The sequence below is a fragment of the Myodes glareolus genome, chromosome 25 (genome assembly GCF_982192425.1).
Source record: "Myodes glareolus chromosome 25, mMyoGla1.1, whole genome shotgun sequence".
NCBI lineage: Eukaryota > Metazoa > Chordata > Mammalia > Rodentia > Cricetidae > Myodes > Myodes glareolus.
The window spans coordinates 3235818-3303774 of NC_142050.1; the positions used below are offsets into that span (position 1 = coordinate 3235818).

Below are 67957 nucleotides of genomic sequence, written 5' to 3' on the forward strand. Positions count from 1 at the left end.
TTATTAATGTCTGAATATTGAAAAGATATCAACCAAAGTATAATACTCACTGCAGTTTATTATGACGTGAACTTAGAAAGAATAACACAAGAAGAAAGTTCATTATTTGGTGAAGAATCATTCCCTCCTGCTTAGCACTTACTGAACACTGAAAAACTCTGTGACCACTAGTATAATCTCACAAAAAAACAAACTTTTGGATCAATAATGTTTGATCTTGATTGTCAACTTGATGGGCTTTAGAACTGCCATGGAAACAAATCTCTGGGTACTTCTCGGAGGGATTTTCTAGATTAGGTTAACTGGGAAGATAGACCCTAAATGCAGAAACAATTTTCTATCTGCTGAGGCCACAGAAAAGGAGAAGAGGGTGTGGCTGGAGAGATGGTTTAAAGGTTAAAAGCAGTTGACGCTTTGCAGAATGCCCAGGCTTAGTACCAAGCTCTGATACGGTGGCTCACAGCTGTTTGTACCTCCAGTTCCAAAGGATCCAGTGTTCTCTTCTGGCTTCCATGGGCACCATGAATACACATGGTAAATACACACCATATACATAAAAATGAATAAAATATTTGAGGAGAAAGGATGCTGAATGTCAGCACTCCTCTTCTCCTGTTCCCCATCTGCAGTTTCAATGTGCCCAGTCACCTGAAGGTCCTGCTGCCACTCTGACCCCATCACGGTAGAATATATCCTTGAACTGAAAGCAAAAAAAAAAGAAAAGAATTCTTTATTCCTTTTCATGCTTCTTTTTGCTTGCTTGCTTGCTTGCTTTGTTGTTGTTGTCGTTGTTTTTCAAGGCAGAGTTTCTCTGTGGAACAGCCCGAGCTTCTCGGGAACTAGCTCTTGTAGACCACACTGGTCTCAGATTCCTTCTTACTGCTGCAACAAGACAAATGACTAACATGGCATCTCTTTCTTCTTTTCTTTAAGCTCTAGGTTAGTATACCAGCTCTAAAGAAAGATAATATAATCTAGAACTGAAAATATAGCTCCATTGGTATAATGCCTGTGTGGCATCCAGGAGGCCTTTGTTTTATCTTCAGTGCTACAAAAGGAGTAAACAGCAGCAACAGAAAGAAAGCAGAGGCTGGCAGTGGTGGCGCTGCCTTTAATCCTATCACCTGGGAGGCACAGACAGGTGGATCTCTGGGTGTGAGAGTTGCCTGGCCTTCATGAGAGTAGTGCAGCCTGGACTCAAATGAGACCAGAGGCAAGGGGGCCTCTGTGGAAAACTCAATGAAGCTTTTAGTATGCCAAGTTGTTCTCCTTTGTAAACTGTTCCTGGCTCACCTCTGCATCTCTTCGGATGTATTGCCTGCCTTTTAACTTAAAACCCACAAACACAACACAGAGGCAGAAGTGGCCAGGACTATAGATTGGTGGTATCCATGGATCATTGGTTGGGACAAGGTTCTAAGTCAAGGGACCCCCCAAGAAAAACCCTCACATGGCTGATTCTCACAGAGAGTTGCATGGTACAACAGAATCTAAATGCATCACTGAACTAGTAGATGACACATGCCTAGCAATGTTTCCAAAGGTGTGGAAAAGAGGATCTCAGTTCTGTTTCTCCTGGTCTTGAAACTACCTCAGTGTTGGCGTCACATTTGTGTCCAGATAAGGGGATTTGCGTCCTATGTATAAAGGTTTGTAGTCATACGTTCTACACACACAGACAGGAACATGACATACCAAGAGCCAAAGACATGTGAGTCTGAACCAGCCCACCCCTGTTTAGCCCTAAGAAGAACATAGCAAGCCCTGAGAGAGCTTTCTCCATCCCTGTTTAGACCACACTGCCACCAGAAGACACGTTGGTTTCTTCCTAAATGATAAGGTTTAAAAGCAACAGCAGCAAAACCTTCACCGGGGAATGGTAACACATGACTATAGCCTTGCACTGAGGAGGCTGAAACAGGAGGATCACAAGTTCAAAGCAAGTTTAGGTCACAAAGTTCAAGGCCAGCCTGGACAACTTAGTGAGACACTTATTTAAGAAGCATCTGCACCTATGCCATGCTGAATATTGAGCTACAGGAAAGCAACCATCGCTGACGTTATCCAGAGAGAAAGACAAGAGACCTGTAATAACTACTAATTTCACTCTTTGCCTTTCCTTAAACGTAAACAAAAACATCAATGTTTTAGGCAAATATGCTAATTGAATACCTACTATTTTACAGTTTTGCTTTGGGAAGGAAAACTGTATTTTTGCTACTTAAGATTCCTTTACAAACAATGCTCTTTTCAAGGCAGTCCAATTTGAAAACTTTATGTTTTAATGACGACTTTTGACCCTTGGGAAATATAAGAACAAACATCCAGAAATCGTGACGATAGATTTTCTGTCTTTTAATCCTGATGGGAAAGCTTATTTTTGAAGAATTTCAATTCTTAATGAAGACACACGGCAGGTGACAGCCCCGCTCTCCCTGGCAATTCAATTTTGCTGCCTTATTAAAAAAAAAAAATCCAGTATTCAGGTCCACAAGGGCAGGCGAAAAAGCAAGGACAGTTTTTTGCTTCCAACCTGCAGGCTCCCAGCCCTGCTTTTTACCCACTTTAAAAAGATTGCTTGGCTTGGCTGCTTCCACTGTTTTCTCTGGAAACCTCTCCTCGTTTTCTTGGGTTGTACTCCTAAACCACTGGAAATCATCTGTCCAAGCTCCAGTTAGAGTCCAAGTACTTTTTGATGACTTTACCTGTTCTCTGTGAGCGCTCCTCCTGCACTTCTACAAACAGAAACCAAACCCGTTAACAGCTTCTTACACCCACGTCTGGATTGAGGATGGGGGTGCAGGAGGGTGGGAGTCTCACTGTTACCCACACTGTCTTTTCAAAGTGAACCTCAGAAGAATAAGCACTACTGAATCTTGTTGGTGACTCCCATGGAAAACTTTACCTCAGGAACATTTGCAATCAGTTAAGAAGTGAGTCCCAGAATGCTTAGCAAATGAAGCTGGAGACAATTTGGAAGAGAAGTGAAGTTCTGTGTGCCAAACCTTAGGGCCCAGAATTCCAGAGCTCCCCTTGAAAGGGGGGCTCTCGGCACTGTCTGTTGCCTGGTGAAGGAAGACTGCCTTGGATTTACGGAGAGTTTATCTGCTGCATTTGTGTGGGCATCTGCAGAAAACACCATCAGCCTCTTGGCAGGTCACCAAGACTTGTGCACATCTGTTTCTGTCTTCCTTTGGTCACCCCACTCCAGCTCAGGAGGAAAAGCAACTACAGGGTTGTTAGGTGCCCAGAGACCTGCGACAGGAGAAATTCTAACTGACCCGCATTTCTGCTTCATTCCACTCTTAGGCTTCATGAAATTAAAAATAATCACAACAGAGTGGTAGCTTTTGTTTACGTTCTTGAAAATGACATTTTGAAGGGGCAACTTCAAGCGGTCCGAACACTTAGCAAATTGGTTTTTGCCACAGAACTGCTGACGATTGAGGGGCAGCTCTTGACCAAAAGGCCGTGGGACTCTTGAGTTAAGTAGAGCGAATTCTCTTCTGGGCCTGCAACTGAGCTGACTAACTGGATACCCAGATTTCCTCAAATCATTTTAGCTAATAAAAGGCATCTAGTATCTTCAGGCCATAGTGGAGATGAAACACAAAGGCCTGGAAAAGGAGTGCGGTCAATGAAGGGCTCCTCTTGCTACTGCTTTGTACCATTCTGGTCAAGCTCCACAATGAAAAATTAAAAAAAAAAAAAAAACTTGCTGGTTATGATGTGTGTGAGCGGTGTTTCCAGCACACCCAATAGAATGTCTCCTACCATCATCAAGGATGCAAACCCTGCTCAGGCAGAGGTTTCATTTGCTTAGTGTGAAAGAGTGAGTTCTGAGGACAACACATTTATGTTCAGAGGAAAGTAAAACAATTTCCCATAAAAGCTACAGCACATGGAACACAGCACCGAAAATGCATTCCTGGTAAACATGGAAAATAAACCCTAGTACCAAGAATGGGGACACAGTGGCTAACGAAGGAAGACTGGATCATAGGCCCAAATAAAGTGGACATTGAGATTGACTGAAGGAAACCAGTGCTGCTCCCTCTTCAATTTTCTTGACTATAATCAGCTTTTATTCTTCATGAGACCAGGAGATGGAAGCTGCAGCTAAGCAAACCTCAGTACTGGGCTTAGTTACTCATCTGTAGTAATGAGGGGCTTCACGGAGAATGTAGTTCTGGTTTTGCCTTGCAAGTACTCCAAGCAAGCAAGAGAACACCCTAAACCTACCTGCCTCTGCTTCGCTCAGGAATGTGAAGATGCTGAGAAAGGCAGCGATGTGTTAATCCATTTGTGGAATCTAGCAAACTTGAGCGAAGCTGAGTTAAAGAACTATGTTATTTTGATGAAATTTTCTTCAACAGCCACATCAAAAGTTTGCTGCATTCACGCGGGGAGACAGCGTGTCTTTTCTCACATGATTCTTAACTCCCCTGTGCTTCCTGCCAGTTTCTCAGGACCCCAGACATTCATAGTCCTCAGTCTGTATCCTCCCACTGTGCTTTCGTCCTCCCACTCTCGGTAGAGTTGACTTTCATGAAGGAAGACAGCTTCGGACAAGCATTGGAATCTTTTCTTTAATCAGTTTTCATGTCTCCTTCTTGGTACCTCTTTCTTCCCTCTGGGTCATTTCAATGAAATTAGACCTTACCATGCCATTCTAAATGAAGGGCAGGGGGAGGGAAAGACTATGAATTAATGAAATTTGGGTAATGTAATTCTTTTAATGAAATTCAGGTTTATTGCTTTAAAGAACCAATGGTAATTAAAACTCGAGTGAGAACTGCTTCATTGAGATTCGGATTTAATAAGTAACGAGGGAAGATTTGCAATTAGAATATCATAGCTGGGCACCAGCACAGAAGCTACCAACATCTGTGAATCTTATAATTTTTATTCATCTGCTCCATTCATTCCTTCAACGTCCACTTGTTGAACAGATACGATTTACCAGGCAGTGTGCTCAATGCTCTGGGTATTATTGTTAACCAGACAGAATTACCTCTTCACCTACTTGGTTTTTGTCTACTTGGAAACACTTTTCCTCCCATTAATCTTTCCCCTTATGATCCCATTGATATTACTCGGTGTGCTCACATCATCACAAATTCACAACTAAATCTGAATTAATGAGTCTTTATTTACTTTTCTGCCCTTTTCAAGAAACTGATCAGCAACTCTTCTCTCTTTCTGCGGGTGTGCACTGAAAATAAGAAGTCTAAACTTACATCCTTTTCCCTTGACAACCTGAGTGAAATGGATGCCTTTTGACCAGGACGAACACAAAATCTCAATCTCCATTTCTGTTATGCCAGTTATTACAAGAGTATAACCAACAGGAAGTTAGAGTAATACTGTAAGGAAAACACAGCACTGCTGTAAATATGCATATATATATATATATATATATATATATATATATATATATATGAGAAAGAAACTTGAAAAGAAAGAATTTAAAATCACTAGCAATGCATAGCGACATAGTCGTCATGGGTACAAGTGACTGGCAGCTTAAGCAAGCAAAACTAAGGCTTACAGTTCTTAGAAGTATGTATGGACACTTTCCCACAATACATGAACCTTAAATGGCTCAGAATCCTAGAAGGAGAAATTAGTCTGATGGTTCCAGAAGTCAGCCTATCACATCTAAAAGATATGGCTTACTCTGGTTTGAAAGTAAAAACTCCTCAGGTTAGCTATGCTGAAGCTCATAGTATAAGTGGGCCCTTTTGCCAAAATGATGGATGACCTCAGTTAAAGGAATCTACCTTCTTTGTTTCTAGAATTACAATAAAGCCCAGAATTGAATTCCAAATAAAAGATTTTTTTAAAAAAGTGTCCCGAATGTTGCCTGTCCCACTCTTGCATACTTTTCTTTCGTGGGGTTCATCTCAGGAGAATGTGATCCCATAGTTACCCTCATCCAAAGTTTGATCTTATTTGAAGGTAGATTTACAATTTAAAATTGGATAATTTGGTTGGACTGTAAGGCAATATTAGTGTCTTTATAAAACAAGGAAGTTTGTGTACAGACTAATGTGGGCAGGGGGTATAGAAGACAGTTGCCCTGTGCCAACTTGAGAGCCTAAGAGTAGCCTCATCCCCACCCTGGCCCCTGGTAGACTGCTCAGGAAAACCACAAGTGTACCAACATCTGTGGGGTGGAGCTAGAATTTCACCCTCTACAAAGGTGAGACCACGCATTTGTCTTGTTTAAGCCTACAGATACTTGGTTAGGGCAGCCCTAGCAAACTAACATACCCCATGAGTTAGTTTCAAGAAAGATGGATTAGGTGGAGGCACTGATGAACTTATCTGTACCAAACACTAAAAAGCAGGGAGTTGAATCCTGGATTCACTGCATCTTCTAAATACAAACCCAGATGTTGTATGCTTCTCTTCCATAATTCCTTTGCTCTAGACTTCCTCTTCCCACAGCAGCATACGGCACATTTTATCTATAGGCAATTAGGACAATTTTATGGAGAAAACTTAAGTCTTCCTTGTCCACGTTTCTCTGCCACTCCTTCTTCCCCCAGTATATTCTTCTCTGTGGCCGTGCATCATAGCTGCAGCTTTTTTTAGGCAGACTAGCTATCCAGATATACAGGCTCAGTAGCTGGAGCTACTTCGGAATATTTCATTCCGAAGAAGAAATGGCGCTCCATGTAGATTGTTAGCAGCAGTGCACAACAGGATGAGGAGAAAAGATAGGACAGGCTAAGAGGAGATAATTACTGTAACAACTGAAGAAAGCAAAGTGACCAAGTAACCAGTGGGCATACCGACTCAGAGATTCATAATCATCAGTTAGAATCAGACTCCACTGGACGACGTTAAACCTCGGGTCACTGAGTCTAACTCCGAAATCTCATTTTGATATGTCTTGGGTTAGGTCCAGAATAGGTAGGATTACTACCTTGATGATAAACAACCACACAAAATTCTCTCTTTGGGGGATTTTATTAATGAGAAACTGAGGCCTCAGATTCAAACCATACATGAATCAGTGTCCTCAAATGTGGCTACCATCTTTACTTCAAAGTCTAAGAGATGCCTTTCCTGTTCTTCCAGTTGAGAAGCCCTGACTTATAATTTGCAAAGCCTTTCCACCTGGTTTTAAAAAAACAATTGATCAATTCCCAGGCAATGCTTCTGCTCGTCACTCCATGTGTGTAGGCTGATAAAACATTGCTCCTAATTCACAGATGATGCAGGCAATACTGCACAGGGATCTCACCCTTCTCTCATCTCTGTTCTTGCCAGGATTTTCGTAATTTGTCAAAAGATTAATAACCTAGCTGCAGAAGCTACCACTTAACTCACAGAATCGGAGCAATAGGACACTGATCATTACATTCCCACAACCAATTTAAAGCAAGGCGCCACACAGAGTCAGTTAAATACAGCTGATCAGAACTAACAGACTGCTCTCCATGATAAATGATGGGTTTGTTCTGAATATCTATCTGATGGGAGTGACCAAATGTGCTTCTCTTCCTGTGTTCTTAAAATTCTTCTTATACACATCAGCCTCACATGACAGGGTCAGCAAAGAGTTCCTTACAAAATGAGGGTAAAAGACTTTCTCTTTTCTGATTTTCTTCAAGTTCAGGGCAAGAAAAGTACTGAGAGCTGTAGTTTCTATTAAATTGAGAAGACATATGTGTCATAGGGAAAGAATTCTGTTCAACAATAGCAGCAATGCCACATAGCTGACCAGCTGGAACCCTGCCTGGCCATAGCTCCACAGACCTCCCTTCCAAAATGAAGCCAGCGTGGCTCAAGAGGCTCCTCCCAGAGGAAGCTGGTGCTCAGCCTCCAAACCAGGATCATTCCTTGCAGGCATCTGAAACACTCCCTCCCTTCCATTTCTAACTCCTCTTCCTGTATCTCCTCCTACCCTCTTCTCCCCAGCCTCAGAATAGCAGCAAGTTAGCTCCACCCACATTATCCTTGGAAATTAAATTATTTTATTCAATCAATGAGGATAACTTTTACACTTTTTGTGGGGGGAGAGAAAGGGAGGAGGATATAAGGAGAGCAGGAGTGGGAGTGAGAAGGGAAGATGGGGAAGGCAAGAGAGGGAGCTGGAGACAGGGAGAACAGGAGAGGGAAAAACAGGAGAGGGGAGCAGGAGAGGGAAGGCAGGAAAAGGGGAAGCAAGAGAGGGGAGCAGAAGAGGAGCAGAAAAAGGAAAAGCAGGAGAAGGGGGAGCAGGAGAGGGGGAGCAGGAGAAGGGGGAGCAGAAGAGGGGGAGCAAGAGAAGGGAGAGCAGGAGAAGGGAAGAAGGAGGGGGAGAAGGGGGAGCAGGAGAGGGGAAGAAGGAGGGTGAGAAGGAAGAACAGGAGAAGGGGAGAAGGAAGGGGAGAAGGGGGAGCAGGAGAAGGGAAGGAGGGGGAATAGGAGGAGCAGGAGAAGGGGGAGCAAGAGAAGTGGGAGCAGGAGAGAGGGAGAAGGGGGAGCAAGAGAAGTGGGAGCAGGAGAGAGGGAGAAGGGGGAGCAGGAGAGGGGAAGAAGGAGGGGGAGAAGGAGGAGCAAGAGAAGGGGGAGCAGGAGAGGGGGAGAAGGGGGAGCAGGAGAGGGGAAGAAGGAGAGGGAGAAGGAGGAGCAAGAGAAGGGGGAGCAGGAGAGGGGGAGAAGGAGGGGGAGTAGGAGGGAGAGCAGGAGAGGGGGAAAGCCTGGTTTGCTGTTCTACCCTCTCTTCCTGAGTGCTATTTAAAGCGCTGTTTCAGACCTGGGGAAAATGTAATCTATAGTCCCTCGGTGTGTTTAGTAAAGGACCTCATGAATCTTGTGGATTTCTCCACAACCTAAGTGGTTATTATGCTGACCTGAGGGTGTGCCATTTGGTGAACATTTCATCTTTGTGTCCCTGTTTATTTGTAGCAAGCAAGGTCAGTTCTGTAAGACACTGATTAGAGGGGCGATGGAAGTTGTTATCTGCTGTGAGTGCATAAGGCAAAAAGCTGCCCAATTGCTCACATAATTGAATGTGTGGACCTTCCTGGCTTACAGGTGACTTTTGATTTGGGGTCTTCAGTTCTACCTCATTTTCTTTGTAAGGCCACCACATGCACGCTTCCTTTCTGAAAACAACACACAAATGGCTCTTCTTGAAGCTCACAAAGCTTTTGTTGCCTGCTTTGCTCAACTCCATCTTGTGTTTGGCTATCCCAAAGCTGATGTCTTTGTTTACACCAGATTTGAACTTTGCAGGGAACCTTAGTAAGGGGGAAGGAGCCGTGGGGGATGGGATGGGCAAGTCACTTGGTGCACCTCGGAGCTGAGTGTGAGGCAGAAGCTGTACTTTCTCGCAGCTGTTACATATCAAGACAAGACAGGCCTGTGTAACCCTTTCTTGCCCTGCACCTTCCAGATAAACGCCAGGCACTCGCTTGGTGTTATAAAGATTTTCTTATGAAAACATACACACAGCGTAATTCTACGCAGTAATCCATATGTAGAAGCGATCAGTACAGTGTGGTACTGTCTTGGGTTATCACAACTAAGTGTGAGCACACAGAAGCGACACACTCTAGTTGGCCCTCATCATCCCTTGGAGAGAAAGCAACCATCCTCTCAAGAACTGTAAGGAAAGAAAACAAGATTCTGAAAAGCCGGAAAAGAAAATAGCCCAGGGTTGGACCTGCTTTAACTAAAGCCTAGAATCTATTTAAAAGTTCTCTGAAGGGTTAAATGTGGAGTACCTCCCAGGAAATGAAAAATGGCCCCTCAGCCAAAGTTCTGCCCACTTCCCTGCCCCCCGTTTCCAGTCCAGACAGCAAATACTTAGAAACTATTTGGTTTGAAATGATTCCTGAGATACAGACTCACAGACCACATTCTTTTTACCCTCCTCCCCCAGCCTAGCGCAGAGAGAGAAAAAGGTGGGGTGGGGCGGGGTGATGAGCCTGAAATTCTAAAGATAGATTCTCTTAAAATTGTCCACGTTGCTTGCTAGAGGGAGGTGGGTAGGGAGAGAAAAGAGGGGTGGTAAAGGAAGGGGAGAGAAAGGAAAGAAAGAGGGAGAAGAAAAATCTGTATTAAGTAATGGCTCAAAATAGCGTGTTTCAATTGGAGGGATTTGTCTCCAGTTTTTGTTTTTTTTGTTTTTAATCTTGAATCCTTGCCGTGGCTTTCATTTTATGATTTTCTACTCCAACAATTATTTTCATTTTATCCCCATGGAGTTTTGTGAAGTCTGTGGTCCTTAGGTGTCCATAACCCAGGCAGCCATTTTTATCCTGCACACTCTCTAGTCCACACTTGAAAATTCTCATTGTGGGAGCTGGAGAGATGACTCAATACTTAAGAGCACTTGTTCTTGCAGAAGACCCAGTTCCCAGAATCCACATAAGGCTACACTGACATCCAGAACTGTTTCAGGGAGTCTGACACCCTTGTTTATAGTCTCATGGACACTGTAAACACAAATGTTGTACAAATATAACTGCAGGCAAAGCACTCATACACATAAAATTTAAAAAATTAACATATTTTTAAATGCATTCTGTAACTCTACTTTGGAAGTGTGGGAAGTTAATGCAGATCAGGATTTTGCATTGTTCACACACACACACACAAAACTCCCCTTAATGACATCATCGGAGAAGAATATTTAACACTGAAAGTTCTGTGTATAGGCCTTAGGGACCTAGCTCAATGGTAGAAGACTTGCTTAGCATACAAGACTCCTTCAATTCCTTCATGCCTTCAATCTCCAGCACCATAAAATGTTAAATAAATAAATAAGCAAGTAGTTGTGATTGTAAGTCTACCATAGAGATGCTCAGCTTCACTTTATTGCTAAACTCCTGAAAAAAGTGGTCCTACTGCTCCCACTTCCTGACCTCGCAGCTAATTCACAGCGGATGCAACCTGGCTTTCTTCAAATGACTCCTCTCCCAACAGTCAGTAAGTCAATGGCATCTTAATGCTTGCAATTTCAAATTCTTTGTCAGTTCTTCTTCAGTATATAACATTTGAGGCTGTTTTCTATCTTGAAACCTCATTCCTTTCTGATTCATGGAAGCCTGTATCTCTGTACCTATTCCTCTCTCTCTTTTCTGAAAGCCCTCAACTACCTTCTGTTATAAAAATCCCTATCAAATCTATCTTTAACTGATTTTGAATTCATCTCCACGAGTTTCATTCTAGACTATTTATTCAACCTCACAGCTTCAACGAGAATTTCCCCCCAACAAACCAGCAAACTCTAGACCACTATCTCTCTCCCCTACCTTCCTCCCACATCCCATTTCTCTTCCCTTACTACTTGCAAGATTGCTGTAGGTAACTTCCCATCACACCTTCAGAGTATCATGCTCTAAGGGGACTTAGTCTTCCCTCTGAACCAAACTGCTCATCTGATGTTTCTGAATTCTATAAATGGTACAGCTATGGAGAACAAAGTGACCATGTCAACTCTTGTTCATGCTGCTGGCGTTCACTACATAAAACAGATATTGAAAGCCGTGAATTCTTCCACATGAATACTTCAACTTAGTCTTTATCTTTCTATTCCCACTACCAAACTAAAAAGATGGTACTATTTTTCAGAAACAATGGAAAAATGTTTTAAACTAGAGAATCTCAAAGACTTTAAAATATTCAATGTGAAACTTGACTAATCCTTGAGTGTTAGGATGGAGTCTGGTGGAAAAATAAAAATGACTATAGCTCCAGATGTAGGACAGGTGAGTGAGATGAAAATTCATTTCAGTACAGTCAAATGTGTTTATTAATCTTCAAAGGGCACTCCTTAATGAAGCATGCCTCCAGGTGATCTACTTTATCTCAGTCAGCATTGTGTGTGTGTCCTTATCATGGGATACAGTGGAGGTGGTGATTTCAAACTTCCAAGGCTAGGACTTAAGTCTTTCAATATTCGCTTTTCTTTCTTAAAGATTCTCTCTGGAAACCAAAGGTGGAGAACTCATTTTTGTCTCAGAGCCAGATGTAAGCATTTCAGTCAACAGTTCAGCTGAGCCTAGTCTTCTAGTTAGCCTTGTGTCAGACATGTAAAAAATCCATCTTGGATGCTTTCTACCAGACTGGCTGCCAGATGATCCCCAGTGACCACAGCAAATGCAAGGTAAAGCAGAATAACAATCCATCTAAGCCCTATTTGAGTTCCAGGGCCATAAACTAAAAGATATAATAATACTTCTTTTGTAAACCTCTTAATTTAAGCATAGTTCCTCTGCAGCAATAGATAATATTAAAGCATTTTATTTAGTAGAAAATATGTTTAGGCACATATGTTGATTCTAATTTCTACAGATACTCCCTACAATGTCAAGCAAAGAGACTCTTCTTGCTGAAGAAGGAACAATTATAACTGAAACATAGTTTGGCAGAAATGCATAAAGGGAATAGATGAATGATGAGGCCTTGGTAATTTGATTTGGAAGACATAGGGCATCAAGTTGGCTGCTTGCTGCTATTGACAAAATTGTCAAGCATATCCCAAAGGAACATTGTCATGGCTAAATGGATAATGTATAGGACATGCTTTGAAAGATCATTCTAAACACTATGTAAAGTAAACACTTGTCAAACACCAAAGCATTAATAAAAGTGGCAAGAGTAGCTTGAAAGTCGAGTGCCAGTTTTTGTGTGGTGCAATGCATTCCTGTCATGGAGTGCTGATCTGCTTCTGTTGGAGCCTCATTTTCTGCAACTTTCTATTACGCAGTTTCTACTCTAGTTATGGTAACTGTGGATGGAGGTTTCCTTTGCCACACAGGCTCTGTCCCTCTTTTCACCCCCCCTTCCTTCTCTGCCACCCCGTCCCTAGCCATCATTAGTACTTAGCTGGAGTTTTGCTTTTCTTGTAAACTTTTCCTTTACTTTCATGACTTCAGTTGGTTCATCTTTCATAGGACGGCCACTGTATATCAGTTTGTCATTTTGCTTTCTTATTTGTCATTTTGATAGTATTATACTTTGATCACTTTTAAATATTTGATACACTATAGTGCCTTAATAAAATTTTTCTTTCCTGTTTAGTAATGACAGAGGTGGAAAATAACAAGGGTGAAACAAGAATTCATAAATAGAAACAAAATTACTTAATAACTGGAACTAAGATATAGAAGAATTGGAAGTGAGGTTTCACATGAGTGCATCTAGAAAAACGCTAATGTATTAAAAGACCCAGAAAAAAGAACAAGGACTATGAGTATTATGAAAGAATTTTGGAAAGTTAAGATGTGAATATCAAGAAAGTGATACAAACACAAATAAATAATGAACAGAGATAATTATGAATATCAGGCCAGCACTGATGGCCCGCATTCTACCCGTGGGAAATTACATACAAGCATTTCTAACAAAATATTCCCCAAAGACAAGATTGTTTTTTTCAAATCCCCATATCTTCTTTTCCACCAGGATTCTTTATTTTAAAAATGTTACCACAACAAGGCAGAAACCCAGAAGTCAATTCTGATTCATTCTCTGTCCTGATTCTCACATCCTAAGGCTAGTTAATTTTCTTCATCCATTCCCACTCTGCAAGTCAGGAAGAGGTCCCTCTCTGGGGACCAAATCCACTGGCACCTTGATCTTAGTCTTCTCAGAAACAACAGCCAAGAAAAGTAAATGTTTGTTGTTTTCAGCTACCTGGTGTGTAGTATATTGCTCTCCAGGCTAGCTAACTGAGATGCCGCTGAGTTTGTCATTTCCTTATATATCTTATTTGTGTGCCGTGCCTATGTCGCGTGTCCCATACCATCATACATGCTTACTGAAAGACAGTTCATCAGCGTTTACTGCCCAGGATGCTTAATGTCTGGTTTTTTGATAGACTATGCGGTCGTAAGGACAGAAACATTCTGAATAGATTCTCAATGCTTGCCACAGTGTCTGAGATACAAAGAGCATATTTAATGAAGGAATGAGAGAATAATTTGATTGGAGCATATTATTGTGCTTTTTAATATTCTTGATTATTTCCTAGATTGCAAACCCAGCAGTTTGTGGCCTATCAGGATTTATCCTCATCCCTTGAGGAATGACCTTAATTCTCTGGCCAAGTCTTATTCTCTACCTGTTGTTTATTTGTTACACATTCACACTTAATTATGAATAACTTGAAGGCAATTCTCATCAACATATCCTCTGTTCTATCAGTGCCTATGTTTCAATACATGCTTTGCTAGAGAAGAGAGTGAATGTTTCATTCATTGAAATACTAGGCTTGTATCTATTCTTTTTTGTAAGGAGCTAACCTAACTATTCAGTGCTTCGAGGCTTTTGTTACTACAAATTAAAAGTTTATAAACATGTAAATATCAACATTTTTGTTTTTAAAAGAAGAGCGGAAAATAAATATTATTGCTCAGCGTTGGAGATTTGTCTTCAGGGGACTGTGGCACCACTCTGCCCTCCTATAATCATGCTGTCCTCTCTCCCTTTGCCCCCCCACCCACCAACTGTGAATGTTGGGGATCTGAACTCAGGTTACACTGCGCTTTACCAACTGAGCCATTTCCACAGCCTCCTCCCATTCTTTGTTAGATATTTGAGAATTCTTAATATTTTTCAAGAAAGCATCTGAAATATTAAAGGAAATTTCAGTGATATCTTAACTTTGCACTACCTATTTTTGAATATTTTTTAGAATTCTGTAATCCTACTTATTGCTGCCATCGTTTGCCCTTATTTTCTTATGGATCTTGATCTTGGGTATCAAGGCTATAAAAGGAACAGAATCAAGTTCCCAGACCTGGTGAACCTGCCTATTTAAGACTTCAGTCATTGACTAGTCACATGACATTGATGGACTCACTTATGTCTCAAGAATAACTCCATTATGTCTCACATGAAGTGTAGCAATCAGGACCATAAAAATAGAGAAAATGGTTTCTTAGCTCACTTCTCTCTCCGGTTCCTGCCAAAGGCTTTCATTGTTGCCGGAGCTTTCTTCAGATAATTTCTCAGTTTGAAGAACACTGTCTATTACCAGAGACAATTATAGATTGTCCCCACTGATTCACTACATTTTCACTTGTCTTTCTCATAAGATTGAGTGCTTCCTGTAATAATAAAAGAAGAGGTGTGTTTACCTGAAACTCCAAAATGTTTTTTGTTATGTGAATTAACGATCTTCAACTATAAGAGAGTTACTTTAACATGTAAAATTCTGTGTCCTCTAATATAGTCACAGTGTATGCGACCATAACCCCCACATAGAGCCAGAATATTTTACCATTGTCAAGAGAAGTCTCATGCCCATTAAACAATCACTCCCCATTGTTTTTCTTCCTTGGCTCCTGCCCACTGTTAATGGTTTCTATATCTATAGATTTATCTATTCTGTATATTTCATGTAAGTATATCATTAAATATCTTACCTTTTGTAAATAATTTTCATCATTTGGCATGTTTTCAAGAGTTTGGTTCCTTATATAGTATGTATTTACTTCATTCTTTCCAACGACTCCACAGACTCTCTTTTATGAATACACTACATTTAGTCTATCTACTTACTTGTCAGTGGACAGGAGCTGCTTCCACCTTTGTCTATTGTGACAAGACTGTGGACATGGCAACATTTTAAGAACTAGGATTATTTATATTGATCTCCTCAAAATTTAGTTAATGGACTAATCGAATGTCTATTGAGTATGGGGACCTAAATTAATGCTTCAATAAATGTTCAAAGACAAATTCATAAATACAAACACACAAACCCTGATTTTCTTCCTGTCTTTTTCATCCTATGTAGCAATACCAATATCTAAGTCAAAACCCTCATCTTATATCCCATATTGAACTGATCACCAAGTCCCGTAAGTACTAACTCCTTGTCATGTGTTCCATAGGTCCTCTTTTCTCTACCTCCACTTCTGAGCTTATGCTAGGTTCTCACCATCTTTGGTGTCGTTGTTAACTTTAACTGTCAACTTGCCACATACCTCAGTCGATAGAGCATGAGGTATGACTCTCAGTCTCAGGGTCATGGGTTCGAGTCCCATGTTGGGCAGCAAATGCAGCAAGATTAATTAAAACTCAGAGACAGATATTAGGGTTCAACCTGAAGGTCAGAAAAGCAAAGTAGTCAATCCACTAGAGAAGTCTTACCTTTAAGAAATTCTCAGACTGAAAGAGAGAGAGTTCCTTTCTCATCCCAGCTTATAATCCTCTCATGCTAAAAATAAAGATGTGCACCATTACTACTTGGTTTATATGGTGAACTAGTACGGCTACTGGGATTAAAGGTGTGTGTCACCATTGTCTTGTCTGCATGGCTGACTAGTGTGGCTATTTCACTCTCTCATCTTTAGGCAAGATTTATTAAAATACAAATGAAATATCACTACACAGTCCAAATCAACTGAAAAAAGAATCTCAACTGCGAAACTGCATTTATCAGGTTGGTATGTGGTCATGTCTGTGAGGGATTGTTTTGATTGTTAGTTGATGTAGGTGATTCTAAACTATATAAGAGAGTAAAGTTGATGGAGTCAGAAAATGATTTTGCATACAACCTTCCTTATGATTTCTGCTTCAAGATTCTGCATAGGGTTCTTGCTTTGACCACTCTCATTGATAAACTGACCTGGAAGTGTAAGCCAAATACACCCTTTCCTCCCAAAGTTGCTTTGGGTCACAGCAAAAGAAAAGTAACAAGATTGGACAGTGGTGGTACATGCCTTTGATCTTAGCACTTGGGAGGCAGAGACCGGTGGATCTCTGAGTTCGAAGCCATCTTGAAAGCAAGTTCCAGAACAGCCAAGGCTACATAGAGAGATCTTGTGACAAAAAGAGAGAAAGAGAGAGAGGGAGGGAGGGAAGGAAGTAATTAGACATTCTTGCCTACAGAATCATAATCCCTTACTAAGTAAATGCTTTGTCTTGCGCTGAGAGCCACCGTTCTAGTGGGAGATCTTTCTGACAGTGGTGCTGAGAAAAAAAGCAATGAGCTCCTCCCACTGCTGCCTTGTTGCTTGCTAAAGCATAAATCAGGTAGTCATAGTCTCCTGCATAAAATCCTCCAGTGGCTTTTCAGGGACGAAACATCAAAGGGGGATCCTTGAATGTGCCACAAGATGCCCTTCCTGATTCTCTCTGTCTCAGTAATCACTTGATTTTCCAAATACCCTTTAACAAGGCCTCAACTTCTATTCTAAATTTCTATTGTCTCTGATCTCTCAAAAAATGTCACCTGAGTGTCAACAGTGATTCCAACCCTGACAGATGTCATGGGCATGGTCAGGAATGACGCAGGCAAGTCCCAGTCCTCAAGAGTCTTCCTTCCGTCGTGTCACTGCTGACATGAATGTAGAAAGCTCTGTATTGTTTCCACCCTATGTACTAAAAGGTACTGAGCAGTATCCTGGCTTTTACCCTGGATGCCACACTCCTGTTCGTACTCATGAACATCACTAATGACTCCAAAGATTGCCAGAAACTCCCCATGGAACAAAATCACCTTAAGCTGCAAGCTACCATTGAGTGGGAAATCATCATAACAGTGGTTAGGTGTGCCTTATGAGAAACACCACCTCCTTCTATATGCACTGTGTCATCTCCCTAGGAATATTTCCCTTCTACCTCTTGAAGTCTTTCAACACTGACTTCCAGTGCTTCCTCCTCCTAGAAGCTTCCTCCAGGTTTTCAAACAGCATCAGTTACTTCTCACTGTCTTTTCCTCCTTACGAACTCCTTTGAGCCTTGAGAATACATTACTTACTACATAAACACAAAATCTCTGTGCTTTGAAATAGGAATGCATTGTTTTCTTGGGCTAGGCAAATTAATCTGTCCTGATTAGTGAATTACCGTCACTTTGGATTTTAGGGAACAAGGGACTAGATGTAAATTTAGTTTTGTGTGCTTTCTCCCAGCCACAAGAAATTTCACTCCAATATATAAGAATTATGAGTCACTCCTGTTGGGGATAATTAGAAAAAGGAAACTGGGTGTTGGGATTAAAAACATAGAGTTAAGCAGATGGCAGGGCAGTAAGAGGGGGTTTTCGCCTCCAGGCTGTAGGAAATAAGGGAGTCAGAGGAAATGTAAACCGAGACCTAAAATGGCGCTCCCATAGCTGCTGAAACAGAGGGAAGCAGTATTTGTGGAAGAAGGGCCTGATGGTGTGAGCTTTGGGGAGTTATCTGTGGGACTGAGCATGCAGGAGCTAACAATTCCAAATCATGAAATTGGAAAGGCATTGCACACTTGGGGGAGTGGGGGTCAGATACTGGCAAGATGTTTTCACATGAATATTGTCTTCAGTAAAACAAAGCAAATTTATGGGCATTTCGTTGTGAAATGGTGGGGAACAAAGAGCTGGAGAAATTTGTATTGAATGAGAAATACAATAGACAACCATTGCTAGTGATGAAAGACATGAAGGGTGTCGTTCATGCTTTCATTGGTGTGCTGTCTTGAACATTCTGTCTCAGACATAAAACAATGAAGGATTTTAAGAGATTGCAGTTAATCCCTTCCTACCTTTATTACCTCTTAAAATCTTCAAAAAAATTTTCCTTATCCTCAAAACTGGAGAAAATCTACTGTGCAAGTGTTATTTTCCTGAGATTGGAAATTCCATCTTATCTCTGTGTCTCTACATCCATACCTGCCACACAATATGGTTGAACATACAGTTCAAACAAGATATGGGGGAAAACTGCCAAAACTCATCCCCTTCTCTCAGATGGAGGTTCTGAGAGGAAACTGGAGACTGGGATCAACAGAAATAAAGAACTTCAGCAAGCAGCTGAAGTTAGAAGCAGGGAACCCATCGAGACCGCATACACCAGGGCTGTCATCAAAAAGATCCTGCAAGGAGAAGGTGTTAAAACATACTCATGAGCAGAGAGTCCTAGGGAGGCACTGTAGGTGACCCAGGCAGGCAAATCCACAACAACCAGGGGTATGACACACAGTATGATACTGAGTTTTAGGGGATTCCAACTTCCTGTACAAAAAGAAGGGCAGGATTGGGAGAACTGACAAGAGCATGTCTCAGTCCCAGTATTCCACATCGTGTCTTGTTTCTCCAGACATGGAGAAACCAGGCACACCACACACACACACAAAAAAAAAAAAAAGGAAAAAAGAAGCTTAACTAAACAACATGAATTAGGAGAATTAGAAGAATTACACTAAACTGTAAATCTGGGTGAATCATTTAGCTCAAACACAAGAAAGAGGTCCAAAGAAACACCCATCACACACATGCGCACACATGCACACACACAGACACCTTTTTTAAGGTTCTGAAGTGCTGGTTTTATTCAAGTATTGAAACATGACATAGAAATAACAGGTTAAAGATATGTGTCTGTGAAGTACGGGCCCTTGAGGGCATTTTGTGGAGTAAGTAATGGGTTTGTAGTGAACCAGGAGTCTTCCTTACTTTACCTGACCTACTTAGTAAGGAGCGATGACACCCAGGGTCCACAGTGTGCTGTAGCATGAGGTACACTGTACTGGGGAGAAGTCAGAAGGGATGGGGAATTGCTCCAACTTCGGTATCTGCTCCAGTCAGTCAACCTGCTTGAAATGAGAAAGCATTTCCTGAGTCACCCATTTCCCCACAGAAACCACTTTCTCCAAATGATTTCAAACAGGTTTGAAATCAACCAGAAAAGTGTCTTCTTTTCACATTGCAGGTTGAAATCCAGTAAGAAGCAATTAATAGTATATCCCGAAATTCAGCTTGTAATCTATATAACCAAAGAGAACCGAGTGGAATCAAGTGATGAAGGAGGACAGGAGACTAGAAAAACATTATCCAAGAGTAGAAAGTTTCAATTAAGAGGCATCAGCGTGATGGCTATAATTATATATTTGTATTTTATAGTGTGTAACATATTTTAGAATAACTGAAAGAGAAGATTTGAAATGTTTTACATGTGACTGCATAGTGCATATGTACTAATGTGTATACAGATATATGTGTGTATCAAACCATGTTGAAATCAGAGAACAACCTGTTCTTTAGATATCAAAGAACTTTTTTTCTTCTTTCATTGACCTAGAACTGGCCAAGTAGACTAAACTGGCTGGCCAGTGAGCCTCAGGCTATGACTGTCTGTGTCATCCCAGCACTGGGCTTACAAACTTGTGCCACCATGCCCTGAGCTTCGTGTGTGAGTTCACCTATAAAATGTAGCAATCTGTGCAACTACTGGATGACTTCTTCATTACAGACTCTGTTTAGAAATATGGCAGAAACATATCTTAACTCCATATACTGTACCTACCATGATTTGGAAGTTGTTGGAATTATCTTCCAAAATCTTCAAATGTCTGCATTTGACTTAGCAAAATAAAAGGTTGATAAAATATTAGGAAATAATAAGGTGCTACTTTTCAGTGAACTAGCTGGACTAGCCCTCTTTCAATATTTTTTTAATGTGTGTGTTAAGTAGTTTTAAAAAAAATCACTGACAGAAACAGCTAGTATTTATATTTAACTCCCTATTCTCCAATTGTATTATTTCAAGTCATTCTTCATTATTGAATAAATGTTACTCAAATATCTTTAACTTAGCAGGCACTTTGCTAGATCTAAGAATAGGTGAGTGAATTAAATAAGCAATTTCTATGTAACAAAAGAAGCCACCAACGAATCATTTACCCTTTCAATTAATCAATCAAGTAGGCTTGTCATAGATAGTAAGTATTAAATATTAGGAAAATAAGGAAGCTCAGAAGTGTGTGGTGCTGTGGGGAGCTGGCCCATCGTGGCCATCAAGGAAGTCTGAGTCTCAGTATTTTTTCTTCTAAAACTGGAAATAACAAAACATGCGCCACCAAGATTTAGACAATGGTTGCTGATGATTTGAGATAGTTTAACGTTTCTACCAAGATGCAGTACTTAGCATGCAGTATAATAGGTATTGTGTTGTTCATTATTAATTGGAACTTTCAGATATTTAAAAAGCTTGTTGGTACTACTGTTTAATCTACTAGTTATTTTCAATAAAATGTGATTATATGACTACTAATTGTGTGATCGCACGTAAATTAAATCCTTATAATTCTTTCTTTATGTAATATATTAACCACAGAATATATGTCTTTACTCAACTTCACGTTTTGATCAATCAATCATTGACATCCAGACTCTTTCTTGCAACTGCAATGGAAGTCTCATTTTCGTCCCCAGCCACTTGAAAAGAATTTTAAAATTAAGAGTCTGAAAATCAAGCCAACCATAAGTCAGAGAGGACATCCAGAATGCATCAGCATTCTGGGACTCTTCAGCTGAAGGATGGCTCAGGAACTGCCTGAAGAAAGGCAATCAGTATCTTGTCTTAAAGAGAGGTAGGCTTAATTGAAAGTTGAAATTTGTGAGTCTAAGTGCATCCTTCTGAGTTATGGGGCTGAGTATAGTCAATAACCAGACACAGCAGAGCACCTGTATCCACGCAGCCTGTGCAGGGGCACACGCAGGCGTCAGCGTAAACAAGGGGGAGTGTCTACTCCGTATTTCTAAGCTTGGAAAATGGAGCACTGCCGGTAAACTGGAATTCATAAGAGGTGGGATGAACTTTCTGTCTTCTCATTTGGAAGAGATTTCACAAGAAACACTTGATTATTCATTCAGTACCAACTTGGGGGAAAAAATCCATACGCATTTGAATGTCCCTTGCCTCAATGCCAGAAAGCAAATACACTTATGTGAGGAAACTGAAGGTTTCTCAAGTGGTGTTTAGCATCAGAATTACACAGCTACTCCTGGTGATCGTATTCTACATGAGAAGAATCCCCTAGCACTTTAATCCAGTATTACCCTCAACCTACACCTGGCTCCCTCCAGCCATGATGGAACTTAAATCCTGCAGCACATGGTCGATGGCCTCACTCCTCTCTCACTGGCCTTCTCCACCCTCGCTCTCACTCCAGGAAAGCTCCTTCACCAATACCCTCCAAGATGATGGTCTATACATTTTCTTAACCTCGATTTGGCCTCCCAGACAAATAGGAAACCTGTCAGCCCTGCAAAACTTTTACTCTTTTTCTCCTCAACAACCTGTGCTCTGTAACCTTGAAGGCAGAGATGCTCTGGGTGTCCTCCATCCACCTTCCTCTTCATTCTCATGCTCAGATGCTGGTGCCCACCATTGCCTTTTCCGCTACTCCTACTCTGCTTTCCATACACACATGCAACCTACAGGGTTTCACAGCATAAGATCAGGAATCCCATGACTCTTTTACCCATAAATCAAGACCAAGACGAAGTGTAGACTTCAGACACTATCCATATGCATATCCATATGCATAGCCCATAGCTGGCTGAGTCTGCATATGACCCGACCTGTTTCTCCTCTTCTCCCACACCCTAATCATCCTCTTCTCAAATGCTCCCAATTGAATGGACCCTCGCTTCAGTCAGTTTTATTACCAGAAGCCTGCTGGTTGCTGCTTCTGGAATCCTCCCTCCCACTCTGTTTCCCCAATCAAGAGTCAGAGCAGCTTTCTTCCACCTGTAAAGTGTTCCTGTAGTTCAGTCTCTGCCCTCAATTCTCACAGCACTGTGCTAGCCCAGGCTCCTCCAGTTCCCTTCAGATTGCCCCTCACCGCTTTCCTATCTCTGCTGTGTCCTCCCAATCATCCCTCCAGCTTACAACCAACGGCCTCGCTTTCTCCACTCAGAATCATCCATCCATATGCTCTCGCAAGACTTAGGAAAACATGACCACTGAACAGCTTAAAGGTCCATTTTAATATGGTAGCCCTAAGTCCTTCCTCTGCTCTCACCTTCAGCCTCACAGTTTCACCATACAAAATAAAATGCTTCAGACTGCTAATATTTCTAGAGCTCCTGCAGACTCTTTTTGTTTCTAGGCAGGATCTTACTATATATCCCAGACTGGCCTTGAACTTGAGACCCTCCTCTCATAACCTTCCAAGTGTTCAGATCATAGGGGTTAACTTTAATGCTGGTTCTCCATTCTCCTTATAAAACGTTTTTATATGGAGACTTGATTAGACACTGCAGCTCCAGAGAAGCCTGCCTTGATTCTACCACCTAGATCTGGAGCTCCCATAAACTCAGAAGGTTTCACTGCACTTTTTCTATCCTCCAACACACCATAAGCCCCCCACCCTTGCAGAGGGCAGTGCCTAGTCATTCCATTTCTAGTGCTTCCAACTTGTCCGGTGCCTAGTACAATCCTAGACACTGCTTGAGAGAATGCAGCTCCAGTTCTCCTTATATATTCAATGGAAACTGAATACCCTACTTGACAGGATATACACCAGGAACCTCTAGGCCTTCCAAATGAACATAAGGCTGCCATCAGACCTCCTCAGTTCTCACCAGCTGATGAAAGCTTTTCTCTCCTTGGAAAATGATACAGGGCTTTGAACATGTGTGCCAGTGTTCTAGCAGCAGAGCCATGGAAGGCTTTGATTATCCCCTGCTCCTTAGCCCAGTTACTCCATTTTTGTTCCTTCCCTCTCCCTACATACCATCTGGACCTGGACAGTCAGTTCAGTTCAATTGTTTGCTTCACCTCTCCCAGTTCCCTCAGCCCCACCCCTACCCCTCAACTATAAAAACAAAGAACTAACTAAAAACATTTGTTATTTTAATGCACAGAATATTTAGACAGTATCTAGAGGCCAGCATTAGAGAACACTAGAGTGTCTCCAGATAGACAAAGACCTGGCGAAGGATGATCTGTTCCCAGTAGGTGATCACTGAGGGAGACTATTCAAATTAGCAATAAGATGGCTGGAATTAATTCCTCTCTCTCTCTCTCTCTCTCTCTCTCTCTCTCTCTCTCTCAATTAATTCGTCTCTCTCTCTCTCTCACACACACACACACAAAACACATGTGCAACAGAAAGAGGCAAAGAGACAAAGGTAGGGAGACAACAGAGGGGGGAGGGAGAAGAGAAAGAGGAAGAGAGAGGGAGATTGCTCTTTCCTCACTCCCTGCTCTGTCTAGCTCTTTCCACCCGGTGCTGACCCTGCTGCTGCAAACCCTGCCACATCAGCAGGGAGGGAGCCCTGCAGCGCTGGTATTTGCATCAGTTTCCAGGAATGCTTTACCAGCTCCCAGTTTGCTTTCCAGCCCTGGGTGAAGGGATTAATGTACTTGTCTTTGAAATTTGGTTCCTCTAATTCTCAAAAATTCACATAGGGGTTTTTTTCTTTACTTATTTTTTCCTAAAAATGAAAATATAATCAAACTTTCAAAGTTCTACTCTTAATACCATTTTGACAATCACAGAAAACCACAGTGCAAAATGGAATGTTTACGGTCTTGGGTAGGATGGCAAGCAAGTTGACCCCAAGAAGAGTTACTCAATAACTTTCCTGAAGGACATTTAGGGAATTTCTTTCATAAACCTATTTTCTTGCCTGCCTGAGTCTTTTGTTCACAATTAATATCTAATTTTCAGGCACAAGCGACATCCTGAAAAAGCAAGCCAGCACATTAGCAAAGATGATAGCTTGTGCTTCTGATTACTGCAGGAAAAATAATCAGATGTATAGTTGTGAAGGTTTTCTTTTCTTGATACTCTTTCAGAAATCTTTCACTACACAATATTTCAGAACCACATCCTAACTTGTCTCTCAAATACGTGTTTTCAATTGGATAAAAATAACGTTATTGAAATTTTTAGTTATTCTTTCTTTTTCTTCTATTTTTTTTTCTTTTAAGTTTAGAAAGAGAATCCAGTTAGCTGTACCCAGTCCCTCTGGTTTATAGCAGCTGCTGACTGAGTCAACCTACTTAGGCAGAAATTCGTCCTCGTCAGGAAGCAGAAAAGGAGGGGGTAGGGAGGAAAGGTTCCCAAGCAGACCACCCACTTCTGCTTCACGAAGATAAAGTTGGCCTAAGGATGTGACTTCTGGGACAGAATAACTCTCAGAATAGGTTTCTGCTGCCTCCGGAGGGATGCTTGACAGGCCAAAAGCAGCCTGGAGCCCCCAGGATCTTGGAAGACAGTCTAAGCGGCTTGGGGAAGGAGCACTCAGTGTGTCGTTGCCACCACCCTGGAAAACCAAGATCCTCTACTCCGGTGCTTCAGGATCAAAGTCTCATCCTAGAGCCGGTGTATGAAGGCCAGGGTGTGGGAAGGGGAGCCTCTGGAGAGTTAACTTTTGTCCGGAGAGGCCAGTTGGGATGTACATCCTAGGTGCCTAATAAAAAGTTTTAACACTCCTTTTCACATTTTCTCCTAAACAGAATTAGGAGAGACATGTGTGAAGATGAAGGTAGAGAGGTATTTGGCAACAACTGAGAGTGGTTATGAACGGGAAGCAAGGTCAAGGGGGCTGTATGCTCACTGATGCGTTATCTGGTCCAGGCTCAGAGTAAGGCTGGGAATCCTGCAAAGGGTCTGTGGACAGAGCTGAAACTGAGAGGGGAAGGGCTTCCTGAGGAGTTGAACAAACCAAATCTAATAGTTGAAAGTTTATCCTTTGGACGGCGATGACCACGGGGTGGGGGGGTGGGGAGAGAGAGAGAGGAGAGAAAATTGGATTGGGCAGGCAGGCCCCAAAGCTGGAGAAAAGCGGGGGGGGGGGGGCAGGGTGGAGTCAACCCGGGAGGGGCGCTCTAGACCTCGCCACGCTGTCGCCCTTCGCCCTTCGTCTCTCATGCCCCAGCCCCCTCCTGCCTGCCGACGGCCGCAGGGCACAAAGTGAGGCAGGACTGGACAGCTCCTGCTTTTTCACCTTCGCTCTTCAGGTCCCTCAACACCTGCCTTGCTGCCCAGAGTTCTGTAAAGTGCCCACGTAGGTGTCCTCAAGTGGTTCCAAACTTGGCAAGGGCGGGAGAGGGCGGGTGGCTGGGGAGGGTGGAGGTATGCAGACAGAGAGTCAGACTTTCCCCTCGAAAGCCTCAAAAGTGTCCACGTCCTCAAAAAGAATGGAACCAATTTAAGAAGCCCCGTGGCCACGTCCCTCCCCCTCCGCTCTCTCCCCTGCGCCCCCGCAGTCTCCTCCCAGCACTGAGGCCGGGGCCCCTGGCCCCAGCTCTCCCATTGGTGGAGACGTTTTTGGAGGCACCCACCTACAGGGGAAACTTTTGCCATATAAATAGAGCACGTCTGGGCTTTATTATTTTAGCACCACGGCAGCAGGAGTTTTCGGCTAAGTTGGAGGGACCGGTCACGATTGCATGTCTGCGCCCGCCAGGTGATACCTCCGCTGGTGACACAGGGTCTCTGCACACAAGGAGTCTGCATGTCTAAGTGGTAGACATGCTCAGCTTTGTGGATACGCGGACTCTGTTGCTGCTTGCAGTAACTTCGTGCCTAGCAACATGCCAATGTAAGTGTCTTCCGCTTGTTTGGGGGAGTTGAAGGAGAGAGGATGGATAGGTGGGCGCCCTGATCTGTAAGGGGAAACTTCGCCCATTTCCATATGTAGCTTGTAAGGACGCTCTCTGCCCTGTGGGGAAACACCCCGGCAGACGAGAAACAAGGAAAGTACTTTAAAAGGATGGAAACATGGAAGGCTTGACGATTGCCAAGAGTCGGGAATGCTTACCCTTAACACTAGACTGCTGGTCTGGATTCCCGGGTTATTGAAGTTCACAAGGAGGCAAAGCATTTTGCCTCAAGATGAGACAAACACTACTGACACAGTGAAAGAATCAGAGCACTCCACTCTTCAATCCCCAGAAGTGTGTTCATGGTCACCTTGTGAAACTTGAGGCCTAGTTTAGAAAGTCCTTTAATGTAACAATACAAAACTCACCCAGTCTCCATTTTCTTGTGGGCGTCAGTGTTGGTGGAGGACGTTGATGAAGATAATGATGAAAAGGCGCCCCCTGGAGGAAGTAAAATGAAAGCGCAGGGGCCGGGCCTTAAGCTAATGGATTCCAGTTGAAAACTCCCCTAGGTCCAGAGAGTGATTTACACTTCTGGGCCTTCTGTGGAGGGATCAGTCGGGGTATACGGAGAAATGGGGAGTCTAGGCTTCTACTTTTTTCTTCTGAGTAGTTAAATTAACTTCCCAGCTCATTGCATCAGCTCTGTTTAGTTACCCTCTACATGTTCCCACTGGTAGTCAGATATGAAAACAACAGATTTGAAAAATGTCAACCTTCGAGAGCCTGGAATTCTTCCCATGAGGTTCTTACTCATTTGCTGTGTGGCTCCGAGTATGGAAATTGAATGTGCCAACTTTAAGCCCACTTTTCATTTCAAGCTTGCATGTCTAGACTTTCATGTCGAAAGAATGAAGAAGATCAGTTGGGTTTCGTCTCGCAAACTGCTTCATAATTTAAGTAGTCAAAGATGTTGGCTTGATGAGGGTTGAGGAGTGCCTGACCACATCCAGCACTTCAAAATCTAGCCCCACCCACATGCCTTGTGTCTACCATTGTCTGATTTGTGGTGCATGTATGTTCCCTCATCCACTTTTCTATACCCACTGAGGACACTAAGGGGAAACCGCAGTGAATAGTTAGCGTTACCAGTTTATATGATAACGCTTTATATGAAATCAGAGAGTAAGAGGGTAGACTCCCACAGAAAAATATAATAGCCCTTGGGAAAATAGAGATAGGAATGTCAACGCACCTTCTAATCAACAGCTAACCAGTGTGTGGAAGAAAGGATGCCCAACACTCATTGTTCAAATGGTTCACAACTAAGTAATTAAAAGAATAGTCTCTAAAGGTTGTAAGACTCGTGGGCTTCTGTTCATCAGTTCAGGCAAACTATTCTTTCTTTGATGGATACAATAAACTAAACATATTATTTATCCAATTTAACAGTAATTCTCATCAATTGCCCTTAAATGTCAAGGCTGGAGGTAGTCCACCCTCCAAATGGTGACCACTGCAACAGATGTCCTCATTTCAAATGACATACTTCTTGACCACCAAACTCAAGCAGTTTTTCAGGGTGAATCATCCTGGAGCATGTCCAACCACAATTATAGACCACATTAACCTACAATTATACTGTAGGGTGGGAATTCAGCCCTTAAAGTCTTATAGTAATTGTGGCAAGGAGGTGGGCATTTATTTTTCTCATTATTTCCATTATTTCTCAAGATCTTAATTCATAGTTTTCTCTTTATATGAAATGATCCTTCTTAGGGAACAAATTCAATGCACGTTAATCAAATGACCTTATCTAATTTAAGTGAACTATTTAAAACAAAAAAAAAATCAGATTCTTGAATCAATTTGCTTTCATGTATGTAAATTAGACCTTTGGGGGGGAAAGGGCTAAGTCACTTCAATGTTTTATGAAAAACAAAGTCTGCTTTAAGATGCATCCTCTCCTAAGTTTATTTCGATTTTTATGTATTAAAGGCTATCTAAGCCATGAATCATTTCCTCATCAATCAATTGGTGTGAGAGTCAACGATTTACCTCTGCCACTTCCACCATAGCTGCTGAGCATCTTAAATGTCCTGTAGACACATTAATATTCACAGTATTTATAAAGTAGTAAATAATTAACCATTTAATTCAAAATATACTTACATATTAAAACTGTAGGCAAATCATCTTGATGTTCCCTGGTGTGTCTTTGACCTGAGTAATTTGGAAGTTATTGGTATATTCTTAAGAACAAATAGAAGGAGTATTTTAGTCAGGTAATTCAATCTTATAAACCATGTATCATTTGTTAATTACTGTAACTGATAATGAAATGATATCAATAACCATTTCTTATTTTCTTCTTTCCTCTATAGCTTTACAAGAGGTGAGTAAAATTATTTTCAGAAATATAAGATGTACATACTTTGATTGCCTTGATCTCAGCAGTGTTTTCTAGGAGCGACGTTGGTTAGTTTGACTTCCCAAGGAAATTATGAAGGGGTACAGTGGTCCAAACCCTTCTGGTTTCTACTGAAATACCTACCATATTTTCCTAAGTGGGTGGAGCTACTAAGTAAGGCCAGTCTCATAAAATACCCATGGGGAACAGAGAGTAAATGGGCCAGATGAAGTTTGGATTTTAGCACCAGCTACTCCGAAGTACAAGATCTCACTGAGCTAATGAGGTTTTTTTTTTCTAAAACAATTTCTTTTGATTCATTTGCAAAGAATTGTGAATAAATGAATAAATTCTTTGCTCATTAATTGAAATTGCAATATAGTTATCAGTATATATATTGGTTTTGTAGACAGCATTTTGTTTATTGGTAAACTTTTACATTTTATTACAAAATAGTAGATTACGATAATAGAGAATAATATAATGATATCTATAGATAAATTTGTATATGATAATATTAATCACCTTTAATCTATGAATGTATGCATAATTCTTTTCATAATAATCATTATTTACCTTTTCTTTTCTAGGAATCTGCAAGAAAGGTAAGAGTATCCAAAAGTATTTGATATTACCAGAATAATGTAAGTTTGACAGAGTTTAAAATTGACAACAGAAAGGAAATGCTTTGTCAAGATTTTACCCATACAAATACGTATTCACCAAACCAGAAAATAAAATAGTGTTAATGTTTAATGTAATTAAGTTTTATTATCTTTCAGAAGCATCTTTAATTACATTTATGTTACATAAATCAATGATTTACATACTACTACTAAAAGACTTTCTAAATATTTGTTTATATTCTGATAGGAGAATGCATAATATATTAATTATAAGTAGTAAATCAAAGTTTATTTTAAAGATATGACTCTGTTACTGTGTGGTAAAGATGTAACGATATGGTTATTTTATCTATAACAATCATTTTACTAAAAATACGGTGGATAGTATTGATTTGACCACTAGAGACTATAACATCCTCTCATCCTTCAGTGTGAAAAGTCTTGCATATAGTTTTAACAAAAAAAAATGCACCATCATCTATTGTTTTATTCAGGTCTTTTGGTTTTTGTTTGATAATATTTTAGATCAGTCTTAACAACTCATTATTTTCAAAATTGGTTTGCCTGTTCACTGTAAATTACTTAGACATGTGTTCTTTTGCCGTCTTTGTCTTCCTTTAGGGCCCCACTGGAGATAGGGGACCACGTGGAGAAAGGGTATGTAATTTCTGAACCATTAAAGGGCTTTGGCCCATATTTGAATAACTACATATTAGGAGCTACAGAAGACTGACAATGAGTAAGAATATTATGTATTCAGATAATTACACCACCTTTTAAGTAGATAATGTCCTACAGAAGAAGTAAATGAACATTATTATATATAATCAATATCCCTTTTCAGTCAAGATTACCCTTTCATAAAAAGAAACGCTATTACAGGCAGCCCAATTCTTTGCAAGTCTGTTTTTCTTTGTTTTAATTTGACCTGCCCTGTATATGTATAATGGAAATGTATCCCCTACCACACAAATCTCTTTGTAACATGTTTTGTTTCTTTTGGTAAAAAAGAAGATCTTTGTGTAGATTAGAAATAATTGTGAAGCAGTTGGCAGTAGCGTGCTTGTCTGTCTCTGTTGTACTGGTGCAGGCCAGTCTGCTATTCTATTTGCTATACTCTTGCTACATTGTTACATACGCCTAACCACATGGTTTTGCATGAGTTACATTTATATAACGATTTTACCAATATATAAATAACTACATCTTGTATCTGTCCTGAAACGTGGACTTATACATATTCTCTTCAACTTATTAGCTGTATAATTATATCAGTTAATTATCCTAACAACATGAATAGTGTTAAAGTGGTGTTCCTATCCTGTGATAAAATGATCTTATCAGTTACTCTGCTCTTCACACACCACATACTAAGACAACTGAACGCTTTTACAAGTGTCAAAAACAGCATCAATGTACAGTGTCTCTATACATATGTGACATGCGAGGTTCACAGAATCAGCTCCATTGTGAGTTAATATTCAGTTTCTGCCCTGTGTTAGCTGCCACTTGTTCTCTTCACACACCAATCATTAAAGGTCTTTCTAAGTTAGACCTATGCCATATACCAATCAATGACCGAGACAGCAAATTACATTTCCACCTATCACATAGACAATCTAAACACCTGACCTCAGCACATGTGTTCTTAGGTCTCTTTTTACATACTATCCAGGTTTTGATATGGCTACTCTAACCATGTCCTAAATCCTTTTCTTTATTACAGGGTCCAGCAGGTCCCCGAGGCAGAGATGGTGCAGATGGTCTCCCTGGCCCCCCTGGTCCCCCTGGTCCCCCTGGCCCCCCTGGCCCCCCTGGTCTTGGAGGGGTAAGGTGTCTTTAGTAATTTTAACTTATTTCTGACTTTAGTGTCTTGCTCTGTTAGAAAAAATGTTAATTGTAAAATTTATTCTTAGCAGTTAAAGAAAAAAATCTTCCATTTGGAAATTAGAATAAAATTTTATTTTGTTTCTTTGGTTTCTCCATTCAAGGTTCTGCTTTGCCTGTCCCCTTTTTGAGGCCTTGTCAATTACAGGCCAGGTTTTTGTGTTCACTAACGGTAGCTGCAGCCATCAGCGCTGTTATTTAATTTGGGGATTTAATATCTTTTATCAGTAAGGCACAAATAAGAGGTGTTGCATTATTAACGAGTCTGATTAGTATAAGGAATTCCATAAGTGAAGCCCCTGATCTGAAGCAATTTCACAAACATCCGACCCTCTTTATTCTCCTTGGCGCTGAGTCTGCTGCACCAACATTCAAAGCAGTTTTAGGTTTAATTTGCTTGAAACTAATTTAAGAAAAGTACATTTCCCTTTTTCATTAATATCTTCTTTTAGCTTTATGTCTTTGACAATGGTATGAGTGCCAAATGGCCTCACTGCAGGAAGGAAAACATATTTGCTTAATTGGTTAGCACTATGAATCAGAACCCTGATTCTAATACCCAACTGTATGCCAGTAAAATAAGACCTTTTTCTCCCAAAGATCTTATTATGATTGCTTATCTACTGAGTTTATTGAAAAGCGCCTTCTTTAATACAGCTACCACTCCAAGGGAGATCTCTAACAGGGAGGTTATTACTGGGAACTATTTTTTAAAAGTTTAATCTTCTAAGGGGCATTTTAATTTTCCTATAACTTAAAAACTCTTTATATCCTTTTTTGAAACTCCAACCAGAACAAAGAAGTATCTTAGAGGTTTGTGGGCTAGAGTGGCAGCTGTCAGCACAGCCTGTCCTCTTGGGCTCTGCTTCACTTGGAAGGGTTCTAAGGGACTGTAAAGGTTTAGGAAGCCATCCTTCCTCACTCTAGAGGTCGGTGATAGCTGGGGGACTCAGTTCTGAATTCTAAGTCACTTCTATTTGAAACATGGCTCTCTTTTAAACAGTATCAGGAAATTTATTGAAAGCAGAATAGAAAATTTCAGTGTATGATCACTGATATATATACTTATACGTGTGTTTTGTTCCCTCCAGAAATTTGGTGCTCAGTATCTTGACAAAGGCGTTTCATCTGGCCCTGGACCAATGGTATGCTTATCTCTTTTTATCCTAGAGGGAAAAATAAGCTTGTAGAGGGAATTCATATTAGACTTTACAGTGAGAGTTAACACTCCGGATTTAGAATGCATGAAACAGCTCCTTTTTCTACACTTAAATAACAAAACTCAAGTCCAGGTTCAGAGTTTCATTTTCTCAGCAAACATGCTTCATAAAAACACAGATATTTGTGCCTAAGAAATAATCTTTAGACATAATGACAATAACTTAGGCAGATCAACTTGAAATATTAGCATCTATCCATTTCTCTATATCCTTCCATATTCCTTGAACTGTGATGCAGCTCTGAGAGACACAATGGCTGACTATGCTCCCTGCACCTGTTAGGAAGGGCCCAAGTTTCGTCTCAGCCCCTTCATCTTCTAACAAAAAGTTGGGGCCTTTTTTTTTTATACCAATAAGCAAGATGTATGAGAGGCAACTTGTGTCTCATGTATTTAGTTCTTGACTAGAACATTTCCTTCGTCACAAGTATTTAAGAGGCGTCCCCAGTAGGTTCAGAGCTCCAGCAAATGAAACATATTCTGGCTAACCCTTGAGGACTTGATAATATAAGGAATACTTCTTTTTTTCTTCCATTCTGATGAAAATACCCTTTTTGTCTATTTCTTAACCAATATAGAAGAGAATGAGTCAAATTTAGCATTTATGTCACCAGCACACATCCTGCCATTTGTATAACAATTTATCAGGCTTCCCTGTGTATTAGAACAATGGCCTAGCTAACAAATGAATCTTCTACCAAACATTACTGAGATGTAATACAGAAAAAATAGACACGATCATGAAAAATGTATAATAGTTTATTTGAAAGAATGAAAATGTTCCAGAAATAAAAACATTAGGTTGATTTACTACTATAGAATTTAATACACATGCATACAACTTGGTGATTCTAATTATGTTTTCCAAAGGCATTTATCTGTTAGTTATCATGGTCTTTAAAACACAGCTTTTACCTGGGTCCTATACCAATGTTCTGTCTTCACAAGATATTCTTCTGAAGTTAATGGGCCGAAATAGACTAATGTACTATAAGGCAAGACAGTATTTGCTCTCACGTGTGAAATAATGGAGCTTTAATTGATGACTTCCAATTTCCTGATTTTTCCAGTAATTTAAAATGCTCATATATGAAATGAAAAATATAGGCATTCTTTTGGCTTTGTTTCTATTGGACATTTGAAATGAGTTGTTTCTGCTAATGCTGGGCATTACTCAGCTGTAAAGTAGAACCCATTTCTCAAGAAGAGGTAAAATGGAAAATAAAGCAGAAGTAGATATTTTATTTTAAAAATTAAGATGGTGGATAGAAGCTGGGGAAATTAATATGAATTTCAGATTCTTTTGTCTTTAAAGCCTCTCTTTCTCTGGGGAGAATCAAGTGAATATTTTACTTTAAAGTATCTGTAAACTATAATTTAAGTTTGTACATCTACATTCTTCCACAGACATATGCAATCAACAGACATGTGCTTAACAAATAGAGAAGATAGGCAGCAATAAAGTGTTAAAATAATTTTCCATGTTGGAAAATCAATAACTATAAACCCCACAGGGTCCTTTTCTGAATTAATCATGGTTCATCTCACAGTCTCCACAAAATAATATATCCTTTATGTAAATGAAGTTGTTGCAAACACAAGGAATGATGAATAAAGATAATTAAAAATTCATGATGTCAAAGAAAATTATACTTAATGGATATAAAAACTATTTTCATTGAAAAGCAACAACTTCTTTTTAACACTGAAGCAATTTCTAAAACAAAATAAATAATTTTCATAATTAGAACAATGTGCTTTTTAAAATAAAGCAGATAGTGTCTCCTATAGTCGTTTAAAAGTAGGAAGGCTCACTATAAATTCCTCATGGTTGATATACATCATAAACATGTATGAGAAATGGGTTCTACAAATGAGCTTACACAAGCATTGATTACTACAGAGGCAAAATAAAGCTACATTTATCCCCAAAACTCATAGCATTCTGTTTTACCTTACATTTGTGTTCCCAAAGGGGGAAAAATAACAAACTACTGTCATTTGTATCATGTTTTCAATATCCTATGATAGATTCTTCCAATAGGCTGCCTCAATAATAATTCATTTTTCTTTCACCCCTCATTACATCTGCTCTTGCTTTACATTTTCGTTAGTCACCAGCAGCCCTGAAAGGGGCTTTAAGGTTATAATTAACCTCCTTTTAATCATTAAGAAAGACTTTTGATCCTTTTAAATTTATGCCCCTATGACAATAAAAAATCAATTTCTTGGCTAAACATGGCATGGAGAGATGGCATACAATGAAGAAAATGTAGCCAAAATGCTGTATCAGCCATCAGATCTGTGCAAAGACCAATTCTCTTCATCGCCTTTGACAACCTCATCTTGAGGAGCTTGTGGCTCCCCAATACAACTCTCATTTTGTTTTGAATTTTCAGTTGGTGAAAAAAGAAGTGAAAGGCAAGAAAGGATGCGGGTACAGGGAATTTGGGTTCTAAAAAAAAATGCACCCTTGGGAGGGAGAAAAACTATGAGGTAAAACTAGGACGATCTGTTCGTCTGCCCATGGCAAGCAGGCAATGGCTCAGCAGAATTGTTTCTAAGTCCAGTTTTCCCAGTCCAAATAGGGCCTGAGTTCTTAGTACTAACTACGTATATTCTCTTGGCAGGGCTTAATGGGACCCAGAGGCCCTCCTGGTGCTGTTGGAGCCCCTGTAAGTACCAACATCTTACAATTATCTTATATAAAATGTAAGGTTAAGCTTTACTCTGTGATGGGCATGATGACAAACTATCTGTGTAACATGTGCAGTGACCTGAGTTAGATTCCATAACTTCTAAATAAATAAATAAATAAATGTTCCTCTTCCTTTATCTCAGGGCCCTCAAGGTTTCCAGGGACCTGCTGGTGAGCCTGGTGAACCCGGCCAAACGGTGAGAACATTTTCTTCCTGTGTAAAAAACATATATTTGCGGGGTGCTTTGTGGACACAGTCTTCATCTCATAAAGCATCTTCCATTTCCTTAGGGTCCTGCAGGTTCTCGCGGTCCAGCTGGGCCCCCTGGCAAGGCTGGTGAGGATGTAAGTGTTTATTCCCAAGCTCTTCCAAAACAGCTTCTAAACGCACCATCTCAACAGGAGCGTCTAGATCGAGATTTAGTTCCATGCTGAAGGCTCAAAATATGCTTAACATGAGTCTCCCTATATGGGAAATATTACATTAATGAAATACTAATTAGCTTGCTTGTATTTGAGAGATATAATGGTTAATTAAACATGTCTTTAAGCCCACACTCTTATGTGTACCTTTCTCTTCTAATGGTTTACCAAGTAAAGGCTGATGCTATGCTGCTTTCATGTTTCAGGGTCACCCTGGAAAACCTGGGCGACCTGGAGAGAGAGGAGTTGTTGGACCACAGGTGAGACACAGCACAGAATTAGTCATGAGTGCCCATGCCTCTGGTGCTGTCACAGATCTGCTCACACTCTGGCATTGATTAAAGGCAAGGGAAAGAAACAAGGAAAGAATGCAGATACTTTATTCATGGCAATCAATCAAACCATAAACAACTAAATTGTTTCTATATTTTTTACAAATGTCATCATCTTAGTTATTCATATGATAGCTTGGTTTGGAAAGAGGAAAGCATTGTCTTTTAACTTCTAAGATAAACCTGACTCATTTGCTTCTGAATTTTTTTTCCAAGGGTGCTCGGGGTTTCCCTGGAACTCCTGGACTTCCTGGCTTCAAAGGCATTCGGGTGAGCACATTCTCCATCTAAATAAGAAAAGATGCTTGTGGGGGTGGGCAGAGGTAAGAACTCAAGTGTATTGAAATTCCTGGGTGACAGACACATCCTACCTTCCATGTCTCTGAATTTTGAAACTGCTGGAAGTTAAAGTGGAGCCAAAACTCACCAAAAACTGGGATCAATGCAGAAAACTGTAACTTGTAGCTTATTTTTAGTTAGAAGTATCTGAAAACCACGAGATTATTGGTATGACAAGGATGGAAGGAAGCTTCTTCAGCTTCCTCTCTTTCTTCCTTGCAGTTGTGGTGACTGACCTGGGGGGTTGGAACCAGATGGGAGACTCTGATCTGACTGAGATGACAACATGAAAGCATTTTAAAAGTGCCCATTGCCTTGCAGGGACACAATGGTCTGGATGGATTGAAGGGACAGCCTGGTGCCCAGGGTGTGAAGGTAAATACTGAGTTAAGAACACGGTTTGTGAGCAATTCATTTAAATCTTCCAATACTACCAAGGCTATTTCACTGAAGGCAACCCATATTTCAAAAAGTGTCTTGTCGTCTCATCTATTCTTCAAATCCCTCAATGGCACAGCATTGAGGCTCTATGACAAAAGGGCAAATGCTAAGACTTATTTGACTTCTATGTTTATTTTTAAAAAAATGAAAAACAGTGTTAAGATTTTCTTCCCCCTTCTTCTCTCCTCCTCTTACAATGTCATTCGATCTCTGCAGCCAAAACAAAGGTAAATAGACATATAATCAAATATTAGAACATGGTGTGCTGCTTTAAAGTGGAGACCCTCTTTGCCTTGCACTAATTAGATACATACATTCATGTCACAATACACTTTTCAGCCTCTTTCCTCTGATTTATCTATGCACACTCAAAAAATTTTTAATTAGGTAATTAAAGTCTCAGAAGTGTTTTATCTCATGGCCTAGCTCCTTCTCTGACAGCATTTCCAACCATAAAAGGTTCTCTTTCCTATTAAGGAGATAATGTGATATTAAAGTGAATACCAACGTAATTACAAATTAATGAGTAACAAATGCTGGCGGGACCAGAGATGAACATGAATGTGGAGAACATGGTCTAGCTTCCCAGCTGCCACACAAATGAATAAGGTCAAACGCGTTTTCCCATGATCCCAGAATTATAGCTCAGACTGCTGATCACAGTACCATACAATGTTAGAACTAAAAGGCACTTTGTTGGTGTTCTCATTGTGTGGATGGGGAAAACTGAGGTTAGAAAGAACTAGTGACTTATCCAAAGTCTAGCATCTGGTGATTAATAAGGCAAACTCCAGAAATCCCATGTCTCTCATTCCTAAAGAACATCTTCCCATGAACCTACAACTGGGGAAACAGCTCAGTGGTAGGGTACCTGCTTAGCATGCACCAAGCCTTGGATTTATTCCTCAACATCTCTCTATAAACTAGAATATCTTGAGGAAAAGTTCTTGTACATTCCCCAAAACAGGAAATACCCTGCACTGCCTAGCATTCACAATAAGAGACAAATCCAATGACTATAAAAACGATTTAGATACTTTTACTCTGTATGTACCCTAATGAAAATGATAAAAACTGAACATTCAAACACCTTTGAAGAAGGTAGATTCGGCTATACTGAAAGAAAATGTATTTTTTTTGTATTCTCTTTTTAAAATAATATTCCTACTCCAATTCCAAATGTATAGAATGTAAAGATAAAATTGGAAAGGAGTACAATCAAACTTTTTAGTGTCTTAACTAAATAGAACTCCTATTTTTAAAAAACATATGTGTCTGAGACCATTGAAAAACAATCTATATGCATAAAAAGATGTTTTAAAACATATGAATGGCTCAAACTGATATAAAAGGGTAAAAAAAAATGCACAGTCTGAAAAATGGTATATATAAAACTTTCTTCTGCATATAGGGTGAACCTGGTGCCCCTGGTGAAAATGGAACCCCAGGTCAAGCGGTAAGTACTGATCAGTTCATTGGAAACCCAAATGTGCACTCTTTGCCTCTTGAAACATCTTTCAAGTTTTTGGTAGCTGCCATTTCTCTTGACATTGTATTCTTGGTGTCTTTCTTATGATCCTCTGCATCTTCATTCAACTTTGACCTGGTGTTAGAACAAGGCTTGTGTTTTTAATGGATTTGTGCATGTGTTAGAAACTGAGCAAAACTAAATGCTGCCTGTTAATTGTTGAGATTCTCGATTTCCTTAACAATATTTCTGCTTCTAGGGAGCCCGTGGGCTTCCTGGAGAGAGAGGGCGAGTGGGAGCCCCTGGTCCAGCTGTAAGTGATCCAACTTTTTTCTTTGTTTTAAATCTTACAATGCCGTCCCATGGCAGTTGCTAGCTTCCACCTGACTGTTCATCTTTACTTCCTTCCTAGGGTGCCCGTGGCAGTGATGGCAGTGTTGGTCCTGTTGGCCCTGCTGTAAGTTCTGGCACTGGGGAGTTGAAAAGGCTTCAAGGTGTGGGGAAGAAGCTATGCTCCCTAATTTTTATGAATTGACATTGTTTTGAGCACTTTTGCCAAATGTTCCCTGAGGTCTTTGGAAGTGTCCATTTATACGTAGCAGAGCTATTTCAAATTTCTGGAGCTACTGAATGATGCATAAAGTAAAACTCATCCTGTGTTCGAAATGGCCAATGTCCTTCCTCAATAGAACTTGGTGCTTGTTTTCCTAATCCACTTCAGGGGAACTTCTGCTTTGATTTCAGGGTCCCATTGGATCTGCCGGCCCTCCGGGTTTCCCAGGGGCTCCTGGTCCCAAGGTAAAAACACTGGTTGCTGTCCCTGCCTTGATAAATTCTTTAGTATGATGTGAAATATCTGTAGTATTTGCAGGAAGAGAGACAATTGCCTAGCAACTCCCTCAATCAGCCCCACCCTTTAAATGATACAGAGTTTTCAACTGTGTGCTTGTTTATAGACAGAGCAGCTACCTAGAAACTGACTCGCCTGAGGCCCTGTAGAATGTGTTTCCTAGCCGGGTAGGGGTGACTTTTGCCATTAATCCCAGCACTCGGGAGGCAGAGGCAGGCAGATCTCTGTGAGTTCAAGGCCAGTCTGGTCTACAGGAGCTAGTTCCAGGACAGGCTCCAGAGTTCCAGCAAAACCCTGTCTCGAAAAACAAAACAAACAAAAAACAAAAGCTAGCCATGCTTCCTAAGTTAGCGGGACCTGAGTGGTGACAGGGATAATGTCCGAAAGTCAGAACAAAGCTTGCAAATTAGAAAATCAACCTCAAATTCGTGTGATAATAAACTAGATAAGCTATCTGGAAGAAATTCCCTAAAAGTTGGTGCTGTAATAACGGGTGTGTTGTCCTGTGATTTACTGCTAATTCCCAGTTGTTCCTTCTGTTACTTCCATTCTTAGGGTGAACTTGGGCCTGTTGGCAACCCCGGCCCTTCTGGTCCTGCTGGTCCCCGTGGTGAAGTGGGTCTTCCAGGTCTTTCTGGCCCTGTTGGACCTCCTGTAAGTAGTCATTGAAATTAACATCACTGAGTAGAATAACTGAAGGTGGGCTCAAAAAAGGTAAGAAACACTAATTCTGGGACATTTTCCTTCCCCTTTCACCCCCGACCTCACCTGCAGGGCAACCCTGGAGCAAATGGCCTCACTGGTGCTAAGGGAGCTGCTGTGAGTACCTCTGGGGAGTTGACCTTTGCTGCTCTGGGTTAGAGGCACTTACCTAGGGCACCTCTGCAAGCTGCTTCCTCCTAAGAGATGCTGGTGGGGTTTTCTTCCCACAGGGCCTTCCTGGCGTTGCTGGGGCTCCTGGTCTCCCTGGCCCCCGAGGCATTCCTGGTCCCGTTGGTGCTGCTGGAGCTACTGGTGCCAGAGGACTTGTTGTAAGTGGTTTCTATCCTGAGATACTAACTCTAGTATTTTATATGTTCGTTGACTTCTTCTTGTAATTATTGTCTTCCCTCTGTAAGGTTTTACAAAAGTTTGCATTTCTTGTACAGCTTCATTATGTTCCTGCATGGTCCCTTTTCTTCACTTTCACACAGGCCCTTCCTTCTGCTAGCTTAGAAGTTGTGCAAAACTGCATGTTTGAGTCTTACCTTCCATCAGTACCACTTTCCTATGGATGGATTGTTTAGATGACTCAAGGTTACACATCCCAAGGACTTGTCTGCTAGGGAGTGTTGGCCCCTTTTTTGTCATTTGACCGCTGTTTTATTTGGATCTTAGGGTGAACCCGGTCCTGCTGGCTCCAAAGGAGAGACTGGTAACAAGGGTGAGCCTGTAAGTTGTTTTATAATCACAATTTTGTTAATTATCCTTCTCAGTTTCCAATTCAGTTTCAGTTGCTAGATAATCTATAAAAATGTTTTTCTATTCTTATTCTTTTTTATCAAACAGGGTTCTGCTGGAGCCCAAGGTCCTCCTGGTCCCAGTGGTGAAGAAGGAAAGAGAGGGTCCCCTGGTGAACCTGGATCTGCAGGCCCTGCAGGCCCTCCAGGTCTGAGAGTAAGTTCTGAATACTCAGACACAGCAAAATCATCATGCCACCCCTTGACTGGGAATTGGTCAGAATTTCGGAGTATATTTCCTAGATGAAAGAGCATCTGCCTTCCATCTGTTTTATTAAATTAGTGACTCTCAGTCTGCTATGTTATTAAATGGGTCTGGAAACAATGCTGACCTATTTTTGTCGTATGCTCATCTGCGCATTCCTTCGGCATTTGGGTAAAACATCTTGGTTTGGTGTGTGATGATATCTTCCTCTTTGAAGAAATCATGGCCCATGTTAGTAAACTCTACCCCGTGGGATGGAAAGTTTCTCTAATCCCACTGCCTTGTGTCCTTTCCTTACAGGGCAGCCCTGGTTCTCGTGGTCTTCCTGGAGCTGATGGCAGAGCTGGTGTAATGGTAAGATGGCCTTCACTCGGTTGCCAAGAAAGACCTTGACAATGTCGGTACAGGTTGTGTCCTCAGCATACATTACTGGGCCCCTTACTCAGCCTCTCTCCTATTAACAGGGCCCTCCTGGCAATCGTGGTTCAAGTGGTCCTGCTGGAGCCCGAGGTCCTAATGGAGATGCTGGTCGCCCTGGGGAGCCTGGTCTCATGGGTCCCAGAGTAAGTTTCAGATAAATCCTCATAAAGTCCTGTCTGGAATTAATGCCATTTTAAAGGGCTGCTTACCACTGACAGTAACAACAAAACAGTAAGCTTGTTAGTAGATGTGTTGATGTTGGCTTTTTTTTTATTCAATTTTGTCAGAGCCCCAAAGAAGTTTCTGTGTATTTGGCTATTTCATAGGTTTCCTGGGTGTCACCTGAAGCAGTGACTATGAAGTTTTGGAAAACTAGATCTATTTTAAAATATACAAATTAGTCTGGTTTTCTTACCAGCACGTATCTTTTATCTTAATTTGTGAGTTTTAGATAAGGTATTCATGAAGTGTATTAAAGCTATACATTGTTACTTTATTAGATTTCTAAGTGAAACCATTTTTCCAGCAATCATAAAATGCTGTGATGTATTCAGCATCACACCAGCTGTAGAGGAGTGACCTTTTGGTCCAGATACACTCAAATCCATAGCAATGGAATCTTTTTTTTCTTCATTATCTCTTATGGGTGAATATCAATGGCAACTTTGTACCACAAACAAGTAATAGGGAACACCAGATATAGTAATAAAAAATTCTGCCTTGGAAATTGCTTACCAAAAGTATTAGCTTTTTTCTTCCTCTTCCTATCATGGAGTAAAAAGCATGGTGCATTTTGCCCAAACAGTATGTTGCCTAACCATTTCTTCTGACTCCTAGAAGTGGATCAGTTACACAAAAATAAAATACAAAGGAAGACAAAAAAAAATAGAAGAAAGATTTCAGAGTTCTTTTCATACTTTCCAGCTAGGCTGATATCTCTAATGATTCACCTTTGGCAACAAACAAGAAGTGAGGAGAAAGTGCTGTGTGAGATTTTAATTAATATTCAAGCCTTGAGTGTGGGAGCTACAGTAACAATATTGAAAGACCTCATTTATTTTATAGGGTCTTCCTGGGTCTCCTGGAAACGTTGGCCCATCTGGTAAAGAAGGACCTGTCGTAAGTAGTGCTCATTTTCCATTACATTTTCAAGAACCCTTATTGCACCCTCATCAAGTCTATTTTTGTGGCTTATTTATACATGAATACATTGAAAATAAATATCAGCCACCTCTACATCATTTGGGAACAGAAGGTAATAGATTGTAATTCTGGAGTCTAAATGGATGTGGGACCAAAGGCAGAGAAGGGATGAGAAAACCATGACTAGAGAAATTAAAACAAGTGACAAGGGGATAGAAAGGGAAGGAAGGGGGAAAATTGCTTACATAGGAGATTGGACTGACTGTCTCTGTACAGACATTCTGTTTAGAACAGGGAAATGGAGTCATAATTGATTGACACCCTACAGGGGAAGCTTTGTGCACTCAGAAAGCATCATCTGTTTCAACATCTGAAAACATCCTAAGCTTGCTAGCAGGATGCCCTTGAGTGATGAGTAACTTGAAACTCTGGTTTCAGGGCCTGCCTGGCATTGACGGCAGACCTGGTCCAATCGGCCCAGCTGGAGCAAGAGGTGAAGCTGGCAACATTGGATTCCCTGGACCCAAAGGCCCCTCTGTAAGGATCGTGACCTCCTCTCCCTTAATACCTATTTACTACATCTCAGACACTGTCAGGGATTTCTGTCCTCAGCAGTTCACTTCAAGACCAGACCTTTCTACACAAGAAAGCTATAGAACCCTCCTTCCATTAAACCTTTCCTGCCACTGTGGCCTTACACTCTGTTGGAAGCCAGGCTACCAGAGCTGCACACCTCCACATAGCCCTTTTCATACAGAGCTTCTTGGTGTCAGAACATGTCTTGGATAATAAATTCAAAGCTGAGTAATGTCAGAGAATTACACAAACAAGCAACAAAATCAACATTTCAAAACTGTCATGGAGAATTGGAGATAAAATAGTCTCACGCTCTCTTTATTGTACATCATTTCCCTTTCCCTTCCCTCCTTCCAATCCCTCCATTGTATCTGCCCCTGACTTGCTCCCCTCCTGAGATCATGGCCTCTTTTTCACACATATGTATGAAATTATATATATATATATATATATATATGTAATTTTTTAATAGGGTGATCCTGGCAAAGCTGGTGAGAAAGGCCATCCTGGTCTTGCTGGTGCTCGGGTAGGTATGAACTTCTTCAGAGAAATCACCCCAAAATAGGCTTTGTTTGAGGCTATCTTCTGGTGTCACTGTTACTTTCCAAAGTGGCATTCTAAGAGTCCTTTTACCATGCTAGAATGTCTTTATTTTGAACTACATGGAGAAGGTAGTGAGTTATAACAAATCAGTCATAAATAACTGATAAATAACAAGTTAATAAATAACTTGTTATTGCAAGATACAGGTGCATCTTGTCTTTTTTATTTGTTTTTTTTCTTTTTTATTTGTATTATGATTAAGAGGATATGAATATGTGCTGGTATTCTCTGTCTTCCATAAACTGCCTCCTATCTGTGAACTTCTCCTAAACTACATCAAAAGTTAATCGGCAGCATTTGGAAGTTGGTGAAACTCACAATGAGTTACTTTAATTCTAAAATGATAAATTCTAAAATGATAAATGTGTTTTGAGGAGTTAGCTCTCAAGGCACTTTGAAGCATATTAGGCTATCTGGTTTGTGTGTAACTCTGAGCCTTCTGTTTTATTTAGGGTGCTCCAGGTCCTGATGGGAACAATGGTGCTCAGGGACCTCCCGGACCCCAGGTGTGTACTCTTCTTACCCCCTCTAAAGCAAGTTAGCCGTGTCCTTCAGAGCAGCCATTCTCTCCATAGTTCAGACAGCAGACCCATTGGCAGTAGTGCTAACTGGCATCAATGCTATCTAATTTGGTTTTATGGTACTATTGTTTTTAGAAATTATCTCTAGCTTCTGACATATGTTGCAACTAACAATGTAATGGGATACTTTGATTAAAAATAAATCACCATAATCATTTTAGCTATGCTAACATGCATAGACAAATAAGTAGTTTTTCAGTCACCTAACTTGACAAATGAATTTAACTTTAAACTCTCAACACTAACACATGTTTTTATGATACTAATAGGGCAGGCATTAACATCAGTGCTCTCTCCTCTGTTACTTTCAGGGTGTCCAAGGTGGCAAAGGTGAACAGGGTCCTGCTGGTCCTCCAGGCTTCCAGGTAAGTCAACAAGGATGCAATACTCTGACTTTAACCACAGTGTTCCCATCTAATTCACTGTAACATCATCACCACCACAACAACAACATGCAGAATATGGTTTCAGACCTCAAGCAAAGGGCACAGTTATTCAACGCAAACTTTTCGGGAGTGAATTATTAAGACAGAATAGTGTTCATGATGTTATTCCCTTTGCAAGCCCAATTATGAGTATTAATATGGCTGTGAGATTGAGATTTTTCATGTCTCTTCATTTAGGGTCTGCCTGGCCCATCAGGTTCTGCTGGAGAAGTTGGCAAGCCAGGAGAAAGGGTGAGTTAGCTCTGATAATGGCTTGATCAAATCTATGCATTTATTTCTTTTTAAATTCCCTATTGCCATGTAATTACAATATAAAAATTTTATATTCCACATATTAATTATAGCAGTCTACATTGTTGGTGTTGAACAAGGGAATGAAAGAACTTATTTATATTCTGTTCAAATTGCCTTATATTATGGATTGACTGAAATATCACAATATGAAAGCAAAACCTATTGACTATTTCATGTAATAGCCTTACTTTTTGTGTGTTCTTTGCTATATTAAAATACAAATTATTTCCTTCTCCATAGTGAAAACATAAATGCACCGATTTCCCATCAAACCAGAGCCTGAAAAAATTGCTTTTAATGTTTTGCTTGGCATTCAAACATGACACTGCTCTCCACAATCAGAGTATGAGTTCTGAGTCATTTTCTCTAATTGTGATGAATGTGCCTCAATTTAGTTACATTCTGTAGCCTGGTCTCCTTTGTCAACAGTGAGCCACATTAAAGAGACAGCTGGACAGTAATAAAAGAGATACACATGGGTATACAATTAACTAGGTAATATACAGAATATGATAATTTCTATTAAGAAGGCAGTCCGCTACATAGCTAAAATGTGCAATGCCTGGCTGTGTTTGTTACTGCTTAGCACATTGTCGAAAAAGATAGCCTGCTTTGTTGCTTTGTAAAAAGATAGGAAGCCGAATAATAGGAAGCAAATATTCTGAGAGCAGGTCTGCCTCGACACGTCTTTGATAGCAGTGGTAGTCTCTTTATGTGTCTTTCATAGAGTCAAAGGTTTTGCTGTGCAGTGCAGCCCATATACCAGGCTTTCATATGAGTTGAGAATATTTTAGATACCTTAACCACAAGTGAGTGCAGGAACAACACATAGATTTCATGATTTATTTACTGTTGTGTTTTTATCTAGGGTCTTCCTGGTGAATTTGGTCTCCCTGGTCCTGCTGGTCCAAGAGTAAGTGTTTCTTAGTTAAATTTCATTAACTTTTGACTTTTTTTTTTTAAAAAAAAAGAAGTAGTGCTTGTCCCTAACACCACTCATGACCTCCCCATAGGTATCATTGGGCTTCCATGTGAATAGTAAAAATTTCTTATTAGCTGCTAATATTTTCTATTCAACAAAATTATGGTTACAAGAAAAATAAATTAAAAAATATGTGTTGTAATAAATAATTTATACAGACAAATGTGATGTACTTACTACAGTTGCCAGTTTTTAGCCAAGAAAAGAGAACCGAAAATCTAAGATGGATATTTGTTGGTTGTGTTGGTGTTGAGAGTCTAAAGTTAAATTCAAAATTTCAGTTTTATGAAGGAAAAACTATTTATTTGCCTATGTATATTAGTATAGCTAGAAAGATTGGAGGGGTTTTTTAAAATCAAAGTATCCTGTTATGTTGCTATTTACACCATAACTAGGAAGCCAGAAGTTAATTAAAAGAAAAAGAAAAAAAACAAGAGTGGCATAGAGCAGAGTTAGAGCAAGGCCCTCCACTATAGTCGCAATGTGGGATGTGGAGCAGACATGCAGGGCCATGAAATGTTACGCTCTGGTGCTAGATGCAAAGTCAGAGGCCTGCAGCTAAAAAAGCACAAATGAACACCCATACACATATATGTAACACAATATTCAATATATTGCTACAGGGGGCAGTGATATGAAAATGTGATCATACCTGCTCATGACACAGCCACTCAGCTCCATAATCTTTCCTTTTGATTACTAAGCATGGCTGGCATCTGATTTTGCCTGTGGATGCAGCATAGTAAAGACCATTCCCTTAAAAGTACATGGATGATGAAGGTTGACCATATTTTCAAAGCAACAAATTGTGGGATTGAGTCCCAGAACACTGAAAGTATATATCTTTAAAGATTATCTCAAGCCTTCTCTTCATTATATGAGGAGAAAAATGAAAAAATATTAAAAAAATTATATAACTTTTATATAAAAGTTAAAAAATATATGAATTTGTTAAAATTAATTTGTTAAAATGTGGTATAACTCAATCTAAAACTCTAAGCAAATAAGAATGTGTCAGAAAGTGCCTAAGAGTGACTTCTAATTGCTCTCTAACAGGGAGAACGTGGTCCCCCAGGTGAGAGTGGAGCTGCTGGCCCATCTGGTCCTGTTGGAAGCCGTGGTCCCTCTGGAGCCCCAGGTCCCGATGGAAACAAGGTAAAACTACAGTCTACAAGGTAGATGCAATGGGCCCATGTGTTACAGAATAAGTAGGACCAATGGAAGAGTGATTGTTTTTGCAAATTTTTATTTATTTCCAGTTGTGTAGTGATTTCTACCTACTAACAATATGATTCCAATTAACTTGGAGAGGGAGGAAAATCTTTTTCTAGAAGCCAACAATGAATTAGTATACTTTTGGCATTTTCTGATTACACTCTTTATGCTTTTGTTTAAATCTAGAACCATCTTTATATTTCTAGAAAACAGTTCCTGCTTTATCAACATGCAACCCCATATAGGAAAATTGCTAAAAAGTAGTCTAAATTTTAATAATAGGATTTATAATGATTGAAATTTTTACCCCAAAGGCACAAGTCTACAAGTTTGCATTCCAAAGTAGATTTCCAGTTTAGGTTTTTAAAAAGATAAGATTACACATCTCTGAAAGCCAGGCAACTTATATGTCTCCCAATTCCTACCTTCAAGGGGAAAATATGTAAAGAATAGTTTCAAAAAGCTATTCCATTGTGTGGAAGGTATTAGAGGGGAAAATGAAAACAACGTAAGAAGGACAAGAAGTAAGGAATATGGTGACATTCTGCCTTGCTTTCAAAGGAATCTCTTCATATCAGTAGCTGGCCAACAGGTTTGCCATGTACAGAACTGTGAAGCTTAATATAAAAATGAAAGCCACAGTGCTCCTCTTAAGGAGACAATCATCTCCCAGTTGATGAGGTCTCTTTCCATTTCACTTGCCTGGGCTAAGAGACTTATCATTGAAAAGGTTGTGGACAAATATTTTTTAATCTCTCCTTCCCATTGTCCTGTCTTCTTTTCCTTGCCTGTCTTCCTTAAGAGGACGAGATGTGGGCTGTAGAAGAATAACAGCCAGACACTCTCGCCCTCTTCTCTTTCGTCATCGCGTCATTAGTAGCGACCCCTGTTCCATCCTTTCTCCTTTCAATGGCACTCCTTTGTGACTGCACACAGCTGAGAATGCCATCTATTCAATGTTTAAATTGGAATTCTTCAAGAGTTTGAGTCTTGGCTTTCTTCTTTAGCTACTGAAATAATTGATTTCACATGGTTTTGATTCCAGGGTGAAGCTGGTGCGGTCGGTGCTCCAGGCACTGCTGGTGCCTCTGGTCCTGGTGGTCTTCCAGGAGAGAGGGGTGCTGCTGGCATACCAGGAGGAAAAGGAGAAAAGGTACCACTTGGGGTTGGACCTTGACACAGAATGTCTATGCACTCCAGGCAAGGATTCCCAGTTGTGTACCATCCTTAGCAGGTGTTCTGGTAGCATTTTGACATCTACATGCATTCCCCTCTGCCATCTTGCACCTACTCATGTCTAAACTCACTAATCTGGCAAAATTCGTTGCTACCATGGAATATCATGCAAGCAGATGGTGTTGAGTAATACATGAGGCTCATTTTAATGCCCCTAACAATAATGCTTCATCCTGCCCTAATGAGTGGAGGGAGCTCTATTGAACAGCTGTCAACCGTGCTAGGGCATTCGTTATGTTGTGTGAGTGACCAGGCACCGCAGCCCATTGCCATGCCGCCTTCTTATTCCATTCTCATCCATCTGAAACTTGCTTCATTATGAATCAGAGGGATATTTATTTTTTAATCTTCAATAATAATCTGAAAGACGACTTAAAAATGAATTCCATACAGCTTTCGTCATTCAGTGTCCTATAGAGTGGTAGGAAATTGAAAAACACTAAAATTCTTAAATATGGCACGCATAAACCCTTCTATAAAAAGCATTTACAGTTCATTTCCACTTTGACAGAAAGCAAAGCATGGCTCTTCCCTTGTGCTTTCAGGGCGAAACTGGTCTCAGAGGGGAAATTGGAAACCCGGGCAGAGATGGTGCTCGTGTAAGTAGAATTTTGTTTTTAATGTTTGTGCTTAAATTTTGTTTTTGTATTTTACTCAGTTTGAATTCAGCAAATTTCAAATTCAATTTTAGTAAAACTGGAATCCACTACTCCTTAGATCACTAATAAGATCATCTTATATGCTCCAAAAGAAAATTTAAACATGACACACTTTAAAAATCACATTTTGACTTTTTCTACCGTCTTTCTCGTTCAACATGTCAACTCTACACTGCACACCAAAAGCTGTAGGATCAGAAAAACACTGATTGCTTGTTTTAAGTGATAAAAGGGCTTTTAGAAAAGCAACAATTCTCTTATATTTTAAAAAGCCACAGTCCCCAGTGATGCCCTACTCCCCATTTGTCTGCCGGAAGACTGGATCTAAGGGCAGCTGTGACTACCCTGGGTGTCACAGATGACCCTGAGGAAGGATAGTTATCTTCCCACAGCTGCCAGAACCATGACGCTTCCTGTGTAGACTACTCTGTCACCTCTTCCCCCAAGGTGGTAACCCATGGTACCGCATTCCTGGTCTTTGCCTAGAGTCATGCAGTTCTCATAGTTCCAAAAAAGGCTACTTATTTGCTTCCCTCCAGGGAATTTTACCAGTGAGGAAAGAGTTCAGAACTCCCACATCCTGCTCCTGTTCCTGTTCTAACCTTTCACATTTCCATAACCTTTATCGGTTCTTTCCTCAGTGGTCCTGTAGGTCTTTCTGAGCTGTCTTCCGGAGGACCTTGATAAGCAGCTCCAACATGGACCCATGGCTTTCTTTTTTCATTATTATAAATCTCTCTGTCTCTCTCTCTGTCTCTCTCTGTCTGTCTCTGTCTCTGTCTCTCTCTCTCTCTCTCTCTCTCTCTCTCCTCCTCTTTTTCCTCCACCACCTCCTCCCTCTTTCTGCTTATGTATGTTTGTATGTGCGCATGCGCACACACCCTTTGAGAGAATATGTGCCTGTAATAATGGCTAAATGGGGAGGTCAGAGGACAAGTTATCAGTGTTACTTGTCTTCTTTTTTCATGTGGGTCTCATGGATCAAACACAGGTCATCAGGCTTGACTGCAAACTCCTTTACCTGCTGAATCATCTTGCTGGGTCTCAGGAGTTTTCTTGATGTCCTACCATAATAAACATTGCAGGTGTTCGACACTTCTTGAGGAGGAGGTGTGGATGGTGTGTGCTGTTTTCAGTAAGCCTGCTTCTTTTTTGGTTCTAGGGTGCTCCTGGTGCTGTAGGTGCCCCTGGTCCTGCTGGAGCCACAGGTGACCGGGTAAGCATGCATTTGGACTTAGTTTTTCACTGAGTTGTAGTTGTAGTTCTCTGAGCTGATAGAACTATCTAAAATTCCCTGCTTGCCCTTGACCCAAAGAGCCCCAACTATTCATTTTTTATGACTGGGTCTAAAAACCATAAAAAAAAAATCTAGTTGGTGTGGGAGCTGAGAGTAGCAAGAAACAAATGATGCGGCTGTGCTCGCTCTCCGGGCCTGCAGCTGTGCTGCGGCTGTGCTCGCTCTCCGGGCCTGCAGCTGTGCCGGCCGTCTGAGCTATACCTTCAGCCCTATCATTTGTTTTAAAGACTTTCCCTGTTGCCCATTAACAATGTCCTAATGCACAAAGCCTTCTCAAAGCCTTCAATTGTAAAAAGGAAAGAAAATCAATAAAATACATAGTGTGCCCATTTCACATTGAACAGTCCATTTAAAACAGAACTTATTTATTGTATTGCAAAGATTGCAGCAAATAGATCAGTCCGGTGTCCATCTAAAAATTAAAATGTCCTCCTCCTGGTATTATGGGGACTGATTTATAGTGTTTCTGCAAGTGAACAACCATTACCACTCCACTGTTTAAAATGAATCCAGCCTTAAGCAGAGGAAGAATTCACCTCATTTTATTCTCTGAAATTCTCTTCCAAGGTAACTGCAAATGCTAAAATGGGCCTCTGTCTGCTGTCCTCTCTCCTCCTCCCACCATCTATGAGAGGCACATTAAGCAACTCATCTGTGGCCTTTGTACATTACAGGGTGAAGCTGGTGCTGCTGGTCCTTCTGGCCCAGCTGGTCCTCGAGGTAGCCCTGTAAGTAGAAATCAGAGCTTTCTGAATACTGAGTTCACGATTTACAGATATTCATGAAACTGCGAATATAACAACTTTACCTTCCTCCTAGGGAGAACGTGGTGAGGTTGGTCCTGCTGGCCCCAATGGATTTGCTGGACCTGCTGTAAGTGTCACCTAGAGCAGATTAATCTGACAAACTCACAGTGAGTCCAAATGTCAGTGCTCACAGCTCGTCTCCCGACAGGGTGCTGCTGGCCAACCTGGTGCTAAAGGAGAGAAGGGAACCAAAGGACCTAAGGGTGAAAATGGTGTCGTTGGGCCTGCTGGGCCTGTTGGAGCTGCTGGGCCATCTGTAAGTTGAATTCACTGCTATCCAACATACTTTAGCATTTTTATAGTCCAATACATGGCCGTTAGGGGCTTACAATCTACTAAGCATTCCAGATAAAAGACATTTTTTAAGAATTCACATTTAAACACCACTTGAAAGTTTTATAAATGTCTTATTTTCATTCTTAGTAATCTATAGGGTTATTAATACTGAGAAAAGAACCTTTATTTCATGTGATATAGATAATTGTGTTTCGGTTCTAAAGTTTCCTCAAGGATAGAGGAAGAGACAAAAATGATCTATTGGAGAACAAGAGCAACATTTGTGAGAGTTACTTGTTTTGTGATTTCATACCTCCTTTTTGCTTGAATTTAGGGTCCAAATGGCCCACCTGGTCCTGTTGGAGGTCGTGGTGATGGAGGACCCCCTGTGAGTATTTACAATTCACTCACCATTTTCCTTCCTTAACTATGGACTAGTGACAGTTGGAAAGTTTTAAGATCCTGGGAAATTTGAAGCTGGGCAGTTGTGGTGCCTTTAATCTCAGCACACAGGAGGCAGAGGCAGGCAGATTTCTGTGAGTTCAAGGCCAGCCTGGTCTACAAGAGCTAGTTCCAGGATAGGCACCAAAGCTACACAGAGAAACCCTGTCTCAAAAAAAAATATATCTTGGACTGTAATAAGGGGATGCCTAAGAGTCATGTTCATTCTAGTCAGAAGAATTTGAAGTTAGACAGCACCGAGATTACAGTCAGCTATATGGGTATTAGCTCAACCTCTGATGCAACTTATGGCCTCAGATGTTGTTACTGCCTCAGTCAAGAGAGTAAGCAGAAACCTAGGTAGTTTGACTGGGAAATAGTTACGTATTTCTTTCGTACCCTTTTTCCTTTGGCTAATGCCTCACTTCTTCTGTCTGATCAAGTCTTCTTCCCATCTTGAATTACCATCACAGCATTTTAGAGACCCGGAGGTCTCTAGGAATGAATCCCTCTTCCTTTTCCCCCTTTAGTCAGTGCTCTGGGTTATTTTTATACTTCTGTCAATAAACAACACTGCTTTTTCTCTTGTCCTTTCCCCTTCACCCAGCCAATTGGTCAATAAATATTCACATATCATAATGAAAATATACTATGTTCTCCCCTATCACCATCAGACAACCTGTTAGCATTTCAAAAACTACCATCAACCTTAATGTAAAGTATGGGCATTACAACCAGTAGCATACTAATAATGTGAAGGGGAGAGCTTTCAGGACCCTAGTAAAGTGATCCCTTATCTGAAGCTGAGTGCTCTCTCTTCTATCTCTAGTCCAATCTCTAGTCCCATGATGATTTTCCAAAGAGATAATGTCTCTCTTTTCCTAGTTCTTGGAGTTGGTTTGACTGTGGAGTTGTAATGTGCTTGATTCATAGGGCATGACTGGCTTCCCTGGTGCTGCTGGACGGACTGGTCCCCCAGGACCCAGTGTAAGTATATCACTCCAAACATATATCTGAATTTACACTTACCATAAGACCTGGCGGCCTCTAGTAGGAAATTAGAAAAAAAGTTATCAAAACAAATTATTAATATTTGCTAGTGCTTCCTGATTTTAAATTATCTTTGATGAATGATTAAGGCAAAATCATTAGAGATTATATTTTAAAGTATCAATTTCAGTAGCTGCTATTCATGCAAATACTTGCACAATTTCTTTTAAAAAAGAAAAAAGCAGGGACTTTGGTCACATATCTGATATTTCTATATCTAATTACCCTTTTATAGCTAACATTCTACCTCCATTCTTAAGCTATAATTGTTTCTGAATTTAAAGGTGGTTTGGCCCCTAATTTAATTCTAATTCAGTCCCTCCTGTCAGGGCTAAAGAGAATTTAATTAATTATCAAGGATTAAGTATTCTAGTTAAGATTTCAGGAAAAAAGAAATAGCAAAAAAATGTTATTTTCTTGGAATCTTTTAGAGATTCATAACAGAAAAGTTTTTCATTCCTTGTAGGCATTTAATTAAACCTAGTCAAGAGCATATTCAGTTCCTCAGTTATGGACAGAAGGCCAGGCTTATCTTTGCTTAAAAAGAACTGGGCAGAGTCTGCAGGAATCCAAAGTCCCTTAATTTGTTGCTAAGACTTAAATCTCTTCCTGGTTCTGATTCCTTTAACCAGGGTACCAGTGACATGACATGCATTGCCTTCATGGCTGAAATTCTCTGCTGACTCTGCCTTATCGGTTTGCTCTGTTACAGGCAGGATCGTTTCTACCTATGAGAATCTTAAAATTTACAAAAATGGCTGGGATATTATTTTTCTGAGTGACATTGTTTGAGTCCTAACGTCCAGGAGCTGTGCAGCTCTTCTCCCGCTCTGGAGCAAAGCGAAAGGAAATGACCTTGTATATTTAATCACAGGGTATTACTGGTCCCCCTGGTCCCCCTGGTGCTGCTGGTAAAGAAGGGATCCGTGGTCCTCGTGGTGACCAAGGTCCAGTTGGTCGAACTGGAGAAACAGGTGCATCCGGTCCCCCTGGATTTACTGGTGAAAAGGGTCCCTCTGGAGAACCTGGTACTGCAGTAAGTGATTTCAAATTCCTCTCTCTTAATACTTATGTTGAGTTAAAATAAAGCCCCTTTACCGATGCCCAAGTGGGATATATCTACTAGTGAGTAATGCAGGCTCTCAAGTTGAACTGGGCTGAGCCGGGAAATCTGTCCAGCACACAACATGGTGTCACAGTGTTAACAGGTGCGCTGAAAGCACGTAATAAGATTGACAGAGGATGCGGGAATGCAGCTTCACTGCAACAGCCCTTTCTGCTCTCAGGGGACCTAAAATTTCGAACAGAATCCTATCGCTGTGGCCACTCTTCTGTCAATTAATTAGGCAGCTTAAGCTGCTGTTCTAAACATCCTTTGCTCAAAGTTACTGCTGCTCCGCAAGGTGCCCACGTCAAACCTTAGGAGTCAAGGTCAGGATGTGCTTCCTGCATAGTCTATAAAAATTAGGCCCCTCCCCGTCTGTGAATGGCTGTTACTGTCAGGTACATATATACACACCAAAATGTAAACTTATGGTGATCTTTAGAGAAAGAATGTATTGCACCGATTAGAAGTCACTGGCCTGTTCCTAAACCCAGGATCCCTCATTTTCAGAATCCTCCAGCTAATCTACATTATGAGATAGAGTCTTACCAGTAATAATCAACAGTTCTTTTTCTTTTGTCTAGGGACCCCCTGGCACTCCAGGTCCTCAGGGTTTTCTCGGTCCGCCCGGTATTCTTGGTCTCCCTGGATCTAGAGGTGAACGTGGTCTGCCAGGTGTTGCCGGTGCTCTGGTGAGTGTTTGACACCATTCTGCTTCTCATTAACATAATAAAAGATTTTAAAAGCTGCCACTTCAAACATGACAGATTGATCACTGAATAACTCCACTTAAGATTTTTATTCATGGCGTTTTCTTTCTACAGATCCCATGTCACTTATCTAGGAAGCTTTAATACTACCTTACTTCGACACACACTATAAAGACGCAGCTTAGCATTATGCAGAATGATCTTTGTTCTTTCTACATACTTAAGAACGATACAAGCTCTAATTGCATTTATTTCTCTGCAATGTGAAATCCGGCAAGAAGAATGAGACTCTGAAAGTCCATGAATCATTCCATTTATATATGACAGCAGCTGGGAACCATCTTTTATCCAGAAACAATCAACTTCATGAATTAATTTTATTTGGAATGGTGGAGCCATCAGACCTCCCACTCACACACCTTGCACACAGCCACATCCACACAAATGACCGATAGGTGTAGAGACAGTGCAAGCATGGTGCCAATAGTGTTTCTTACATGGTGTGGACCATCTACATTCAGTTTACCTTCTCTCTCAACTACAATTCCCTGGGCCTTGTTTTGGGAGGGTGAAGTTCGCTTTCTCTTTTATGATAGTGATGTGATTTTATCTTCTCTGCTGCTCTAGGGTGAACCTGGTCCTCTGGGCATCGCAGGTCCTCCTGGGGCCCGTGGTCCCCCTGGTGCTGTGGGTAGCCCTGGAGTTAATGGTGCCCCTGGTGAAGCTGGTCGTGATGTGAGTGCAATACTTGGTTTGCAAATAAAACCAAACAATTTCTTTGTGGGTTAACTTCTAGTTGAGATGAGGTTTCCTAACTAGATAATTTACTTCCCCATATAGACTTTTCTTTGAGTAAAACTATGAGTATTACTTCATTTTGGAAATGGCCTTTAACTAGCATAGTTTCAATTGGGGACCCAAATATTTAGGATATTTTTCAAAAAATTAAATTAGGAGGTTTCTGCTTTTTTTTTTTTTTTTGACTGTCTGAACACTAGGAATAATAAAAGTGGAGTAATAGAGACAGTGGGGCTAAACCTTGCTTGGAGTCTTAAAGTGCATTGTATTCTCATAGGGTAACCCTGGCAGTGATGGTGCCCCAGGTCGTGATGGTCAACCTGGACACAAGGTCAGTATACTTTTTCATCTTTCTCTGATTTAAGAGTGATTAAAATACTGGTAGATTAATGCTAAGTTTCACTGTTGCCTCTGGTAGGGAGAGCGTGGTTACCCTGGCAACATCGGTCCTACTGGTGCTGCCGGTGCACCTGGTCCTCATGGTTCTGTGGGTCCTGCTGGAAAACATGGAAACCGTGGTGAACCTGTAAGTATATTAATGCTGTTAGCCTCATGGACTTCTCTATGACTCCATACTTGGGGGTCATCAAGATAAGGATTTGGACCTAATTGAAGAGTTCTGTTTTTCTTTTCTAATTGACAGGGTCCTGCTGGTTCTGTTGGTCCTGCTGGTGCTGTTGGTCCAAGAGGTCCTAGTGTATGTACATGGTGATAATTAGCATTTAAGAATTAAGATGAATAATTCCAAACAATCTACTTAGACAACAGATGTTATACAGGCTAGACTTCAGTATTTTAGTCCATGCAGAGAAATGACTTTATTTGCATGATTTTACTGATTTTAAACCAATTCTGCTTGTTTATATTAGTTAGTTTATGTGCTACTCAGTTAAAGGAGATGGCCAGAGAAGATGGCAGTCCATTTAGATTTTTGTATGCCTTAAATTTCCTTTTTAAATGAATTAAACACCCTTTGAATAAAACTGTTATTGTTTTAAAGGGGTAGAAACCCATCACTTTCTCTTTCTTTATAGGGTCCTCAAGGCATTCGAGGTGACAAGGGAGAACCTGGTGACAAAGGACCTAGAGGTCTTCCTGGCTTCAAGGGGCACAACGGATTACAGGGTCTTCCTGGTCTCGCTGTAAGTAAGATCTGACCCTCCTGCATGAGTTCTCAGCTGAAGACCCCTGATCAGATGCCCACTGCTACTATCTTAAAACACCATGCCTCCCATAGCCATTCCAATTCTCTAGCTAACTGCACCTCTCTCAGAGAGGATGGTATTTCATATCCCAACACAAGAAGTAAAGGGTTAAAAGAGAAAGAAACATACGTATATTAAAATCTCCTGGCAACTGTGTCCTTCAACCCCACTTAAAATAAATATAATTAGAGGGATGACTAATACTGCACTGTTGAAATAGCTTGTAGAAAAAAAAATAATTGAACATAATAGATATAATGGGAGAAAAGAGCCCCACTTTACATTTTCAATTTTCCGAATCCAGCGTCCATTGAAACTGAAGTTTTCCAATCATGTTGAAAAAAAAAAAAGCTATCTCCTGACATGTGTTCTGAAAGTATGATTTTTCTCCATTCTCTCTTTAAAGGGCTTACATGGTGACCAAGGTTCTCCCGGCCCTGTAGGTCCCGCTGGTCCCAGGGTAAGTGAATCAAAGTGAAAGGTCCATCTCTTAAACTAACGAGTTGCCCAGGCAATGAGCCCTGAGCTACTGTCACCTGTAGGGTTTCCCTCATTGACAAGCACTTGGTACCCTTCTTCTTTAGGGTCCTGCTGGCCCTTCAGGCCCTGTTGGCAAAGATGGTCGATCTGGACATCCTGGACCAGTCGGGCCTGCTGGTGTTCGTGGCTCTCAGGGTAGCCAAGGTCCCGCTGTAAGTATTACTTGGAGAGATAGTTTAGGGCATCCCTGACCAAAGGGATGCTTTCTTCAGATGATCCTGAGGAGATTTTAGTCACCCAAAGGAGTAGTTCTACTTCAGTTGCTCGTTAAGAAGCTTTTTACTCTCTTTATGTGATGGGCTTTTTCAGTCTATCTCTGTGTCAAGTTGTTTGTTTACATAAGCTTGTTTCTATTTCTCATTGTTAGAACGTGTTTTTATATGAAGCACATCTTAAATTTTCTTGTCCTGGTTACCTATCCTACCATCACCAGTTAAAAACCCCCTCTTCCACTCTTCCTTTCACAGGGTCCTCCTGGTCCCCCTGGTCCTCCTGGCCCTCCTGGTGTTAGTGGAGGTGGCTATGACTTTGGTTTTGAAGGAGATTTCTACAGGGCTGACCAGCCTCGCTCCCAGCCTTCACTCAGACCCAAGGACTATGAAGTAGATGCAACTCTGAAATCTCTCAATAACCAGATTGAGACCCTCCTCACTCCAGAGGGCTCTCGAAAGAACCCTGCCCGCACATGCCGGGACCTAAGACTCAGCCACCCAGAGTGGAATAGCGGTAGGTCAAAATATTCAAACCATAAAGATCCCTCACACAGCTGAGTTTCCCAAAATGGATTTTCACTGATGTAAGGATGAAAGTGATCCCCAAAACATCGACACCATCAAGACTCAGACCTAGTTAATGAAACACCATTTTCTTCCCCCATCACACACCCACCCTGAAGTTTGTTGAGTTTGTATTTATTTCCTTGCAGTCCTGGGGATTAAATAGAAGGTCTTAGACATGTTGGGCAAGTGTCCAACACAGAACAACATCCCCAAGACACGCTTTACGTTTTGTTTTGAGACAAGATCTCATCAAGTTGTCTAGGCTGGCCTTGAATTCATTCAAGTCCCAGTAGGCCTTTAAGCTTTGATCCACCTGCCTCAGCTGGTGGTAAAAAGCATTCTAATGGGATGTTTTATGAAGAAAAGGGGGGTCTTAAACATAGCCACCCTCTTTCCATTAAATGTGGAATAGGTGATGGAACAGCACCGTTAAAATGTTTTCGTGGGGATCAATATGAGTAACAAATTATTATTCAATTTTCCATTTTGTAGTAAGGAGTTTACTAGCTGTGTTTTCTTTTTTGAAAAGATTACTACTGGATTGACCCTAACCAAGGATGCACCATGGATGCCATCAAAGTGTACTGTGATTTCTCTACTGGTGAAACCTGCATCAAGGCCCAACCTGTAAACATTCCAGCCAAGAGCTCATACAGCAGCGCCCAGGGCAACAAGCCCATCTGGTTAGGAGAAACTATCAATGGTGGCAGCCAGGTACAAAATCCTCCAATACTCTTCCTTCTACTAAATATGATTTCCTTAGGGTCGTTTGTTTTTTAATTACTTGTACTTTAATCCTTTACCCACACAGGTTTATTAAAAGAAACTGCTCTTTTAACAAGTCCCAATTCTATCCTAGATTGCACCTTAAAAGATTGGATACATCCATCTAACTCAACATTATTAATTGACTTAATGGGTAATCATTGGAGAAATGACTAATGCCATTTTGTGTAAAGGTGCACTGGCCAACAGCTAGCCCCCCTGGCTATGTATGTGTATTTCAGAACATGGGCAGCTTTCCTGAATTTTTAATCAAACTTTTCCACCAATGTTACTGAATGACACTAGAACTCAGTATATTTTAGAAAACAGAATGAGCCTGGCTGCATCTCACAGTTGCTAATTCCAATGAAGGAACATTTGCAGACATGCGTAACAACCTGAGTCAGGTGCTCTTTCCAATGACCTTAGCCTCAGCGGGTAGAACCTACAACCCTCAAGGCAGCTCAGATTTAACAAGTGCATTGAGTGTTCTTAAAAAGCTCCCTTTTCCTTAGCCCCAGCTATGACTTCACTATTTCTCCTTATACCACACTGTTTTTATTTGAGTTTTAATGAGCCTTTCACTCAACTGCAGTTCTCACCTTCTTCTCTGCAGTTTGAATACAACATGGAAGGAGTAACCTCTAAGGAAATGGCAACTCAACTTGCCTTCATGCGCCTGCTAGCCAACCGTGCGTCTCAGAACATCACCTACCACTGCAAGAACAGCATTGGATACTTGGATGAGGAGACTGGTCGCTTGAATAAGGCTGTAGTGCTGCAGGGTTCCAACGATGTTGAACTTGTTGCTGAGGGCAACAGCAGGTTCACCTACACTGTACTTGTGGATGGCTGCTCTGTAAGTAACGGGAAAATGTAGGGAATGGGGGGAGGAAGTCTAGCTTTGACTAGTAAGTGAGCAGATGAATGAGAGACATAACTTAATTGGCCTTTCTTTCATAAACACATTTAAGTTCATCTGACAATTCTCTGATAAACACAGAAATTCTTATTAGATACTGCCTCCAAGAAACTCTGATATACTGAGCTGACTCTCATGCCTACACAGTCATTGCTTTCCCTTCAATATTTCGGGTTGTTAGAGACTAACTTATACCAAAATTGAAAACTTTTTGACATTTGAAAGACCTCAGCTACACCTTAGACTATGGCCTACTTTCAAGTTTGTGTAGAGCACCTCCTTTATATGGAAAAAGGTGTGTAGCCTATTTTATACAATACGCTGTAAGTAGAATAAAATTTTAAATGTAAAATTACCACATACCTAGTCAGCTCTCTCTTCCCATGTACAGACACACAGAGAGACACATACACACCATACATTTACCTTGAAAATGGTATTGTAAAAATGTTACTGGGATGTGTGTCCAAATACATTGAAACTTATTCTAAGTGAGAACCCTCCCCCGAAAGACACCCTGACACTGTAATGATGTCAGTGATGAACTTCTTAACCAGGGACACATACCTTCGGGAAAGCGTGGGCCGGCCAAACAGTGGAGCCCCTAAACTCTGATGCTTGGCTATAAGGCAGATGCTGAGGTAATGCCATCTTTTACCTTTTCTTCCTTCCCCATTTTTTTTAACCAGAAAAAGACAAATGAATGGGGCAAGACGATCATTGAATACAAAACAAATAAACCATCTCGTCTGCCGTTCCTGGACATTGCACCTTTGGACATCGGTGGCGCTGACCAAGAATTCAGTGTGGACGTTGGCCCAGTCTGTTTCAAATAAGTGAACTCAACCTAAATTAAACAACCAAAAAAACCCTGAAAAACTTTCTCTTAGCCATTTCTCCCCTTTTCTAACTGAAAGCTGAATCCTTCCATGTCTCCTGTGTACCTACATCTTCAGCTGTGGGCAGAGAGAAGGAGTGGTCAGAGCAGTGTGCAATATGATCGGATCAAGAGCCCTCCTTTGTCCTTCCCCAAAATATTTGCAATGTGGTTTTTTTTTGTTGTTGTTGTTGTTGTTTTTTAAATCTGACACCTGTTGTGGAAATTGTCAACCTTTGTAAAAAATCCAAAATAAAAATTGGAAAATAAAATAAAAAAAAACCATGAACATTCGCACCACTTGTGGCTTCTGAGTGTTTTCCACAGAGGGAAGTTTAAAGCCCAAGCCTCCAAAGGGTTAAACTACCTCAAGAGTATGAGTGTAGGCCCCTCTATGAGAACTGACCCTGACAGACAGGAACTGAGGTACTCATTTTGTTTTGCTTGCAATACAAAGGTGCTAATTTTTCAGATACTTGAAGAATGTCAACGGTGCTAGAAAGAATTACAGAAGATATATTCCTCCATATTGAGTTGTATTGTGTGAATTTTTAAAATTTAATTTAGCAGTCCCTTATCTCATCTTATCCCCAACTAAAGGGATGCAGATCATTTGCCCAACATTTTTCTCTTCTTTAGATTCAGCATTTGTTTTCTGCTAACCTCATTTTCATTCTTTTTCATAGTTCCAAAGAAGTCTTGTTTCTTGGACAAGCAAAAAAATTAAATTGTACCTATTTTGTATATGTGAGATGTTTAAATAAATTGTGAAAAATGAAATAAAGCATGTTTGGTTTTCCAAAAGAAAATAATATTGAGTAAAATTCCTTGCTTTGATACTCTTTGCAATGCAAATATAGATCTCTTCCAGTAATTAGATCAAGGGTGCTCATGAGGAAGAAATTATTACCAAAAAAGGTAGACAGAGAACAAGGAAGGACTCATGAGACCTGAGCTCCAGATTTGCTGTGTTCCTTGGAGCTCATAACCTTCAGCCTTTGAGCCTGTGTTTCTGCTTCCAGACTGATAACACGGGGAAGAATTCTTTCCTGTGAGGTAATGCATTTTTCCTACTTGGGATGTATGGCCTATAAGCAACATGGTACTGTTGACCTCTGTTTTCTATAAGCAAAGATCCATAGAAACTTTTGGGTTATTATCCATTAAGCATTTTGTAACCATGGCTGAAAATTGGTCTATGCACAATTAATATTATTAAACTAGTTTCAAATATTCAGTAAAAATGCCACATACTTAAATATGATGCAACTGAGTACAATGCCTATTAAGAGATGATGTGTGTGCTGTCAATCAGCATAGACAGTTGTGGATAATAGTACCATGAACACCTACCTGCCAAATCAAGTTCACTTTCCTCCCCTGCACCTTTCAATGACATCTTTAACACACTTAAACATAGTAATGTGTCAAGTAAAATGCTAAGATTCATTTAGAACTTATTCCCTGTTGCCGAACGTTATTGTTATTGTAATATTTGCCTCCAGTTAGAAGTCATCTCAAGATTCAATTAGTTTAAAAGCAAAAGACTGAACATGAGAAAAAAATTAACATTAACTCTGCAAAGGTAGCAAGGTCTACTAACCAAATGGTAACATCATTGAGGCTTTTTCTCCCACCAGCATCTGAGTGCTGGGATGTTTCCTCAGGTACGGGTGCTCATTCCTCATCCACCAAGTCCAGGTCTTCTAAGAAGTCAGTATTTGTACTTACTTCTCATTCTCTGTTGAGTGGGAAACCATTCCCTAAAGTCTCTGAATGCCCTTGATATCGCCAGCATTCTATGTCTATGAGAACGAATTGACACACCCAATCACACAACATAAAGAAAATTAAAACCCCTGTCATCCAAATGCTAGGACTCTCAAATTAACAACTGAAATAGCAGAGCACGGGCATGAGATGAAATTGTTAGAAAGTCTCTGTAGTGAATGTAATTACGGCTTCTGCTTGTGATCTGAGAAAGATCCAGTGCTTCACGAGTAAGAACTATGGCCCAAAACCATGTTGGAATTATCACATCTGGATATCTTCTGCCAACAGATTCTAAGCTCACTCTGAGCAATGGCTAAGTAATCACACAATCACCACTGTATCACAACACAAAAAGAGGAAACAACAAGGTAACACATGTAATAGATAATGATGATAAAATGTTATATTCAAGATAGTAATACAATAAATGGCTAATTGTTTTGATGTCCTAATAACAATTATGTGGATGGCTAAACAGAAGAAGCCCTACTTCAAAAAGCCCATCTTTACTGATATATTAAATGTGTTTATAAAAATTCCTAAATTTTCCAAATTTGCTATAATATTGTCTTATGACCTGTATCATATATAACAAATTACCTTAAAAGAAATCAGTAGTCAACAAACCGTAACAATCTTGATGGAAGAGTGGTCATCTTCAAGAATGAGGTGTCCACCTTCCCGTTCAGTGTCTTCTGGAGAGAACAAGGGATGCTAGCCTAGTCTCTGGCAGGTACCCATCCCTTTGATAAACACTAGGAATGATGAGCAAAGCTGAACCTGACAGCAGTGTACGCAAGGCCTGTACAGCACAGGTGCTGAGATGAATTTTAGCATGGATAGACGAATGAATAACATTTTAGACAAGGTGCCATGTGGGGATAACAGGACACTATTAAGGTCTCTTGGGAGAGCAGTCTCAGTCTCAAGCAAAGCAGTGGCCAACTGGTCTCTTTAGTAGAGTTGATTTCACTTAGCAGCCCTCTCTGGCCAACTGTTTCTGCTTTAGAAACTACATATTAAAACAATCCTCTATTTATCAACTCAATAGGTCCACAGTGAATATTCCTAGAGTCTGAACTAAGAAAATAGCCATAGAGTTATGTCTTGAAGTTTTGAACCTCCCAAGATCAATCCTCTCTTCCCGGCTAATCCCCAGTTCTATCAGATTCTATACATGACTTTCTCTGACCTTTTGCCAAATGAAGGTTAACAACCTCTACCTCACGTAAGTGTACAACAGAAGAGGATGGTACATAAGAAGGGGGTCCTGGGAGGGAACGTTAGGTCATTTAAAATTCTAAAATTAATACTAATGTACTGGTAAAGAGGAGACATCTGAGCAATGCTGAATGCCAAAAGACTTTGTTTTTAATGCTAATCTACCTAGTATCACTAAAAAGGAAGCACAAAAATTGTATTACATGAAAAGCTGGAAATGTCATTCTGGGTCAGAGCAACAATCCACCTAGACCAGTGGTTCTCAACCTTCCTAATGTTGCAACCCCTTAATACAGTTCTTCATGTTATGGTGACGCCCCAAACCATAAAATTATTTTCATTGCTACATCATAAGTATAATTTTGCTACTATTATGAATAATAATGTAGATATTAGTGTTTTCCTATGATCTTAGATAACCCCTGTAAAAGGGTCATTCAATTCCCAAACGGCTGCAACCCACAGGTTGAGAACCACTGACTAGGGGCAGACTTTGCCTTTGACAGGGGCACCAGGGGAAATTTGAAAGAAAATGGCTGGCACATCTCTTGAAACCAGCTCTGAGACTTTCATTTAATAACCCAAGTTATTCAGCTTTGCAGATAGATGTATCTAAACCATTCCAGAGCCCTCTGTTTTGAAATATTTTTGGTATTACACTACCAATAGGCAAGAGCTAATGCTGAGTTGATAGCTTGGCTCCCCGTCCCTCTGGTAATGTAACTAAAATGTTTCTAGCCCTGTACAACAGTTCTGTACCATCAGGGGGCGCCAGTACCTGCAGCAGTGGTAGGTTGTAACCAGCCCCAAATGACTGGCTTACCCCTGAAGGTCAGGAAAACGAGCAGGTAATTTGTGCTCAAGAACATCGGTTTACTAGCCTGCAGGCCTTGGCAAAGCCTATTTAAGTTAGGAGAAGATGGGGTTGACATTCTGGATTTTGGGGGACTGGAAAGATGGCTCAGAGGTTAAGAGCTCCGGCTGTTTTTCCAGAGGTCCTGAGTTTAATTCCCAGCAACCACATGCTGTCTCACAGCCGTCTTCGATGGGAAGCCCAGTAGCACTCGCGGGGGGGGGGGGGGTACTGTGCGAAGTGCAGGTGACACCACTTGTCTTCCAGTCACCCCCATGAACCTCGTCTTCCATGCTTCTCCCCTAAGGTGTGAGGCAGGCAGGCAGCACCACCCAAATGAAAGCAGAGTTTCTTTTTTGTCATGTTAGTCCCCTGGAGTGAGACCTTTGTCCTAAACACAGACAGATTTGGTCAAGCCAGCCTCAGACTCTGCGACATAAAAACGAACCAATACCTAGAACCTCTATAAAGAAAAGTGAATAATGATCAATCATTTGTATATCCCTTATAGATAAAATAAATATTTGTTCATTATATAACTTTAAATTAACATACTTAATCTAGAAGAATACTTCAATGTTGTAAGAACCAGTCTTGTAGTTTATGTCTGAAAGTCAAAAGAAGAAGAGGAGGAAAGAAGAAAAAGAGGCAAAACCACCAAGGGTATTCTGTGCTACATAGCAAAATCCTATTTTTTATAAGACAATAATTGCTTCCCAGGGATTTTCAAATGTTTAGTAACCTAGTCTCCTTATCTGACTGCTCCTAAACAATACTATTATTCTGAGTCCAAGATATAAATGCAGTTTTCACCAGAATTAATGATTTTGGTAGAATCTAGAAGGATAAATTTCAAACTGAAAATCATCAGGTATTAAAATAAATTCATAAACACAAAATGTGTTTTATTAATCAAGCAAGGGCTGTTTTCGAATGTAATGTTTCTAGTGGTGACTAGTATCTTAGTTAACCATTAAAAAGGTGTAAAGAAAACAGAGGCAATTTTTTTCGAATGGAATCTGTTTATGGGAAGGAAGATGGACACGGACACAGACACTACCGAGTCGAGGGACTTTACCCACAAGACGGCACTTCAAGTCCACTACTCCCCCTGCTGGCTGGATAGTAGAATACCCCAATGCGCACCATTTGAAGGGAGAACTCGGTTCCTATGAGGGAAACAAAAATTTCTTCACTGCCGTGTCCCAGGTACACCTCCTTTGTGCAGCTTCCTTTCTGGTGGACTTCCACGCAGTTTTTTCCCTAACTTTTGCTACTCCTCTTTCAGTAGCCTTCTCTATCTATCGTCAAGATCTCTCGTATGGAACTGATAAACAGACACGAAGCGGCGGATGTCCCAAGGACAACAGCCTTCTAGGTGCAGAGTTGACCAGCTCTGCAGAAGCTGCCCCAAGTTGTGGTGAGTTGAAGTGAGCAACCAAACTTTGAAGATTTTAACAAGGGAAAGGGATAGAGGATGGAGGATAAGCTACAAAGATTATTTTGGAGGTAAGAGAACGTTGAAAAACCAAACCAAACCAAGGGCTTCAGACATAGAGTTGTCTGCTGTCTGCTCTTCAGACATAGAGCATGTCTGTGTCATGTCTCTTCATGATCTTCATCTGCAAAAATCTGGCCCACTGCTGTGCTCAGCGATGGTGGCTGGTGTGAGAATAAGACAGAGCTCCACGGAGCTGCTTGTCAGGTTGGGAAAGACTAAGCACTCCACCATCAGGACCGCTCCTATCATCAATCCCACAAGAGCTGAATCTCCCCCGACAGACTTTTAATTCCACCATCAAAGCTGGTAAACATCCTCTCAGGCCATACTACAGACACCGGCTAATTTCTAAACCCTTCCAAATCTGCCAAGTTCTGTTCCTCCACCTAAGGAAAGCACACTTGACTTTTATTAACAGTTCCAAATATTGGATGCATAAAAATATATTAGCTATCCCATTTTCACAATTTAATTTAAAAAATAAAGTAAAATTTCTGATAGAAGGAGGGACTTGCTGTAGATCAGTTTTGAAAAGAAGGTCCCTGCAGTTAGCCACGGCCTGTGTGATTACTGGGGACCAGCCAATGCACACCATGCGCCGTCACACATGTCTGTTGAATGACTGACACTTGGGCTTCACAATTTGATTTTTCTAAAACCATGGCAGTGGAGATACTAACTCCAGTGTTGTCAGCACAAGCAGCGATCATAATTATTAAACTCCTGTCCTTGGGGAACTCTCTCAGCTTATATAAGTTTCCCCAAGGGCTTTAAACATCATTGAATCACCTATTATAGGTGGTGCTTTGCATGGTTATATGAGTCATGTTATAAATGTATCCACTTCAAAGAAGCATAGATGATGTGATTATAATTATTTCCATCATGCTTTTTTCGATCACTGATTATAGATTTACTTTCCCTTATAATACAGAGGTCTGGAATAATTTCTAAACTGTTATCAATGTAACTAAATTAAAATTTCCATTTACTATTTTGCTCATCACCATAAGATTTGTTCCTAATCAAGTGAACCTTTTTAAAAAACTGCCTCAGATAATGTCTACAAAATTTCTCATTTTACAAGTTTCTCCAGATTGCTAGCTCTCAGTTACTGCTCAGCGTGATATATTAAAATATTAAGATCCACATGTTTTTCTTAGATTTTCCTTCAGCTAAAATATCACAATAACATTCAACTGAACACTATAAATTATAAGAAGGAACCTCAGTTCTTCTGCCTTAGGCAGGAGAGTGCTATCACAAAATCCTTCAATGTTTTGAAGAAAGAAAGGCAAAGTCGTGCCCCCAAAGTGTGTTTTTTCACCAATGCACAAATCAAGCTCCTACTTTTTAAGGTTTGTGGGGCTACAGACCTTTCTTCATTCTCAGCTTGTTGAGGAATTTTCAACTTGAGACAAATTCTGTAAAAATAGGTTGATAAATTTGGGGATAGTTAAAAAAAATCCCTAGTCTCTTTTTCAGGTTAGAAAAAAATGCAAACAGTTTAACTTCTCTGTATTACATATACTAGAATTTAATTGGTCCAAAATATTGCTTTTAAAAATCCCTTTGTCAAATATAATTTGCAAGCTGTCTTGACAAAATTAGTTTAAAGCCACAGGGCTCTGGAATCTTCCTTCAACTCTCTGGCAAAGTTAGCTATATGCCTTTTGCTCAGCAGTATGGAGTATTTTGCAAAGTTTTTCCAGACCCCTCCAAATACTGTCCAAACCAGAATTTCTAGAGTTCTCAGGATACCTGCATTGTTAATTAATATACCAAGGTAATCTTCACATCCTATCAAAGTCTGGAAACCATTCTGCCATGTTGTTGTTCCCGCATTCTTAAGTGATCCTGTGTCACTCTCCCCAAAGTGAGCACTTAGGACTGCTCTCAAACTGTGAGCTCTCTAAGCAGTTTTGAAAAAGAAGATATAACAGCTCATTGAACATGTGAGCAATTCATTTTGGAACAGTTGCAGTATCACAAATGTGATTACTTACTGCAAACCCAATTAATCCAGTCAGGAGGAATGTTAATTACAAAGAGTATGAAAATTAGCATGGGGGCATGACTAAGTGCTGAAATGTAAGCTTATTACATTGTCTGTCTGCTAATTTACTTTCAGGGTTCTTCTCTGGGAAGTCTCATGTATGTCCGTGCATGTGAACAATAAGGTGACATCAGTCCTCACTCTGGGCTTG

At 40.6% G+C, this 67957-nt stretch overlaps 1 protein-coding gene across 1 annotated transcript; it reads left to right on the forward strand.

Annotated features, from left to right (window-relative positions):
• Positions 1-26074: 26074 nt before the first annotated feature.
• Positions 26075-60699, forward strand: Col1a2 (collagen type I alpha 2 chain). Its single transcript, XM_048436854.3, has 52 exons — positions 26075-26278; positions 28664-28674; positions 29280-29294; positions 29937-29972; positions 31042-31143; positions 32294-32347; positions 35052-35096; positions 35263-35316; positions 35411-35464; positions 35749-35802; positions 36091-36144; positions 36535-36588; positions 38066-38110; positions 38382-38435; positions 38535-38579; positions 38867-38920; positions 39528-39626; positions 39747-39791; positions 39905-40003; positions 40350-40403; positions 40521-40628; positions 40977-41030; positions 41141-41239; positions 42162-42215; positions 42678-42776; positions 43288-43341; positions 43871-43924; positions 44311-44364; positions 44623-44676; positions 45608-45652; positions 46778-46876; positions 47982-48089; positions 48718-48771; positions 49994-50047; positions 50803-50856; positions 50948-51001; positions 51083-51190; positions 51545-51598; positions 52585-52638; positions 53576-53737; positions 54391-54498; positions 55144-55251; positions 55592-55645; positions 55733-55840; positions 55958-56011; positions 56349-56456; positions 56926-56979; positions 57104-57211; positions 57527-57785; positions 58368-58552; positions 59220-59462; positions 60215-60699. Exons 1-52 carry the CDS (start codon positions 26209-26211, stop codon positions 60359-60361), a joined length of 4110 nt encoding a protein of 1369 aa, XP_048292811.1. The 5' UTR covers positions 26075-26208; the 3' UTR covers positions 60362-60699.
• Positions 60700-67957: the final 7258 nt, after the last annotated feature.

Excerpts from the sequence above, each read along its gene's own strand:
- Col1a2 (XM_048436854.3), top strand. The coding sequence starts at position 26,209 with ATGCTCAGCTTTGTGGATACGCGGACTCTGTTGCTGCTTGCAGTAACT. Across the intron at positions 32,348-35,051 it reads CATCTGGCCCTGGACCAATG|GGCTTAATGGGACCCAGAGG; the intron begins GTATGCTTATCT and ends TTCTCTTGGCAG. Across the intron at positions 51,599-52,584 it reads GTGGTGATGGAGGACCCCCT|GGCATGACTGGCTTCCCTGG; the intron begins GTGAGTATTTAC and ends CTTGATTCATAG.